Source organism: Ascaphus truei, chromosome 3 (genome assembly GCF_040206685.1).
Source record: "Ascaphus truei isolate aAscTru1 chromosome 3, aAscTru1.hap1, whole genome shotgun sequence".
Classification (NCBI taxonomy): Eukaryota; Metazoa; Chordata; class Amphibia; order Anura; family Ascaphidae; genus Ascaphus; species Ascaphus truei.
In genome coordinates this window covers 41,128,352-41,200,440 of record NC_134485.1, presented here as the reverse complement: position 1 = coordinate 41,200,440, position 72,089 = coordinate 41,128,352, and the positions used below count along the sequence as shown (strand labels likewise).

Sequence of the window (72,089 nt, the reverse complement as noted above, 5' to 3'; positions counted from 1 at the left end):
GTTTTAGATGTTCTTCTGCAAATGTAAACTCCCTCTATCACTATTACAGTAACTAGGATTTTTTTTTTTTTTTTTACAGAACACACCATTCTTTGCATTAAAACGTTTATCCAAGAATGTTGTAATTTACACTGGGACTCTGGAGATGGTGAATTGTTTTATATCTGAGTACTACCACTCCCATGATGATTTAATCAAAATTAAGCATGGCTCCAGTGTCAGGAAAGAAGGAGAAGAGGAAAATCTCAACAATAAGTAAGGCAACGAAAAGACAACGGACAGAAGCAATGAAAACAATGGGCAAGTTTCAGATTACAATGTTTATTAAAAATATTCTAAGTTAACTCTATCTGCACACAAGAAATACATTAAAAATGTAGACGCAAACTTGAATAGATCTGGGTTCAAAATGGGTTGCTTGTAACTTTATTATAAAGAAAAGGAGAATGAACCCCGTGTGTCTGGTGCTCCCAAAAAAAATGTATATGACTGTTTGTTTCTTGCAACCTCTGATGTATATGTAAACGAATGTGGCAATCTTACTGCAGATATAACAACTAAATAAAGTTATAAGGAGGGTGGAATGCAGACTAAAACCTGGGTGGGGGGCTAGTATGCAGGGAATAGATAGAGGCAAGAGAAGAAGCGTCCGTAGACGCCTCCCTCATGAACTCACAGAAGTCCACAGTCTGCTGCCCTTACCCGACCTGGTGTCTTCACTGCCCATCCTACTGGTCCCAGCTCCACGAACACTCCACGATGTCATTTGTGTCGTCTCAGGTAAGGAACTGCATCTCCGGAAATTTCCCAGCAAGCCGTGCGCTCCTCACACTCCAAGGGGCGGCACCAGAAGCTCACGCTTGGAGGGATACACGGCTCCCTATGTAGTAAGATGTCTGCGTGCTCCAGCCAGATATAACCAGTAGTAAATGTGAGATGATGGCGGTCACTGCATAATGGAACTCAGCCAAATGGTAGTAAAATCAGCTTTATTAAATCGAGATGCTGCACATCACAGAGAGAAAACCTCTGATGCGTTTCGTCCCATGTCCCATGACCGCCATCATCTCACATCTACTACTGCTTGTAACTTTACGAAAGTCACCAAATCTCCCTGTGCCTCTTAATTTGTGGTACTTTTCCAATATTATAACAAAAACAGCAAGTTTGTTCCTGGTCACAACAGCATCAGAAGAACACGCATAAATGGCTCCGCTCCAGGAATGAGGGTAGAAAGAGAAATAAAAGTGTGGCACAGGTAACCAGCAGGAGGTCCTAGGCACGCCCCGGTAAACCAAGGACATCCAACCTAGCAGTAACTACTATTTAAGCATATTAATTAAAACACATTGAGGACTGTCAATCTGGTTTGCACACAATTGCTTCTCTTAGCAACCATGTCATTGTCGCACCACGTGCAATGTTGAAAACCAGTTTCAGCTTCCAATGTTACCAGGGAATTATGCCTTGTATAGCAATGTCCCAGCAGCAAAGTGGTTGTAAGTTCTCACGAGCAGGGACCACATTACCTTTTGTATCTGTTTCTGTTTGTTTGTCCTTCTTTGGTATGTCATTCTGTTTATGTAATGTACATAACTCTTTACCCCCATTGTATCACGCTGCGGAATATGTCACCGCTTTACAAATAATAATAATAATGGCATACTGGACTCTGTACAGGGGCAGACTGTATAAAAAAAAATGATGCAGTAAATTCAATTTGTTCTCAAGATCAGAATAGTGAAATGTATTCATTCACAAAATGCTGAGTGGACAAATGTACAGAATAGGGAGTTGGTCAACTCTTGTGTGTTTCTTGTATGCATGTGCAAGGATCAAATTGCAAACATCTTTAATGTGAAACAATACCTAACATTTTCTAAACTTCAAACTTCTTCTATTAAACAAACCAAACAGCCGTGACATTCCCAAACCGTTCTAACTGTTGCTGGTGTACCAGCTCTTCTGATGCCCTGAAAATGTCAAAGGGCACTCACAGGGTTAACATCTGTTCTCAATAAACAAATGTGTGCAGTTTGACCTCACAGTGAAGAAATACTGATTAAGGTTTATACTAGGTGGTCAGGGGCAGGCTGAGCCTGCTACTATTGTACACAGAACATAATCTTGAAGGTGTGAATCATGCATCTATTCATAAACTCATGTGTTTACCTTCAATGTGTAACTGGGAGAGCTACAGAGCATGAGTAAAATGAGAAGGTTATAAAACAGTAATAATATAGAACACTGATTAGCACATTTATGTCTCAGACAGATCCCTCAAACCTGCCTTACCCCATAATTACACAGCAAACAGTGCTCCCACCGCAGCTTGGGATTCTGGGTAAAAGACTATCGAAATAATGCAAACGATTAAACAGGTTTTTCGTTACTGTAGTCACAAGTATTTTTTCTCTGTTTAGCTCTGACACAATGTTATGATAATTAGTCAAATCAATTGTTAAAGCAGCAATATGGGTTTCATTTTTGTACATTTTGGTATTTATTTTTTATTACAGTATTGAAGCAGGGGGTCTTTGTATATGAACTGTGTTCATTTCAGCTCCGGGGATCCGCTGCTTCCAGAGATACTTACCTCGGGAAGGGGGTGCCGGTGTCTCTTTTCTGTTTAAATGTCCCGATCACGCGGGCCAACAGGAAGTCGCACCGAATGACATCACAGCTTCTTATGCATGACGTTGGATGTTTAAAAGCCACAATTCTGTTAGGCAAACCGTTTCTCGGACTGGAGTGATATCGATCCCCTACGGAGGTAAGTATCTCTGGAAGCAGGGGTCTCCGGAGCTTAAATGAACACAGTTAATCTACAAAGACCCCATTGATTCTAAAATGTAATACAAAATTAAATAAGCCCTTATTGCTGCTTAAATTACTGTAAAAGCTTCTGGTCAGGAAATGCAAAAAAAAAAATATATATATATATATATGCATGGGGCAGAACAACATATCCACAACTTTTTACAACACTGTTACACTATGCCTACAGTCATTCAGTAGTGCCATATGTTCCAGGAAATGTCATCCATTTTGATTTAACCCTTTCAGTGCCTCAGCGCCATGCTACCTCCGGCAAGTCGCAATCACACAATCGCAACGTCACATCGGTAACATAAACAAAAGAGGAGAGTGCTCCTCCTGCAGATCGTATTCACCAAACTCGTATTCCCATGGAAAATTAGCAAATAAGGCATGAGGTACATGGTGTGCCAGCCCATAGGACATATAACGTACGCCCACAGGACAAATTATAATGGACTGGATGAGAATGCAGTTGAAAAATAATTAAGTCTACCAGCCCCCAACTAGTGCGAGTGATTGAAAGAGCACTGATATCTCTGGAATGCAGACAGTTTTAGATTAGACAGCGCACAGCCAAGCCCGGATAGACCCCCAGGGACAAAGCTATTCAGTCCAACAATTAAAGATCCAGTACTTTCCAAATGAACCAATAGCAGTGACTCGCCTAGTGAGATAAATCTTAGTAACATTTAAACAAAAATCAGACATGAGCTAGTGTTTATATATATATATATATATATATATATATATATATATATATATATATACATACATATACACACACACACACACACACATATACATATATATATATATATATATATATATATATATATATATATATATATATAATTATTATTTTCATTCATTTCTAAGCACAATAAGTTCCAACTTAGAAGTGGATTGATTTCCTTCCCCAGATTCAAAATCCCTTTGGAAAAGAAACACATTCCTAATTTCCAAAGACTAAAAACAGCCATAATTGTACTTTAAGCATTATTACATTTCGAAGGAAGCCAATTACATTCATTTAATTTCTTTGTGAACCTAACTTTGACTGCCCTTGTAGTACCCCTCATTGCTCACCTAAGGCTGTGAAGGGGTTAAGAAAGGGGTTAAGAAAGGCTTCACTGGCAGCCTGACATTTCTACCCGGAACCATTTGCAAACCTAGAGGTGTGACAGTCAAATAATTATTTTTAAAATAAATGTATTTTAGGTCCAAGTAAAAAAAGATATACTTGCAATTCAAGTACTACAGAAATGCAGTTTTGAATTACTTATTAAAACAGGATATACTTGTCTAGAAAAATCCCATACAGCTGGGTAAGGTTATGAGTTTTAGAGGAATGTAGTATGTTTGTGTAAACTACACAAATAGTAAAACATATCAGGCTTAAACTGCCCTGGGCAGTACATGTCTAACAGTAGAGGGGGTTGCTAGAATGTCCTGAAGATAAATAACAAAGTATCAGAATGCTATTGTATACATTCAATGTCTGGTAATAGCTTGAACATTGTGTATATCTGTTGTCATCCCAATTCAAAAAGGACATCATGGACTTTGACATGATCTATACATATATCTACGTATTATTATTCCATAAGTGTAACACGCCCTAAAATCGCTACCCTCAAACATTAATGGGAATGAGCAGCTACTTCAACTTTTTGTTTCAACATTGTTCCTCATTCCCTGTAGACTGTAAGCTCTCACAAGCAGGGCCCTTACTACCTCTTTGTATCGGTTTGTGCATGTTTGTTCTTGTTTGTATTTGTATGTAATTCTGTTTCTGTCATGATCAAATCACATGTACAAATAAATGATAGTAACAGGTGCCCTGCACTGTAATCTCCTCTTTGTGAGACCAAATATGGGTGCTGGCACATCATGTCACTTATTCTTTCATAGGGGGTTATATTAAACTGAGTATTGCACAGAAACTCTCTGTTGCTTCAAATGTACTTTCTGGGTGATTATTTCCTCTGATCGGCACTATCGCAGTTTAATGAATAACCCCTTCAGTGTTGAATTAGAATGTAAGATAATGTGTTGCAGGCACCGCTACCAGTTAAAATATTAAACTGTCCAAAACATATGTTCAACCACATATTAATAAATAACTATTTAAATAGTGTTTCAGTGACAATAGTAACAAACACATGTAAACCTCTGCTTTAAGACAAAGGGACTCATTGAAAAGTATGTTGCAAGGTTGGTGGTAAAAATGAATATACAATACATCTAAATTTATTTTAACATAAAAGTACACAAGTGGGGAAGTAAAATAAGTGGTAAATTTCCTATTAAAAAGACAGACGCCCCTTTGAAAAAAAAAAAAGATGTCAACATAATTTACTTCAATGTTATTACCATTTATGCTACCGCTGTTGAGTAAATAAAGCCCTATCGGACCTTATTCTATATCTGGCCGTTTTCAGCCCAAAATCGATATTAATGTCTATAAGGGTTTTTGGATAAAAATGACCACTAAGGGCCTCATGCAGAGAGCAGCGCTAAAGTAAATCTCGCCATTTTTTTGAGAAATTCGCGCAGAAAACAGCAGAAAATGGCGAGACACGGAAAACGCACCATTTTTTTTTCCTATTTCTGAATCTCGCCGCGCGGCTGGCGAGAACCTACATCTCGCCAGTGTTAAAAATATCCGAATTCAGAAAGGCGCGCTCGCCATCTAGCGGCTGTTTTTGGCGCGATTTTCTTCAATTTTCTCCGCCAACTAAAGTTGGCAAGAAGCAGCTCGCCGGCTATAGGGGAAAAAAAATGCGCGATTTTTTTTTTCCCTTTCAGCTGCGCGCATCTCCTCATTTACAATTCTCCACATGCAGTAATGCTAAAAATAGCGGATTTCGCCCATTTCTGCATATGGAGAATAAAACTCTCCATTAAAGCTACTTTTTATTCCCCTCTCCAATTTGAAAAAGCGCTGCTCTCTGCATAGGCCCCTAAGTGTCTAAGAATCAATTAGCTCCAATAGCAATGTGCTGCAGAAGTCCCAGTGTTACATTTTACAGGAGCAGTTGCTTTAAGCTTCTGTCCCTGGGGCTTATTATATAAATGATTAGGAGTTGTGTTTATGGTTTATTATATTATTTTTCACTAAGCGGTTTACATGCATAGTTTTTTTTTTTTAGCTTATGTCTCTAAATACACATTTACTTTTTGGGTTAAATGACATGTGACTGTTTATCAAATGCACCAGATAAAACTAGTTACCAAAAAATGGTGTCCTGTTACTTTCACAGCCTGATATGAGAGGTATGTCAGGGGTACTCTACTCCAGTCCTCAGGACCTCCCCCAACAGGTCAGGTTTTCGGGACATCCCTGCTTCAGCACAGGTGGCTCAGTTGAGTCCTCAAGACCCTCCAACAGATCAGGTTTTCAGCAAATCCCTGCTTCAGCACAGGTAACTCAATCAAAGACTGAGCCACCGATTCAGCTTCCTGTGCTAAAGCAGGGATATCCTAAAAACCTGACCTGTTGAGGACTGGAGTTGAGAACCCTAAGGTATGTGATCAACTGCACAGCAATGTCTTGCATGCCCCTCTAACAAAAAATGATTTAAAAAAATCTAAACTTTTTACAAGAGACTACAAAATGAACAGAAGGAACTGATAGTTACCATTTCCCCATGCTTACTCATATTAACATTTATTTTTCCTTTTTAAACTCATGAATGTATGTGATGTTGGATTTCTGAGGTCGGTTCCTTTAACATGCTTTACAACAACAAAAAAGAAGGTTGTTTTGAGAACCCGTGATAATTTGTAGAATACACAAGAAAATGTATCTGTTTTTCAATTAGATATGTCTTATCCAATTACTGAATATTATCATGACAGACGGGAGTGAGAACCTTACCAGTTTTCCAACAAGGGCCCATTGTTGTACATAACAATTATTAAGCTGACTCAGAAAATGTAGAAACAAAGACTTTCTCTTGCCGTCTGATCCATTCCAGCTCATCCTTTTGTTAGCTGAAAAAACAGAACTGTGCACTCTGCCCCCATAATACTTACATTAAATGAACAGCTTGTTGATGAAAGATGCTTATATTTTATAGTACAACTGTTGCTATTGTTATACACTTACATAAAAGTGCAGTGGCATGTACAATAGGTTAAAAGTAGCAACTAAAACCTTAACGATGCAATCCAAACTGACCTATATATTAATATATATATATTTTTTTTTTAACATAGGATTGAAGCAAGGGCTCTCCGGAGCTTAACCCTATTAATTTCAGCTACGAGGATCCCCTGCCTCAGTAGATACCTCTGTATCGGGTGCAAGTAGCCGGTCCGTTCGGCTAGCAGGGTTCATGTAATGGTGGAGTTTCAAAGTTCCTGTGCTCTAAGGGCCAATAGGAAGCTGTGATGTCATCAGGTTCGGCTTCCTATTGGCCCAAGTGAAGCAGAGCTTTAAAGTTTTCTGAGATACCGGCACTGCCTACAGAGGTAAATATCTCGGGAAGGGGTCCACCGAGCTGAAATTAATGGGTTCAGCTCCAGAGACTCTCTGCTTCAAACTAATGTCAAAAACAGTCATTTAAAAAAAAAAGAAGCATAAATTGCTCCTTTAAAACAATGAATCAGTATCTTTTTTTTCTTTTTTTTAAATTCGTCCTGGAAACATTATTTATTCTCATATAGTGCTTAACATTTAGTCAGTGATGTATATAATGAAATGCAACATTCTTTAAAATACAGGAACATTACAAGCGTAAGTGCTATAAAACGAAATTTTAACAATCAACCATTATCCGATTCAAGATCCCCATAGATAAAAACAAAATAAACATGTCTTTGCCCATTCATCTGTATAATCCTAAATAGACCCTCAACTTTAAAAGGTCACTAGCACAAAGCGATAGTCTGCTAGCAAATACTATTTCATCCCAAAGAAGGGGGTATGTCAAACTGTCCTTGTGCCAGTTGACTTCAGAGTTGCCAAAGACTCAACCGATCTGAGTTAAAAGAACTGACATAGACATATGAAACTACATAAGCATAGTCAATACCGGGTCAGTCACACCAAATGGTTCAGGATTTTCTTAGTAGGGGGGGGGGGGATAAATCTCCTTGAAAAGCTAATGGGGGATTAGAGATCTGTCTCTGCTTCAGGCATGTGTTGTTGTACACCGACTCACATCATGCAGATTGGATTTTTATCCATCTTGATATTGCTATTTCTGCACTTAAAGGGGCAGGTCTGCCTGCCCATCGCCCGTCTGCTTTTATTTTACGGAAAAATGAAGAAGGCGGTCTCAGAAGCTGAACCACATTCATTTCAGCTATGGGGATTCCCTGGTTCCCGAGATACTTACCAGGGAAGTTACAGTTGCTAGTATCCCACAGGGAAACAAAATGGCGGTTAAAACCTCCTCGTTACATGGGCCAATAGGAGACTGCAACATCAGCTGTACCAGCTTTCTATTAGCCCACGTGATGGGAGGGATTTAAATATCAGGAAGTAACGGTGTCACCTTCTCTAGTAAGAATCTCAGGAGCCAGTGGGTTTGTTGTTTTATCGATAGGGTATGTGCATCAGTGGTCAGGTGCCCAAGTACTAGGTCCAAAATATGATGATAATCATTATATGATGATTAGGAGACATATACATATGGGGCATATAAATCCACGATATAATGATATCAGAGATAAGTCAGTGGTAGAACTGATGAGATTCTCTTTGATGAAGAACAAATGTTTCCCTGAAGGTGGTGAGTGGCATATAATCTATACCCTTCCCCCCTCGATATTGGGATAGTCATCAAGACAGAAACAATAAAAGTACTCACTGTATCCTCCCAAATAATGTCTCCTCGAGCGTGCAGCCGGTATGAAGTCCAAAAGTTTGTAGTGCAGCGCACAGCAAAACAGAGAGCAGGGTCAAGAGAATAAAAAATCAATTTATTGCAGAAAACATTTAAAAAACGGAGGTTATAACACTCCTATGCATTTCGTGCATGAAAAGCTCTCTGTTTTGCTGCGTGCTGCACTACAAACTTTTGGGGTCTGCTGTTTTAATCTGCATGAAGAAGTCATTTAAACACATGAACACTTTTTTGAATTACAACATCCAGTGTTACATTCAACTCAAGTGATTTTGGCGATTACAACTCCAAAACAAAATCAAAATGTAGTCATTGCTCTTTTGCACCTAATATTTGCAACAACAGTATATATACCACCCAATTGATGTATTCTGTAACACCAGGGAATCTACTGCAATGTATCACACCAGAATATTAATGACCTGAAGTAATGTGTATTGACTGGATGGAGTTACTGTAGTGTTGGTGAATTCAATTGTAACTCTCGGTAATTTCACAGAAAATCGCTTTGAACAGAATGCCTACAGCTATAAATAATCCTGATACAATCATTAGATGGACAGTTAATTTAAAAATACAATAGGAGACAGTTATTGCGGAAAAGAAAAAAAAAAACATTTATTCACCAGGCACAGTAAGAAGATATCATTTCACTCGGTGAATGATTCAATATTTTAAACGTGGTCAAATTCACCAAAAAGTGTTTTAAAAACAAACAACAACAAAAAAACTAACACTCTGCTAAGTGGTGCTGTCCCTTTACATCTTTGTCCTGGAAACATGTTTGCCTCAAATGTTTGTATTGACCAATATTAAAGTAATCCCTTATTATATTTTCCTAAGAAGAATAAAACTTGACCTGAAGTGAAGCTTAATGAGAGGGTGGAGTTGGATGCATTTACTTGCAACTTGCTGTTTAAATTACACTCATAGGAAATAACTTTCAAAAGAACGCCTACAGCTATGGGGATAATTACTTAAACAGTATTGTTGTGTATCAGTAACTTTTGATTACACATCATTTCTTGCCTGTTATTCCTGAATACACCCACATCTGTTCTCACGTAGCAGGTAACAGTTTGGCTTCATGTTTTCATTTATAGAATTGTTAGGTTACATTTTAAAATCAAAACGAGGAATAACAGTAATTACTGCAGAAAAATAAAATAAAAATGAATAATGAGTTGGACAAGTGTCAGATGAGAGAAGAAAAAGGATTAGAGAGGAGAAGTGACCACATGGTTTAATCTACAGGTTAGAAACGCGTACAAAACTTGGCATAAACAGTTTCCTATGGGATACGAATGCCTTTAGGGACCATGTAGGGTTCAAGGAGCACTCCTGGTATATATATATATATATATATATATATGTTGGAAGAAGGGGGTCTCCGGAACGGAGCCGCGTTAGTTTCAGCTCCGGGGACCCCCTGCTTCCTGAGATACTAACCTCGGAATGGAGCTGCCGGTATTTCTTTGCAGTTTAAATGCCCCACGTCACGCAGGCCAATAGGAAGCCGCAAGGGATGACGTCACGGCTTCCTATTGGCCGCATCACATTTAAAGCCACCATATTGATAGCCCCGTCTGGGCTGCTACGCGCATCCCCTTCTGGAGGTGAGTATCTCGGGAAGCAGGGTGTCCCAGGGGCTGAAATGAATGCGGTTCAGCTCGAGACCTCCTGCTTCAAATCTATTTAAAAATAAGCACACCAAAAAATATTGCCAGGAGTGCCTCTTTAATATTCATCTCATGACCTTCTTGAAGATAATATTTTGCCCACAATTCTTGAACACACTGTGCACATATAACGGTTTGCCTAAATGCCAAGAGAATAGTTATCTTTAATTCAGACTTTTTGACTTCCAACACCTTGTCTCCTGCAAAAGTTTTAATGTGCTATACTAAGGCCTTGAACATAGTACAGGCGAGCGACCGAGAGCGTGATGTCACGTGCGCCTGTGCTTGCCGAGATCCGTGGCCTGCAGGTTTGTGCTTTGGGGGGGGGGGGTGTGGTGAGGGCGTGCTGTGACATCACGTGAGCGGTTCACCCTCATTGGCTTAACCGCGCACGTGACCGGGCCGTCGCACGGCAAAGACAAACAAGTTTGTCTTGCGCCACGCATCAGTCGCCTCGCCTGCTCGCACTATGCACATGCACATGCGCATTGGCCTCCATTGGTTTGGGTTTGGAGCCAGTATGGACGCAGCCTAAGGCCTTGCCCCCGCTGCCTGCTACAGCGTCCGCTGTGGCGGACGCTGCGCTCACCAGAGCCCTCCCCGCAATGGCGCCGGGCCCGCTGCGAGGGGGGGCCGCAGCGCTCACGCGAGAGCTACTCCTGCTCTCAATAGAATTGAGAGCAGGAACTCGCGTCGAGCGGCTAGGCACACCCCCCGGCGGTTCAGCCAATGAGGGCGAACCTGCCGGGTGACGTCATGGCCGCGCCCCCGTCACTCCTCCGCCACGCCCCCCCCCCGGTCTCTGCTCCTGCAGTGAGCTGAAGACCGGGGAATCGCCGGAACGCGCAGCCAAAAGCGCGGGCGCGCATTACAGCGCCGTGACCGGGGCCTTAGCCTAAGCCTAGGTGGAGTTAACATAAAGCTCCAATTGAAAATAAATCTACATCACCTCAGACTCTCTTGGAAATAACATTAGAGTCACAGCAAAGATGGCCCCCTAAGGACAGTCTCCCCATTGTGCTTCACACTCTCTGCCATTGTGGACAGGGTTAACCTCATCAAGAAAAGACAGACAGAGCTTCAAAGACTTGAAGATTGTCATCTCCTCCTCCCCCTTGCACAGTGGGTGTCTGCTTCAGCTTTCCACTGTCTTAACAAGCAACACCAGAGTCACAGCAAAGGGCTGCCAAAGCGTGTCAGCGGTTTGCTGACGTTCCTGATGTTACTGCTGTTTTGGGGTATAAAGTTAGAGATGTGCAATGAAGACTTTTCACCGTCACACATTACCTTACTCTTGCTGCTCTATCTCCCATTTACTTCTTCCCCAACTCCTTCAATTAACAAACAGCTCTCAGAAATACTCCAACCTTCTTCTCCCCCTGTATCTAGTGATTCCACTCCCCCTTCTTTAGGCTGCGGTCCCAGTGCGTTCTACAGCGCACGCGTGCGCACCGCCCGCAATCTATCCGGGCCAAGTACAAGCGTCGGCGTGCATTTAGCAGCCGCGCTGTACTGCAAGTTTTCTCACATACAATTTTTTTGTATGTGGAACTTGCGACGGAGGCGTGGCCACGCCCCCGCCGGCAGTTCAGCCAATGAGGACGAATTAGCCGTGTGAGGTCATGGCCACGCCCTGCAAAACCCTCCCGTCGCAAACTCTCCCTCTCTCCCAGGACCGCGATCTGCGGTGAAGCGCCGTGCACGCGCCGTCCCCCACCGGGCGCGAATGCTACAGAACGCACTGGGACTGCAGCCTAATAGATTGAAAGCTCCCTGGAGTAGGGCTGTCTGTATCTACTTTACCAATGTATGTTAACCTCGAGTGTCGGAAGGTTGTGCCACGCCCCGTAGCCACAGAGGGGGGGGGGCATGTCAGATGGGCGCAGCCATGACATCACTGAGCTGGTTCGCCCTCATTGGGCGAAACGCTGATGTGACGCACCAGCGACAGGCAGATAAAATTTTGCTTGCTTTGGCAAGTAGCTAAGCGCCGCGCATGCGCAGGCGCTCGCTCACACACATTGCTGCAATGTGTTTCATCACGGCTAACGTGAGCGCCCACTCAGCGTCACCCTGGCCGCAGCCTTACAGTGTACGTCATAAGGGACCCTGGGGTGCCACTCTGTTGGGTGTACACTGTATTTCAAGGCACTGAATGGGTTAATACCAATATTTTTTCAAATCTTCCAACCACATTATGATGCGTAATATGACACGCTATAAATAACTATAACGCTGAGCGCGCCATGTGTGCTGCGTGAACACCTGGAAGCAGCTTTGATTAAGTACACACATCTCCTAAAAAAAGTTAATAAAATAAAGTGATTGCGTTTTCCTGACAGTGGCACGAGAGGAGAACAAATGCAATGCACCTGCCAGGTCTCCTCCTCCATGCTCCCCACTATGGGACGACAGGTAGTGTTTGCACTGACCCCCTTCTCTGCCAGAGGGGCCCGCAATGCATTGCAAAGCGAGGGGGGGTGTCACACAGAGCGCTCACACTCATCCCAGGGAGAATACACCACAATGGGTAGTGGCCGTCCGGAAGTGACGTAACGATTCACCTGCTGCTCCGTGGGCAGAGCCAGGAGTTTAAGCATAGATCACTGGAACCGGGAGCTGCCTTTTCCCCGAGACGGAGCGCGAGACCCCCCTGCAGCAGCGCGCGCGGGGAAAGGAGTACCAACTCATTTACCCACTCATTCAGTGCGTGCTGAAACTGCGGAGAAGTTCATTGGAGGAGAGTGTAAAAGCGGCCGCGGGCGCCGCGCGGATATCAGAGTCCCCCCCCCCCCCCCCCCCCCAGTCTCGGGGAGAGAAGGAGAGACACCGCCCGGCTCCCCACCCCACTGCCCGGCTCCCCACCCCACTGCCCGGCTCCCCACCCCACTGCCCGGTCCCGGCTTCATCTTTCAGGATGGCGCCGGGGTCCGCTGCTCGCCGCCTCCTGGTCCTGTTATTCCTCTGCTCCGGTGAGTGCTCCTGGGTTTCTCCCCGCCGCCCCCTCCTCGGACAGTAGCGGGTCAGACATTGTCCCGGAGGCGGGAGGTTGCGGCTGTGATTACTCCGCAGGGAGGGCACTCTCGCACCCATGCACAGCCCCGTGCCTGCGGGGTTTACATGCCCCCCTCATACCCGGGAATACCGCTCTGTGGTATTAGTACTCACACACATGCACAACCCCCCTCATACCCGGGAATACCGCTCTGTGGTATTAGTACTCACACCCATGCACAGCCCCCCTCATACCCGGGAATACCGCTCTGTGGTATTAGTACTCACACCCGTGCCTGCGGGGACACATGCCGCCTCATTCCCGGGAATACCGCTCTGTGGTATTAGTACTCGCTATTAGTAGTCTCTGGCTTAAAAACAAAGGGGCGCCGCGGTCTCGTTGTAATATATACCCTGCGCGTGTTACATGTTCCGGGGGCAATACTAGTTTAATCTCAGCGAAAGAATAAGAAAAACATGCAGTATTTCAGAAACAAAACGGGCAAATGTTACTAATGTAACCCCCTCCTCTCCATTGTACGAGTGTGTGCTGGGCTTACACTCCCGGTGTGTGTGCATCACGCAGGTACACACAGGCTGCAGCTCTGCACTGTACTAGTTATGGGATTATCGCTGAGCTCTAAGAATAGGGACCCCCCTCCCCAAAAGGAGGTGCGACTGTGCTTGTGTACAACGGTCATACTCTTCCATCTCCACTCCATGCACTGAGCAGTCATTATACTCTGTACCCACTAATACTCCATGCACTGAGCAGTCATTATACTCTGTACCCCCTAATACTCCATGCACTGAGCAGTCATTATACTCGGTACCCCCTAATACTCCATGCACTGAGCAGTCATTATACTCTGTACCCCTTAATACTCCATGCACTGAGTAGTCATTATACTCTGTACCCCCTAATACCCCATGCACTGAGCAGTCATTATACTCTGTACACCCTAATACTCCATGCACTGAGCAGTCATTATACTCTGTACCCCCTAATACTCCATGCACTGAGCAGTCATTATACTCGGTACCCCCTAATACTCCATGCACTGAGCAGTCATTATACTCTGTACCCCCTAATACTCCATGCACTGAGCAGTCATTATACTCGGTACCCCCTAATACTCCATGCACTGAGCAGTCATTATACTCTGTACCCCCTAATACTCCATGCACTGAGCAGTCATTATACTCTGTACCCCCTAATACTCCATGCACTGAGCAGTCATTATACTCTGTACCACCTAATACTCCATGCACTGAGCAGTCATTATACTCTGTACCCCCTAATACTCCATGCACTGAGCAGTCATTATACTCTGTACCCCCTAATACTCCATGCACGGAACAGTCATTATACTCTGTACACCCTAATACTCCATGCACGGAGCAGTCATTATACTCTGTACCCCCTAATACTCCATGCACTGAGCAGTCATTATACTCTGTACCCCATATTTATACGCCATCCACTGAGCAGTCATTATACTCTGTACCCCCTAATACTCCATGCACGGAACAGTCATTATACTCTGTACCCCCTATTTATACTCCATCCACTGAGCAGTCATTATACTCTGTACCCCCTATTTATACGCCATCCACTGAGCAAAGTCATTATACTCTCTGCCCCCTAATAATACTCCAAGCACAGAATCACATGGTACTCGGTACCCCTAGCACCATGCCTCTTGTCCTGCATCCTGCACATGTGGTTCCCCTCTGTCTGATCTCTGGTGCTGAAGGGTTAACTCAGATGTGTATGCTTTCGGTGGGGGAGGGTCGCCTGAGCAGGGCATCCCACACCCAGTGATTACAGTAATAATGCTGCCAGCGGGGCGATTTTGCTATTACACAAATGTCCCAAGTGGTGCTTTATTCACAGATAATGACTCCATGTACTGTATCTGTATTGTATAGTGTTTTATGGCATTTCCCCCAATACCGAGAGCTTTTGGTTATGGCATCTTATGTTCTCAAGTAGTAAAAGACCTTGTGTTGATTTGTTGTCTGAATTGGGATTTCCATAAATTGGGGGATGTTGGACCAAATCCTGACACTTTTGGGAATGAGACTAATGTGTGAACTCAGCAGATGTGAGATCAGTAGACGAGGGGTTGTTGGAAGTGGTGAGCCTAGCCCAAGGATGGCCACCTCCAGTCCTCAAGGGCCACCAACAGATCAGGGGTTCAGGATATCCCAGAATCAGCACAGGTGGCTGTCATAAACTGAACCACTGACTGAGCCACCTGTACTGAAGCAGGGATATCCTGAACACCTGATCCTGTTGGTGGCCCTTGAGGACTGGAGTTGGCCACTGTTGGGCTAGAGGCTGAGATGAATATGTTGGCAAAGTCTATTGTGTTTTTTTTTTTTTTTTGTGATTTAATTTCCTGCATTTAAATTTGCTATTGTGTTTTCCTGAGTCTAATCACGTGGAAGAATCTGATTTTGCTTTGAGTTAAGACACATTACCATTTCTCTCTTTAACTCTTGGCTTATCTTGCCCTGAGCATCTGTTCTACCTAATTATTTTTTTTAACCACCACAGACATGTGGGCTATTAGTAACATCCCCCACTATATTCATGAGCGAGCAATACAAATGTGTTTAGCAGGAGGTATATATCTAATTTCATGGGTTTGCATCTCTTGTGGTTAGGTTATTAAGAACAACTCTAATGCAGTTAGGTCATCCATTTTTCTGGCAGTGTGATGCCAAACATTTAAAAAAAATCTAAAGAAATAGTATCCTAATAGTTATTTGAAGAATTAAAGCCAAAATTCTTATACATATAGATCTATATCTAGCTCTTTACAGAATAAGGCTGTGGCCCCGCTAGCATTGACCATGTTCATGCTTGAGAGCGGTGACATCACCAGCTCTCTAAGCATGAGCGCAGTGTGTCCTGGCTATTTTGGAAGCACGCGCGCGGGGGCTTTGCGAGCAAGTTGAGCGCGCTCGAAAAAAGTATTTTTTTGTTTTTTTTACCCAAGCGTGGGTGAGCTTGCGTGTACTAGCGCACGCACCGCGGGAGCGGGGACTTGCATATATAGATATATGTATAGTAAAAGCACGCTCAGCGCTAGCGGGGACGCAGCCTAAGGGCTCATCTAGGGTGGCGCTGAGCGGGCACGCACGCTCACGGTAGACACGTTGCGACAATGCATGTGTCCTGTGTGAGCGGGCGCGCCTGCTCGGCGCTCAGCCGCTTGCCGAGAGAGCAAATTTTAATTTGCCGCTCTAAGCGCGTCATGTGAGCGGTTCGCCCAATGAGGGCGAACCAGCTCCGTGACGTAGAGGCCGCGCCCCCAGACGTGTGCTCACCTGGACGGCCAGAAAAACACTGCCGAGCAGGGAGCAGCGCTGGAGCGCCAGCATGCCTCTACCCATCTTGGACGTGGCCTAAGTCTCCGGGGAACAGAAGTCCTCCGTAGCACAACCACGCTGGTTTTAGCTCTGGGCTGACTCCCTGGTTCCCGGGATTCTTGTCTAGTGACTGGGGTTTTTTAACTTAAAATGGCAGCCAGATCCTGTAAATCCTGCTTGCCAATAAGAAGTCAAAACGTAATTGGGTGGATGGTGTTGCTGCTTTCTATTGGATGACTGGGCACCATCTTTAAAAATCCATGAAAGAACATCTCCAACTTGCCAATAAGAAGGGGATTCATTCTATATACCCTGAAGCAGCCGTTCGGCTGCTTTGAGCCAAATATACCCATAGCTTTCAATGGTATTTTTTTGGCCCAAAACTGCCTGAATGGCGGCTTCATTGTCAATTGTATTCTATATACAAAGGTACAAGAGTAGTGCTTGACACCTGGTGGGTGGTATATAGAATACTGCCCTAGCTTTCTTGGGAACCAGTTCCTATTCTTGAAAAAGCAGCAATTTCCCCTATTGTAAGTTAAGATATTGATGGTAAATTAACTTTAGCGACTTGTACAAAATATTCTACAGTTGCAGAAAGTGAAGGTTTTTTTGTTTTGTTTTGTCTTCTGGATCTTTTATATAATTCATAAGAATGAACATAGATTTTGTGGTGCTATTTCTGCAAATGAGATGGGCAACAAGTGCTTGTTCTTTCCACTAAACACAATGATTGAACAAGTGTTGTAACTATATCTGACACTTGATGGTGAAATTTGTATCTCCAAGTGTTTCCTCAGACCACAAACTAGTGAAATTGTGGCACAGGTGCTCAACCAGTCAACAGGTTTTATTTTTGCAGTGACTCACATGAGAAACAGTCAATAGAAACCGTTTTTATTTGTGATTTTGTCTAAAGTTTTGCTAGCACTAATTCACAAACTCCTAACACCTCATAGGCAAAGTAAACATGCTCCAACTCTACTTACTGTTTTCATTGGAGCGTTAATGAAATCTTTTCAAAACCTGTGTTGTGAAATAAAGTTTCAGGGGACGCTTGGTCTCACTCCCACAATCCTGTACCCTTTGTACTCCATGCAAATTAATGTATCTAGCTGTGAGTGGGAGATCTGTTGCCTTTCAGACTGCAGTGCAACATTAAGCTTGTAATGTTCTGCTGATTAACTTCAGTACTAGTCCCTCCTCTGTATGGGGTTGTAAACACTTAGAAATTCACATTTCTGTATTTCCTTATTTGGTATCACCTGCCAAGAGTATTTCAGATTCTATTCTTAACATCTAAACCAAAGCATGTCTTCATCAGTTTATTCTGTGAATATATTTAAAGCAGCATTTCATTAAAAATCGTCTTTATTTTTATTTTTTATTTTAAATAAATTAGTTGTCTAGTATAATGATACTTGCTGTATTTTTATCTTGATTCGTATGCCCTTTTGTAATGAGTTTTACTGTGTTAAGCTTCCTTGGGTTGTTATAGCAACTTTTAGTAAGTCACAGCACTTTTGAAATAGGCAGCCATATTGGGTGTCCGGGGTGCAGGCTCTTCGATCGGCAGCGCATTCTGTATGCCACTTCCCAGAATTCTTGTCTGAAGTTTGGTTTAAGATGTAAGCCAATTACCTGGATTTCTTGACCATTTAATCACTAAGTATTTATCTTGTGAAAAATAAATATGTTGTTTCTCTGGAAACACTGCATTCAAGCATATTGGCTATTTATGTTTCTGTTTGTAAATTGATGTCACAAAACAGCTTGGAGGACTGATCGTTATCACCAAAAAGATGATAGAAACAGATGGTAAACGCTATACAAATGTCTTCACGCACTGTATAGGTGAATGAAGCAGCTTTGGGGATCTGTGATCACCTGCAAAAGCACTGTGTGGGTATTCTGTCTGCCTGCCTGCCTGTTTTGCGATATTGGTGTTTTTAGTTAAACACACACGTATGTTGGTGTTTTGTAACATATACTTGGCCGGTGAGACTGTAAATGCTTAGAGCAGCTGGTGTCTTCCTAGCTATTAAAGGGGCTTTCCAACATACAGTAAGTGGCTTAATTGAATCATTCTAATCACCCTTAAAGTGGCAGTCCCACACATTGTAAATGGCTGTTTTCCCCATTGGCATTATTGAAGGGGGTGTGGTGGGTTGAGTTCCTTTGGGGCTAAATAGTGTGAACCCCCACCCTTCCACATTTGCATTCCTGATATACATACATACAGTTTTAGGTGTGGCTGCTCTCAAATGTAAAATCCAGCATGGTCACCAGTGTGGACCAATAGGAAATCAGCCCTACAGCTCACTTTTGGTCATCAGGACCGAAACGATTTTATGGCCATATTGAATTTCGGGTGGAAGTTTTAAATGGCTGCTTTGTGGGGAAAAAGAGTTCCTTAATCAGTGCATATCTACTAAATATTCGTAGGGGTTAATGGTTGATAACACAGCACGGGTACACCAAGTTGGCTATAGATATCTCAATATGAGATGTTCCTTACTGAGACAGTCATGAAGCTGTTTGTACCAATGCGTGAATAAAAACTGAACTTTTAATAATTTCAACAAATTATTTTCAAAGACAGCACAATATATACAAATCTGCAAATAATTGTAAAAAATAAAATGTGCTAGTTCTCTCATTGAGGCAGTCCCACCCTATCTAGGCTAGGCATCATCAGTATTTTAGCATGGTGATGCAATGAGGATCTTCACACAATGTTAGTGAGCCAGATGTGTTGAATACTGTATGATCAATTGGAACAAACTACTAAAACTATTCTCAGACTGAGTATTTCAGAGGAGTAGCTAATTTTAACCAATGAAAATGATTACAATGTCGGTTACCATTCTCGGTTAATTATCTGTGCAGAGAAGCTACCTATGAGAGCCCATGTTTTCTATGTAGTACTATTTGAGATGATTGGTATGAGACTTATTGGTTACCCTACCCAATAAATACTCACCCAGAATCAAAGTTTGTATAGTTATTAATACTCCAGGAATGGGTTAACCTCTTTTTAACAGTTGGTTGTCAGCCTCCCCTACTTTAAAGGAAGTAGTGGGAGAGGGGATTGTCAAATAGTATGTACAGGAAGTCTCCCTCCCTTACTTCCTCCCTTCCTTCCTTCCCTTTTTGTTCCCCCCCCCCCATAACATTTTCCCTATCTCATGGTGTGATCAATATTGTATCCAATAGCAGCTTGACCAATACAGAAATATGTACATCTACTGCCCTGCTATAGAAGTCTGGAGAGAAGGGGGTCCCCAACATAGATCTACCCCTATATATTATAGGTTTTAAAGATCTAAACTATATCACACGATATACACCAAGAAAAAAATTATAATTATTATTTTTTTCCCCTCCCTTAGGTGCACCTACTGGGCCTCATCTTTATCTTTTAGACTGAGCAGTGTGCTTTTCTGTTTACATTTAACCTATTAAACATGCCACTAGTTTACTTTTATCCTAGGCACTACTCCCATGTTAATGAATTGAGTGAGGCTGTTTACCTTCATGTGGCCAGTGAGTAATCCTTTGTCACCTCAGGTTGCAAATGGGTTAACAGCGATTACAACTTTGACATTTTAAAGCCCCGTCATGTGAGTTGCTTGCTAGATTTTGATGCTGTGACTATTCCTGCTTCCTGTCTGGTAACATCAGAATGGGCTGCTGGAAATACTTTCCTTTTCACCTTTTTTTTACACCACCACTCCTCCTAATTGGTCAGTGTCTGACACTTTCTGTTCAGATTACCCTGTACTGTGTGCATATTTCTGAAAAATAGTTTACCTTTTTTAGTCTGAAGACCAGTTCATTAAAACTGGTCATGTCAATGACTAGTGGCACACAACTTTTTTTTATGGGATTTATTGGTAAACAAGTTGTCTTATTGTCCTAAAAGACTCCTTACTGTTAAATAGAACTGACATTAATTACTTGGATGTTCTTGTTCATCCACAAACCTGGCAATTAATTTACAGAGACATCTGTTAAAATATCTTGCTTGATAATGTATGTCGGAACAAATGTATTTTCCGTGTTAATCTTGAATGGACATTGTCTTGTCCAGGAAAACTGGGAGCTGTTAAGGAAATATAAAAACTGAATTTGTTGCATTTTGCCACAAAATTGCTATACTTGCAAAAGTTTATGAATGGTAATTTTATGCAATTATGCAAATATGCTGTAATTGCAGCCTTTGTTAAACTACTATTGCAGCACACAACTTTAGAAGCCATCTGGATTTTATGGGGAAATTTTTAGCAAATGACTGTTTTTGAATGGTCAGCAGGTTGCTCATCCAGATGGATCTTTTGTTTCCTGTGGAATTTTAAAGCCACTGATGTCATTTGTGGCGGCACATATATCAAAACTCTATTGAGCAGATTTATTATTTCTGATGTCTGCTCTTTTTATTGAGTATGTATGTATGTATGTATGTATGTACGATTCAGGGTGTTTTCAGGGCTGACACCCATTAATTTCAGCTCTGGAGATGCTTTCCTCTCTAGCGGGTGCCTGTAACCACTCCAGAGTTCACATTATGGTGGATTTTCAAAGCTTGTGGGCCAATAGGAAGCCTCAAGGGATGATGTCACTGCTTCCTATTGGCCCATCCGCTTTGAAAATCCACCAAAATGTGAACCCTGGAGTGGTGATGCTGGAGCGCTAAATTGCAGGAGATACTGGTACCCTCTTCAGAGGTCAGCATCTCTGGAAGCATGGGGATCCCAGAGTTGAAATGACTGGGGTTCAGCTTCGGAGACCTCCAAGCGGTGAGAGATCTTTGCAACACTTTCCTGTTTGTGATAATGTGTTGCCTTTGTGCTGCAAAATGAACAATAGATATTGTTACCGTGGTGATATAAGGTAGCTGCTGAGTTACTGATTGAATTGTTTTAGGCAGATTGGTAAGAATGTAGAATTATCCATTGCCACATGCTTTACATAATGGAGAAAGAGTATTACTTTATGGTAAATCCGGTGTACTGCATTTGGTAGAAAACGTCCTCAGATGTGCAGAAATGAATAGTATTGCAGATTACTACAGACATGAACTGTATCGAGTTTTAACTAAAATAAACCATCCCTTTTAATTAAAAATATAATAAATGATGGGCCATATTAAGAATTGCTCTTCCATAAGATTACTTATGACCCCATTCTAGTTGCTCCATGAGACTTCTTTCATGCTCGAGGACTCCAGTCATAGTTATAGTCCCATAGTAGATGAGGTTGAAAAAAGACATACATTCAACCTATGCTAAATTTAGATGACATATACTTTTTTTCCTATATTTGTACTTGCAGTATATTGATCCAGAAGAAGGCAAAGAAAAACTCCAGTGAAATATCTAATGATATCTCATAAGGAAAAAAACTAATTCCTTACTCCAAATATTGGCATTGAGCTTTCTCCCTGAATCAACATCCTTCCCATGTTTACTTATTTGGTATATACTTGTATACCTTTTCCTTTCTGAAAAGATGTCCATTTGTTTTTTGTTTTTTTAAGAAACTGTATCTATATCTGCCATGGGTAATGAATTCCTAATTTCCTTTTTTGCTGGTGAAATCGCCTTTCCTTCAACCTTAAGGGATGACCCGATGTTTGTTTGTACTGCCCTTGGGATGAATAGGTCTTTTGAAAGCTCCTTGTATTGTCCCCGAAATATATTTGTATATAGTTATCATATCCCCATTTGGACAGCTCTTTTCTAATGTAAATAAATCTAATTTAGCTAGCCTCTCCTCATAAATCAGATAATCCACCCCCTTTATTCATTTGGTGACTCTTCTCTGCACTTTCTCTACTTCCATAATGTATTTTGTAAGGAGTGGTGCCCAAAAATTGTACTCCATATTCAAGGTGTGGTCTTACTAATGTTTTATAAAGGGACATAAATATGTTTACCTCCTTTCCTTCCATTTTCGTTTAATTTTAAGGAAAGAAAATAGTGCACTACTAAAAGTATTGTCCTAGTGCAATGAAAATAAAAATAAATCATACACAAATTGAGCGATCACTATTATCCAAACATACAAAACACAGTGAAATAAAACATGGGTGTAATCAGCTGTATCTAATTGCCAATGAATATGTAAAGTCCCATAGAATAATCAGATGGTGAAATCTTATCTGTGATGTAAGAAGTGGTTCTGATTTTTTTTTAGATTAAGCCAGAGGTCTCAGGCGTGTGCTGTTCTCCGTGGGAGGTTTTCCGCTTCTTTTATTTAGTACATGTTAGGGGGAAAAAAGCGCATAGAAAAGTACAGTTTTAATAAATACATAAAAAAGCATACATGTCCAACATTCCATTTATGAAATTAATGATTTCACGAAACGCATAGGACTGGCAGTGTCCCCTGAAGTCTGGTTAATAGCCAAATTGCTGAGAGTCCTGGTGACTCCAGGTGTCTAAAAATTGCTGCGGAGATCAATCGCATAGCAGGTGACATCACAGCAGCGGCTGCATCGACAGAGCATACAGCAGCAGACAAATACAAGGATCGTACCATAGCACATTACAGGACCATCCAAGTGGGTGCCACACTTCTCCTTATGTGTGGAGGCTTTTATTTATAGACACAATGCGAGTGTAAGCTATGCTTTTTTATTTATTTATTTTATATAATGTACTTTTCTATAGGCGTTTTGTGCACTTCTTTTTTTTTTTTTTTTTTTTTTTTTTCTTCTGTTTTTTCCCCCCTTCCTAATATTGCCTGTTTAATGCAAGATAAGATCAATCTTATTCACGGACAAACCTGAAATCTAACAACCATTCCTTGCTAGACTGGATTCTCTCCTCAAATCCCAGCAGAATCCAATCCTCCCTCTGGCATCCTTCCTGACATTTTCAGTGACCATGCAATAGTGTACTGTGGAAGGGAAAATTAAATTACCCCAATCAAGCCCTAATGTTCTCCTCACTAGAACATTTAGAAACTTTAACCCACAACTGTTTCTAGCTGACGTTACCAACTGCCCTTGGTACAGAATTGACTTAATTCCCGACCCTGATTCTGCGCTCGACTATTTCCAATCGGAGTTCTTAAAACTCTGTGATACCCATGCTCCACTACGCAGAATAAGAGTACGGGGGGGCCACCTTCCGTGGGTTACAACTGACCTTATAGCACTCCCCCATTTCGGGGAGTCCATGTAGAAAAGCTACAAAGTAACTGGCACTACCAAGGATCTTAATCACTACAGATGCCTGCGGAACATGTGCACAAGGAAAAAGACATTCAAAGGCACAATATTACTCTGACAATCTTCGCCAGAATACATCAAACCCAGCTAACTTCTGGAAGGTTATCAACAATATATTGCAGCCTTTTGGCCATCAACAACCAAGTAATATCACCAAAGAGGATATTACTCTGACAAACCTCATTGACATTGCAAATGCATTCAATGATTACTTTGTGGGGTGTTTCTAACTTATTGGCAAAACGCAACCCAAACCACAAACATGAACTTCATTCTGTGAGTACCCCCATAGCCCCACCCTCTCCCAACATTGCTCATAATTTTCAATTTGTCCCAGTATTCGAAGAAAGATTACACAAGTGCTCTTCAAATTAAAACTTAGCAGTCAATGTGGACCTGACTTACTGCAATCTAAGTTCCCAAGACTTGGTGCCCCAGCCACTGCCAAACCAATAGCTTCCATAGTCCACTATTCTGTCTGAAGGCCATATCACTAAGACCTGGAAAACTGCCAGTTGTCCCAATCTTTAAAAGTGGGGAAAAAACACTGTCTCAAACTACAGGCCAGTCTCTCCTCTCCCAATACTATCCAAAGTCATGGGAAAATGTGTTCACTCCCAATTAAGCGATTACTATACCAAGACAAATTTCTCTAGCCAATTCCTATATGGCTTTTGCCCCAAACACTCCACGGTAACACCCTGCTAAAAGTTTGCAATGAAATCCAGTGTGGAATGGAAGTGGGACAACTCACTGGTGCAATATTCCTAGATTTTGCAAAGGCTTTTGATACTGTTGATCATGTTATCTTGCTTAACAAACTCCAGTGCTCTGACATAGGGAAGCATGCTTTAAACTGGTTTCATTCTTACCTATCAGGTAGATCCCAACATGTGTCCATCTCAGGCTCTAACTCCAACCCCTTGGATATCACCTGTGGTGTCCCGCAAGGCTCTGTCCTGGGCCCCTTCTCTTTTCTGTGTTCATAAATGATCTTCCTACAACTTGTAAGGGTGCTTCAATACACATGTATGCAGATGACACAATCTTACAGTATATGCACACAGCCATAGCCTCTCTGACCTTGAACACATACTTCAATCTGACTTTTTGAGACTTGAAAATTGGATTTCCCAAAACAAACTGTTTTTTTTAATTTATTTTTTAAACACTGACAGGACTATAACAATGGTGTTTGAGATCAAGGCTCAAGTTTTAAAGCTTCCAATGACTGAGCTCCAGATCAGAACAAACACTAAAACAACCCTAACTCCTGTTACTAGTTTTAAATACTTGGGCATATGGTTTGACTCCCATTTAACATTCGAGATGCACATTGATACCCTGACATCAAAAAAATATGCCAAACTAGTTGTACTTTATAGGAACAAATCCTCCCGAAGTCTGCTGGTCAGAAAATGTATCGCACAGATGCTAATGCCAATTATCGACTATGGGGACATAGCACGGCATCCCAAACCCACATTGGAAAACTTAATACCCTCTACAATTCAATATGCCGCTTTGTTCCACAATGCAACTACAACACACATCACTGCAAAATGCTCAAAGAACTAGATTGGTCATCACTTGAGTCTAGGCGCACAGTTCTTTCCTGTCTTTCCTGTCTTGCTTTCAAATACTTTCTGGGCAAATTACCTGTCTATCTGAACAAGCTCCTCACCCCTACCACATGCAGCACTTATCATCTGAGATCTGACTCCAAAAGACTGTTCATGTTCCCAAGGTTCTGCAAAGTATTTGGCCGCTCCTCCTTCTCTTACCGTGCCCCCCAAAACTGGAACAATCTACTTGAGACTCTCACAGCCACCACCAGTCTAAGTTCTTTAAAAACCAAAGCTGTCTCACATTTTAATCTGGTCTGTAACTGTTACATACGTCTATAATATTATTATCTCTAACCGTGCATGCAATGTCTTGTGTATATAATGTATACCCTGTTCACTTACGTAACTGTATTTGTAACCATGTTTTACTGCTGCGGCCAGGCTTATTCTTAGGCTAAGGTCCCGTTGCACGCGTCCGCACGGCTGGCTTGCTTGCCGGCGGCGCGTGCAACTCGCTGTACCGCGATCTGCGGTCTACAGGAAACTTCAGTAGTAGCGGGGGGGCGTGGCCAAACGGGTCGGGGAGGTGCGGCCATGACGTGAGGGGGCGCAGCCATGACGTGGGGGGCCGGAGCGGGAGGTGGGCGGGAGTGGGAGGATTGACAGGGAGGGGGGGGCGTGGCTTGAGCGGAGGGACCCGCTACTCTTCCCCCCCCTCCCTCCACGGGCTGCCACGGGCTGCAGGTAAGTAAAAAAAACACACACACGCAGGCACTCATACATACATACATACATACACACACACACACACAGACAGGCACGCACGCACTCAGGCACACACATACACACACACACAGACAGGCACGCACGCACTCAGACACACACACAGACAGGCACTCACGCTGCTTTCACTCCACACTCCTCCCCGCTCCCCGAAGCCTCTCCTACTCCCGCAGCCTCCCCTCCCCATTGGCTCACAGCCACACCACGTGACGCGTCGAAGCTAGGAAACACCATTCTCTTGTGTCTCCTAGCGGCTGACGCGCCACAGCGCGTAGTCAGCTGTGCCGCCAGGGGGGACCGGGACCGGCTCGCGAGGATTCCCCTGCTGGTGGGGAACTCGCTATATTGCCGCCCGCGCCAACGAGCGCAGCGGGTCCCAGGCCTTACACTTGCCAGGTGTCAGCCGCGTTCTGCCGGGGGCTTTTCTCCGTTTGAAAACAGAGTTTCCCGCGCGGTGGCCGCTTCAATAGATGAGCGCTAATGGCGCTTACTATTGAAAGCGCCTGAGGCGCGGGAAAAAAAGCCGAAGATAGCCGCGCGCCACCCGCAGCTTTTTTTTAATTGCGGCGGCAGCCGCATTAGAATTAAACTGGCCGCCAGTGTATTTGTCATCTTAACTCTGTGCCCAGGACATACTTGAAAACGAGAGGTAACTCTCAATATATTCTTCCTGGTAAAATATTTTATAAAAAATTTTGTTTGCCTTTGCAGCTTCTACATGACTTTGGGTACTATTGCTAAACCTGCTGTCTACAAGCACTCCTAAATCCTTCTCCATCAAGGATTCTCCTACATTATCCCCATTTAATTTGTAAATTGCCTGTTAATTCCATTTCCCAAATGCATAACCTTGTACTTATATGTATTAAACCTTATCTGCCATTTACCTGCTCAAGTTTCAAGTCTATCCAAGTCCTTCAGCTGAGAAATTGCATCCTGCTGTTATTCTACTACTTTACACAATTTAGTGCTATCAGCAAAGATGCAGAATTATTGCTCTATGCCAGGGTTGTGCAAGCTATTAGAGCTGTGTGAAGTGGGGGGTGCGGGGGTTGGAGGGAGCCGTCGCGGGCGTCACAGGGTGTCATGCGGCCCGCGGGCCGTATGTTGTGCAGGCCTGTTGTACACCAACATCTTGTGTGGAACCGTATCAAAAGCCTTTGCAAAATCCAAGTAGACCACATCAACTGAATTACCCTGGTCTAATTTCCTACTTGCCCCCACAAAGAAATTATATTCATTAATACATGCTGACTATTAGTAATTTTGTTTTCCACTAGTTATTCCTGTATATTATCCCATACTAAACCTGCAATTAGCTTCCCCACTATTGATGTCAGGCTTACAGGTCTGTAATTCCCTGGTTGTGATGTACAGACACCACGTCTGCTTTATGCCACTCTTGTGGTGCTGAGCCTATGGAAATAGTAATTGAATATTAAATGTAATGGTTTAGGTATTACTGAATTTAACTCCTTAACTCTTGGATGTATGAAATTTGGGCTAGGTGCCTAATTTACTTACATTTTTATCAAGCCGCCTATGAACTTCTTCCTTGGTTAACTAATTGTTTGTTAATATAGAGGTTGTGGCTTCCTCCTGTGGCACCACTATTGCAATTGATTCTTTCCTGGTAAATACATGGGCAAAGAATTTGTTTAATACCTCTGCTTTTTCCGTATATCCATATTTGCCTGCCCATCTCACACTGAAATGGTCCTATATCCTTTTTAAAAAAAATGTTCTTTTTTTTTGTTTTTTGTTTTTGTTAAGGTACTTTAAATAACTTATGATAGATCTTACTTTCTATTGCAATTTTTTTTATCCATTTTTGCTAATTTGCGTGAGCCCTAAAAGTGCACATTTACTAAGCATGATGGAGTATCACTGCTTCGTTAACATGGCCGTGTGTGAGGCTGTATTTATCCATCTGTATTGGCTCCTGTATATGCTGTGGCAACTGGATTTATTTTTCTCTCGGAAAAATGCTCTGTACAAATCACCAGGTATGACCTTCTTTGCTGGCTCTTGTGTCTTACTAAATAGGAGTCCTTCATCTTCCTTACTGCCACTCCCGATTTTTGCTATTTTTTTTGGACTGGTTTCTAGATCACTTTGTTTAACATGTAGTCCTGCTTACCAACATATCTGGTGATACAGTAAGATTAAAGCTGTAACACATGTTGTGGTGCTTTTAACTGATGTTTTATAATGAAAAATGTTTTTAATAGCTTTATTCTCCTACTGCAATCATTCCAAATATATCTACTATATATTTCTGAGTTCACTGTATGTCTGCGTCCCTAGCGGCAATCTCATTGGTCCCTTGGCCTGCCCGCCCCCGCACCTCTCATTGGCCTGAGGCGGAGTGACGGGCCAAAGGACACACACACACACACACACACACACACACACACACACACACACACACCACCCCCCTCCTCCTCTCCCGGTGCCCCTCACTCTCTCCCCCCACCTCACCCAAATCCCCACGCTCTGCAACATCCCCAGCCGCACCATCACCCTCACCGTGCGCCGCGGAGAGCAGCAAACTACAGCCTCCTCCTCCCTCGCGGCACGGCCCGGGCCTCCTGCACTCCCCCTCACGTGCGCCGCTCCCGGAGGAAGCGCGAACCGGGCCTCCTGCACTCCCCCTCACGTGCGCCGCTACCGGAGGAAGCGCGGACCGGGCCTCCTGCACTCCCCCTCACGTGCGCCGCTACCGGAGGAAGCGCGGACCGGGCCTCCTGCACTCCCCCTCACGTGCGCCGCTACCGGAGAGGGGAAGCGCGGCCCGGGCCTCCTGCACTCCCCCTCACGTGCGCCGCTACCGGAGGAAGCGCGGACCGGGCCTCCTGCACTCCCCCTCACGTGCGCCGCTACCGGAGAGGGGAAGCGCGGCCCGGGCCTCCCACCTCAGATCCACATGGGAGCGGCCGGACGAGTGAGTGAGCGGCCTTCACCTCCCCTCACCCCCCTTCACCCAACCCTCACCCCCCTTCACCTAACACTCACCCCCCTTCCACCTCCCCTTCACCCCCCCTCCACCTCCCCTCCACCCCCCCCCTTCACCTCCCCTCCACCCCCCCCCCCCTTCACCTCCCCTCCACCCCCCCCCTTCACCTCCCCTCCACCCCCCCACCACCTCCCCTCCTCCCCCCCTCCTTCACCTCCCCTCCACCCCTCCCCCCTTCACCTCCCCTCCACCCCCCCTCCCCTTCACCCCCCCCTCACCTCCCCTCCACCCCCACCTTCACCCCCCTCCACCCCCACCTTCACCCCCCTCCACCCCCACCTTCACCCCCCTCCACCCCCACCTTCACCCCCCCTTCACCTTCCCTTCACTCCCCCCTTACAACCTCCCACCACCTCCCCCCTCCTCACCACCTCCCCCCACCTTCACACCACCTCCCCCCCCCTTCCCCCTTTCCCACCACCTCCCCCCCTTCCCACCACCTCCCCCCCTTCCCACCACCTCCCCCCCCTTCCCACCACCTCTCCCCCTTCCCACCACCTCCCCCCCCCTTCCCACCTCCCCCCCCTTCCCACCACCTCCCACCACTTCCCCCCTTCTCCCCCCTCCTCCCCCCCACCACCTCCCCCCTTCCCCACCACCTCCCCCTCCTCACCACCTCCCCCTCCTCCCCCCTCCCCCCCTCCTCCCCTCCTCCCCCCCCCTCCCCTCCTTCCCCACCTCCCCCCACCCTCCCCCCCTCCTCACCACCTCCCCCCTCCTCACCACCCCCCCCCCTTCCCACCTCCTCCCACCCCCCTTCCCACCTCCTCCCACCCCCCTTCCCACCTCCTCCCCCCCCCTTACAACCTCCCACCACCTCCCCCCTCCTCACCACCTCCCCCCACCAGACACACACACACACACACACACACACACACGTACACACACGTACACACACGTACACACGTACACGTAGACACACACACGTACACGTAGACACACACACGTAGACACACACACGTACACGTAGACACACACACGTACACGTAGACACACACATGTACACGTAGACACACACACACACATGGACACATAGACACACACACACACACATGGACACGTAGACACACACACACACACACACACACACACACGTACACGTACACACACACACACGTACACGTACACGTACACGTACACACACACACATGGAGACATACACACACACATATGGAGACACACACACGTATACACTCACACACGTATACACTCACACGTATACACACAGGTATACACACACACAATGTATACACACACACGTGTATACACACACACGTGTATACACACACACGTGTATACACACACACGTACACATATACACATGTGTATACACACACACACATACAATGTATACACACAAACATGTATACACACACACATGTATACACACACACGTACACATACACACACATGTATACACACACACGTACACATACACACACATGTATACACACACACACACATACAATGTATACACACACACACGTATACACACACTATCCCCAGCACCACCACATCAGCACACCGGTATCCCATGCCCCCCCAGCACACTGGCATTCTCGGCTCCCCGCATTCCCAGCCCCCATCAACACCATCAGCACTCACACATCGGCACCTTTGCACCTCCCCCATCGGCACACCCACATCAGCACCAAACCCTCCCAAATCAGCACACCGATACAATCACCATAAGTACAGCCACAACAGCACTACCACCGCACATGGGCCGCGTGGACCACTCCCCACCCAAATGCCACACCCACACCACAAACATCCCGGGCAACGCCGGGGCTCTCAGCTAGTTTAAAAAAAAACTACTAGTGGATTTTTTTTGTAGCATTTCAATTCACACTTTACTAACAATATTGGCAAACATGTTTGAATTTACTTTTTAGAAAAGCCTTATGGATGAGCAAAATGTGCAGATGGATTAAAGGGTCAAATTCATATACGAAATGTGATGACCATTTGGCCTAAATAACAAACTCTTCCCAAAAGTCAGCACTTCAGTTTTAAGAGGGGGGGGGGGTCTCCCTTCTCACTTCTCACTTCTCCCTTCTCCCTTCTCCCTTCTCCCTTCTCCCTTCTCCCTTCTCCCTTCTCCCTTCTCCCTCCTCCCTCCTCCTTCCCGATCTATGCTTTTATGTTGACAATGGAAAACCACTTGAAAGTTTATAAATGTGTAGATTTGTTAACCAAGAAGCACCAATTATTCTTCTGTGTGCATAGTTTCATGCACTAAGGATTAGTCAATAAGATTTACCACTTGGTTTAGGAGTCATAGATTTATTTATTGTTTTCCCTTCAGCTCTGAAAAACCCTGCTTCGAACTGAACAGACCGTGTTAATTTCCACTCTGGGGGGGGGCCCTTGCTTTCTGAGATGCCTGTCTCCCAAGGTGCTCTGGTGGTATCCTATATTGGGTAAACAATATGGAGGTTTAAATCTCCTGTAATCCATTGCAACTTTCTGTCGGCCAATGTGTCCCGCTGGAGATCTAAGAATCGCGGCATACCGGCAGCACCTAATGGAGGAGGGATGTCTCTCGGGAAGCCGGGGGGTCCTAGGACCTGAAATATAATGCAGTTCAGGTCTGGAACCGCCATCTCCCCCCCCCCCCCCCCCCCCGCTTCATAATTTTGTGTAAATAAGTTGATTGGAATGCTGCTTGACGATTTCCTCTGAGTAATGAAGCTCCGATGTTGACTCTAGCTTTAACTTGGCAGATCATCCTAGGCCAGGGTTGGCGAACACCAGGCCTGACAGCCAGGCCGCCAACAGGCCAGGTATTTGGGATATTCCTGCTTTTGCACAGGTGGCTGTCATTGTGACTGAGACACGTGCTGAATAAAGGATATCCTTTATCTGCCCTGTTGGGGGCCCTTGGGGACTGGAGTATGCCACCCCTGACTGACCTAGTGACTCCAAAAAATACAATACGTTATCATTGTAATTAACTTTTTTAGAATCTTAATCATTTCTATCTTGTGACAAATTAATATGGCTTCATTTTAGTGTATGGCAAGAAATTCAATCTGCTACCTGTGCAACAATGGGATTACTTTGGTAGCTATTCTAACGACTATAATGTGTGTTTAGCGATGAGGTATTTTTTATCAATTTTTAATTATAAAACCATTCGACATGGAAATTTTTATATTAAAAGGTAATCGACTTGGCTGATTGGGATTGGTGTTTGTAGCTTTATAAATATCCTAATTTGCTCCAGGAAAAACAAAAATGTGCAGGTGGACCTTCTTTGTACAAGCATTTGCCGTAAGGTGTACATGGCTGAATTTTTATTTGCCTTAATCATAGAAGGCTGTTTACTTTTTGATTTATTTGCAGACTAAGCTGCAAAGTTTCATGAGGGGGAAAAAAAAAAAGGATTGCGCTAGTTAAAAAATTAACTCTTGTGTGGGGGTCCCGTGGTACTTCCACGTCATGTGATCACATGATGCCAACAGACCCCAGATACAGCTCAACCCTGTTATAGCGCGATCCGCTACAACGCGGATCAGTTTATAACGCGGTCTAGGCGTGGCTCCCGTTTTCAAAGTAAAAAAATATATAATTTTTTTTTTTTTGGGCGTAACATACAAACTTCACTCACACAGACACAGAGCATGACTACAACATACCCTGGCTGGTAACACATTGTTCCATAGCATGACAACTTTAATAGCAGAGAGAGAACTGCATAAGTGGGAATACAGCTTTAGGCTGAAGCAGTCGGGTTTTAGGACCATGGGAAAACATTACAGACTGCCGTCTTTGCAGCCCCTCACCAAGTAGGAAAGCTGGTGGTACTGTAGTTGGAAGTGTGCGGAAAAGTGCTTTAACTATACAGTTCATCCACCTACACCTGACAGGAAAGGTCCTTAGGGTAACAATTGACACTGCCCAATAATTAGGGCAGTGTAAGAGTTAAGTTATCCAGCAGCTGCTGACCTCACTAATATTGCTGAAGCAAATGCACTGCTGGCCCTCCGGGCAGAGAAGGGGTTAGCAGCCAAGGATACAGGTGGAGTTTGTACCCCCCATGGCTGATCCGAGGTGTCAGATCCCCTGCACCTCCGGGTAAGTCCTGATCGCGGCGGCCATTCAAAATTTATTTTTATTTTTTTCCTTTCGCGATCCCGGTTATAACGTGGTCTGTGGACCCTGAATACCGCGTTATAATGGGGCTCAGCTGTATTATGTTTCAGTTGGACTGATGTGCCCGTATGTCATGAATGTCCACATCATACCAGGTAAGTCATTAAGGCAATCTAAGGCTGCGTCCATACAAGGCTAGACTGCGCGGACGCATCCGCACGCTGAACGATTAGACTGCCCAAAGGCAGTGATCGCATCTATACAGCATGCGCGCAGAAGCGGGAGGGGATGCGCGATGCACGTGAAATCAGTCAAAACTGATTTCTCGCACGATAGGGCGGTCACGTGAGCGGTTCGCCCAATGAGGGCGAACCAGCTCCGTTGTGTCACTGACACCCCCCCGGACGGCGCACGTACTAAGGCTAGGGAAAGCACCCGCTTTCCCTTGGTATGGACGCAGCCTTACAGTTACTTTAAACTCCCTGCAAACATCAACTATTCAACTGATATGGTATATGTTGCATTCTTAGTCTTTTTGTTTTACAATTTTTATGAACTCATAACATCAGCACACATGGCTCTTAGAATTGCATAAGTAGGGAGTTTGTAATTGACATTTTTTTTCTTTGTCTCCCTCCCTTCCATTGCCATGAGTGCAGTGTGCTGTAGTTGTCTCCCTTGCTCTGGTGCTTAATGAATCCCTGTAGATAGAGATTATCACTATACTTGTTGCTAGGGAACATGAAGACAAACTGAACATGACTTAAGGACTTGCAGTAGTTTGGCACAAAGAGGAACTGAACCTTGGTGAACAAACTGCATTTGTTACAGGGTTAAAAGTGATGCCTTTAAAATAACTTGACCATTCTTAATTGCTAATGCTTTCCAGGTAACCAGATGTTTTTGGTGTGTTTATACAATCTTTATCTCATCCTCTTGATTAAGAGAACTGCTTTGTTTTTCTTGCCTGTTTGGTTGTCCTGTAAAGTCTAGTTTGTGGGGTGGGGAGGAGGGGAGGTTGGACATTGAGTGAGGCAACAGTTGATGGCTGATGTGGCAGGAGCAAGGCCAGAGGAAAGACAGCCATTGTCTGGCAAAATAAAAGTATTTTCTCTGTGACTGTATCAGGAGATCCAAGATGCCAACTGCACTCCCGGCTATAAACTGGCTCCCCCCCTCCCCTTAAATCCGCAATCCCACCTTGGACTATAGTGTATTATTGTTGGTGGTTCGTTGAAGGCGTTACAACTGGGTGATTGCCTTTCGACTGACACCTGTATTTAGACGTTGGTTTGTAGGCATGGACGCACAGTAACGGCAACTGGTGTCTTTCGAGTATCTGCTTGATGCCCCTTGTCTGCTAATGTATAGATCATTTTTTGTTCCCCCAGAAAAGTACAGTTGGTTTTGGCAATATTTTACTTTCCCCCAATCTGCCTTCTCAATAGTTTCACCCAACATAAAAGCTGTTGGGATATGATACATTTAGTCCAGTTGTCATGCATGCTACAGCAGTAATTGCTTGTAATGCACAATGGTTCCAACTATTCATTTTAATAAGTTTCTGCCAGTAGGAAGTGTCCTTGTGGTGAAACTACTGATCTCTAAAACTGGAGATACTTTAATAAGGCCTAATTGGCATTATTTAACATTGGGTATTGCACTAATGGGTTGTGGAAACAAATGTATGAATTCTGCTGTGCTCATCTAAATTCAACATGGCTTCAAAGTCTTCATTTCAAGTCCAAAGTTGGTCATCATTGTTGGAATTAATTTGCCAACAAGATCACATTTGTCAGATTTCCTTCCTTTCAAACATATTACATCTTATCACTCAGGAAGTTTTGCTACAAGATTTTCTACTTCAGTCTCCGCTGGCAAAATTGGAACATCCATATGGTCTACCCACACCTATTTTGCCTGTCTAATCATGCTTGCTTTGATTTTTTTTTACTTTGCTATATTTAGTTCTGTTTGTCAGACTTTATTTATTGACTTCTATAGTCTTGTAGCATCTTTTTAAGTTTGCCAGGGACAGTTTGAAAGTAGAGCGTGGCACAGCCACTGACGAAGGCTGGTCTCAACTGTTTATGGCTGATTGTCCTGTCTAAAACATTTTTAATATTCTAACCTTTATTTTTGGTAAATGAAGAAAAAAATAATTGATTTTGGGAGGTGGGGGGGTGACAGCAGCTGAACTAAGCAGAGTTGATTCCTGGCTCTAATTCAGGGATGGCAAAATTCTGAGCACCTAAAATGTATCCCCTGGCGGCTGTGCTGTGCGCAATGGTGATTGACCTGTCAATCAAAGCTGCCACCGGCAACCTCACTCCCCAATCACATCAGAGCCACATCTGGCACGCTGGGACGGTCGTCGGCGGTGAATGACAGGTCACCCCCCCCCCCCAACAAGATGATGGCTCCTAATACTTCCAGTGTTGTAGGGTCCTGTAGATGGGAAAGGTACATTGGTATCCTGTGGAGTGAACACATTTTCTATTGATTTTAGGCCAGGGTTGTTAAAACCATTGTATTAGACAGGGGGCATTTGGTGGTAGCACATCCTGTTACAGGCGTGTGCAGTTTCCATTTTTATTTTGCTACAAAATTATAGTAGTGAATTAAAAATGTATTGGATAGATGGGTGTATCTGGCCTGAGAATAGTCCCAATTCAAAAATGCTGTTTTCCCATCTCAACAAATGTACACTTTTATCCATCAATAAAAACAATTGCAATTAAAAATTAACAAAGATCAGTACATTATTATTCAAGCAACATTGGAATTTAACACTCAGGACCCCAAATGAATAGGATAACACACTGTTTTACAAAACTCGTAAAACCAGTAGGCGGAAATAAAGTTAGTTTTCTATGATTTGGGAGCAGTTTCAACCCTTTTTGGAGTATTTAATAATTTCTCTTGTAATTATGGCTCTCATGTCAATCACAGTTCTTTAATTCCTCTATCTTGTCTAAAAGTAGCTGCATCTCTTCATTGGCTCTAATGAGTTTGTAAAGAAGTTTTAATGGAAACCTGTCTGGATGTACCATGCAGAGCATAGAAGTTAACAATGTACACAATATTTTCATCAGTGACAGTATTGCTCAGTTTCCATACTAGACGTATGTGTACATTTTTGTGCTTGACAAATTTAAATTCCAGGCATTTGCGTTGGCAAGTAGAATACTGCTTATTGACATGTTTATATACAAGTGGTTTAGTGGACACAGCTGTTGGTAAAAGCATATGAAGATTAAAATATTTTAATGTACGCAACGTATAAAATATGAATTTTCATTATCTAAGCTTCCAGCTCCTGGCACAACCAGAAAAAAAGGGATTTTAATTAAAAAAAAAAAAAAAAAAAAAAGATTTTGTTGAAACTATAACTAAACAGGTGTAGGTAGGTGTTCAGTACATATTAAACATTTTAGTTTGGTGCCACAAAGATCTCCTTAAGATAAATGTGCTGGTGGATTGCAATGGATTTGTAATTCTACCATTTTCTAGAGTGGAACAGTACAAGGCTGTCTGTAATAAGCATTGAGGTATTGGTTGAGTGGTCCACTGAAGATGCTGTCCCACTTAAGGCAAAATTGATGTAGTAATCCTCTATGAATAAAGAGGCTGTACAAAAGCTCTCAAGACAGGTGACATCTTGTTCTCTAAAGCTATGATGAACTCTTTTTGGCACATTGGCCTAACATTGTAAAAACCTGCAAGAGCTTGTAGCTAAAAAAACTAAACCGATTTGTGGGGTTTGCACTAGATTTCATGTCGGCTTCACTACTGAAAGACCCTAAAAAGCTTACCCTACAGCAGGGAATTGATTTAATGTTGGTTTTGTTGGCGGTGGCAAGTAATCGGAAAAATGGATTGGTCTAATTTCTAGTCTTGGCAATTCTCTCTAGGTTACGTTTTGTGTTTTCTCGACTCTTAAACTAAACACTGCACTCTCATGGGATTGTTTAAATATGGGATTGTTTAAATTTTGGAGAAAAAAAAGTTTGAGATTTTTAATGATCAGTGTGAACACTTCACTGGGACTGCTTTGGATTGTGTGCACTTCAGCACTGTTCCTGCAGGTGTTTTTTTATTTTTTTATTTTTTTTTATTATTTAAATAGAAAGTTTATAGCACACAGGGAAAAGTGATCCTTGAAGGTAAGGGATTATTGCTAACCTCTGGGACAGAGGTAAGGGTAGTTGACGCTATCACGTTTACATTGGCTGCTGAGTCTTAAAGCTGCAGTTCAGTCTTTTTTTTTTTTTTTTTTTTTTTTTTTTACATTTATTTTTTTACTTCAATAGTTTCATGTGTGCAATCTCTAATTAGCTAAAGAACAGTATAGCTGCACGTCAATTCGTTTTCCATGTATTGGTAGGTCGAAATTTGGTGACATATTAAAAGCTGGGATTTGTTTATAATCTGCTTGACTGGCAGTGGAAGCTCATGAATATTCATGAGCATTCCTGCACTGACAAGTGCTAGAGGGAGGGTAGTGCTGACAAAGGGGTGTGCCAGAGCTTGTGACAGGACATGAAGGGGCAGTGCCTTAGCAAATGGCTGTTAAAATAGAATACAAGAAAATTGGTCTTTCAAAGTTGTTTTTTTAAAAACAGAAAATGCTAAAAGTATTTTTTCTTACTACAGAACTGATTAATTAAAAAAAAAACCACACATGCAGGATATTGACTGAACTGCAGCTTTAAGGCTTTATTACACTGCAAGTAACCAGCTATCGGTGAAACGACTCATGGCTGATAATACTGTAATACAGTTCAATATACTTATGACAGTAATATTGTGATAAGAAATTACAATACAAGTGTATTGTCCAAGTCTAGACTTGCCAAGTATGGGACACTGCAGTCCTGTGCTCACTGCAAAAGAGTTGGCAGTTGATATTTTGTCCTGTATAAGCTTTCCGAGTGGGTAGTGTGAGTGTTTGGCATTGAGCTGTGTAAAGTAATGTGTTAACTGATTTTCTTGCATTTTCTTTGTATACGTTGTTTTTTTTTTTTTTTTTGCGACTTGCCAACAGTTCCTGCACCAGTTGTCTCTAATAAAACAAGATATCCATCTAAACTTGCATCATGTATGATGGCTGTTAAAAAAATATATTGGTAATACTGCCATTATAGTCACAAGAATATAAATATTCCCACTACTTTAAGGAGGCATTCCGACATGTATAAAAAATATATTCATAAATACCAAGGTCTGTATGTATTGTCTCCCACTAGAACAGATAGTAAAAATACTTTATTGATATAATAACGACGTAAGTGAAACCTATTTTCAGTGCATTAAATCCCCAAGATGGCTGCTATAGTATACCATATTAGCACATGGTTATGAATCCATCAAATAGTATGAAATAGTGTAGAGGTGTGCTAGATAATTATTTCACTGATTGGAGTAGAAGCTAATTTACTACAAACATGGACCGGAAATGCAAACACTCCTAGTTAATGTTAAAAGCGCTGGACATGTTTAGCATGGGGTACAATTGTTATAACTGTTATGTCCATACGTACGTTTCATGTGGTTGCCCACACTTCTCCCACTCCCTTCCCCCCCCCCCCGACGTAGTGTGGGCACAACATACGAAACATACGTAGAGATTTTATGACTGTGGCGTTTTTTAGTAGATACCGGTGACTTCTAAGATTCTCCAGTGGTGATCAGGTCATATTGCGGTATTGTTTACCTATTATACCAATTTTCTGTTACTATAAACTGAGCGGTTTAATCACTCGTGACTGCAGCTCAGGTTATATGAGAGTTTGCATACTTAATGCGCTTTGCCACCCGGATGCAACATTGTTGCTTATTTACTACAATGTGTCTATTGTTACAACATTCTACTTGGTGTTCACTTAATCTGAAAACTAGTTGGGTCCATCCATCCGTTACCAATAAAAATTTGAATATTTTTTTTATTTTTTTTAATCTATTCAAATCTTTATTGGAGACAGACACACACACCAGCATGGTGGTGCAGGCGGCCGGGGAAACAAAGTGAGGTGATTCGGAGCCAAGCTCAGACCGCATTAAAAGCGGATCCGCGTTGTAGCGAATCACGCTATAACTGGGTTGAGCTCTATATCTATATATTGTAGCAATTTTGGAGGAGTGGATGATCATAAGACCAGTAGTTTAATACTGCCACTACCAGAAGTCCAGATACTGAGCACTACAGAATTTGCATTCATGTTCTTTTGACTTCTGGAAGCACCTCTTAACTCTAGCTGATCCCTCTTCTACACAGTCTAGCATGCAGTGTTCTCTGAATCGAATGTATTATGAAGTTTAGAGGAGTGTAAGCTGAAATAATGTAACCATTTAATCTGCATTAGGAGCTACTTGCACTCGCACTATCAACATCCTCCACAATGGTGGGTTTATGCAAATATATTAAATCGTATTGAAAAAGTATGTATATATTTCGATCTAAAACTGTGTTTTTTATATATATCAAGCATCCCAATAGCCTGCCCTCATGGCAAATGTCCCACACTCAGTCACTCCTACCACCCATTGTGACCAACCACTGCCATCTACAGCACTTACTCCCTCACCTGCTGTCTCTGTAAGTTTCCCATTAAACCTCTTAGATTGTAAGCTCTTCGGGGCAGGGATTTCCTTTCCTATTGTCTGATTTTGCTGCACTTATTGTATAATTATAATTCCCTGTACTGTATTCTTTGTGAAGCGCTGAGTACACTTTTGGCGCTATATAAATAAAGACATACAATACAATATATCTCTATCCCTTCCTCTCCCGACATCTGTTTGATACTGCACCACATACGCTGTTGGGTGGACCTATTTATTGTGTTTGGCTCAATAAATGAGTTGGTTATTTCAAATCCGTTTGTGCCCTGCGTTCCTTCAGCTACTACTTGCATTGGATTGATTACAGGCTATCATTCAAGCACAGGAGAACTGGTAATTGTATCATTTATTATACTCTTTAGGTGTGCAGCATTTATTTCATATACTTGGGTGGGCCTACAACACATTGCTGTAACCATTTGCCATGAATATAATTACAAGTTTTGCTACAGACTTACCGCATAAATAAATGCCAAGTGTATTCTAGTCCCTTGCCAACACAAGCGACCAAACATTTGGAAGTGCTTTTAATGTATGAATGAAACTGAGCTTAAATGTTTATATACTAAATGCACCACTGTCTTTTTCAGCTTCAACAAGAGCCCTGGAGTTGGAAACACCCAATCCGAAAAAGCTTGAAAGGGCTCAAGGCGATAAAGTGACTTTGGCGTGCAAATTTGTTACGGGTTTACAAGATACTGGAACATTAGACATTGAATGGGCATTACTGCCAGCAGACAGTCAACAATCCGATCAACCGGTATGTGTCAAAATAATCATTTAATATTGGCTACATTTAAAGTACAGAAGCTCTAAAACAGGAATATGTATGTATTTGTGTATATATCAGCCTTAAACTCCAGAGTGACAAATGACAGACTTTTTAAAGCAGGGGAGCAGTGTTCAAATACAGGCATAACCCGGTTTAAGGACACTCACTTTAAGTACACTCGCGAGTAAGGACATATCGCCCAATAGGCAAACAGCAACTCACGCATGCGCCGGTCAGCACGTCCTGAACAGTAATACCGGCTCCCTACCTGTACCTATGATGGCGCAAGCGGGGAGACTATAGAGCCTGTTACACATGCGTTATTTACATCAGTTATGCACGTATATGACGATTGCAGTACAGTACATGCATCAATAAGTGGGGAAAAGGTAGTGCTTCACTTTAAGTACATTTTCACTTTACATACATGCTCCGGTCCCATTGCGTACGTTAATGCGGGATATGCCTGTACAGTGTGTGGGCTCACTTCCCTCCCCCCCCCCCCACTCTACACACAACTTTTTAGGTGAGCACGGTATAGGGCAGGGGTGAGCAAACTTTTTATGCCGAGTCCCTGTTATCATCCATGAAATTTCTCAGGCCCCCCCCTGCCTGATGTAATCAAAATCACATGAAAAAAAAAAACAACAACCTTTATGGAACGGTATACAATGTAAATACAAATATGTCTAAATACCTATTTCAACAGATCGCGCTTGCAAAATTAGGCTCATGTCCACGCTGCCGCTGAGAGTGGTGACATCACCAACTCTCAAAGCATGAGCACAGGGTGTCCTGCATAATTTTGCAAACACGAGCGGAGGTGTGTGTGTGTGTGTGTGTGTGTGTGTGTGTGTGTGTGCATTGACTGCTGCTGAGCACGCATCACAACCAACACAATCAAAACACACAATCAATCACAAAACACTCAATCACAGCCGACACAGACACAACACACACACATACTCACTAACACACAATCACAACACACACACCCAATCATAAGTCGCACACCTTCACCTTGGGGAGGAAGTACTACTGTAGGCATGCTCCTGTCCCCCATACTGCTGAAAACTGGGGCGGGTAACACAGGAGGAGGGGGATGACTGGGTGCAGGGAAGGAAAGCCCTGCCCCTGCAGCAAGGCCCCACCCCATCAGCAAGCAGCAGCATGGAGCTTTTGGCCGCCCATGCACAGCTCTGCTCGCCCCCAGGTTTCACCGCACGCTGCCTGCAACCCCCCCCCCCCCTAAATCTTGCGCACCGCTGCATTAACTCATTAGAAATGGCATTAAAGCAGCAGTTCAAGGTGCCAGATAAAAAACAAAAAAAATCTCCATTCAATATGTGCATCAATACAATCTGCACACTGACAAGTGATTAGCTAAGTTGCTGATCGATCTGTTCTCCTGTGATCGATCGGCGAAGATTCGGCTCGGGGTTTCACTAAATCAGTGCTGCAGAAGAGTACCCAAGATGCAAAGTTCTGTGTGGAAGATCATGTGACCAGGCAGGCACTAGATTCACTTGGTGCACGGCTAGAGAGGGCAAAAGGGGTGTGCCAGAGCCTGTCTCAGAAAAGAAAGGGGATGTGACTTTGTAAATGGTTGCTATAGAAACAAAAATGCTTGTTGCATTAGAATACATTAAAAAATGTTTTAAAAAATGGTACAAGTATTCTCCGTACAAAACTGATTTATTAAAAAAAAAAACACGCATGTAGGATATTGCTTGAACTGCAGCTTTGAGTTGAACTAAAACATAAAAAAAAACAGTCCTTGTCTAGTACTACAGAACTGATCTTTATTTTTAAAAAAATCATGTTTTGCTACTTTAAACTAATTCTCCTGCCATTGGCCAAACACAACCTCAAATGGTGATGTCTGAATCCATTTGCCTGTATATAGAAGTGTCTCTCTTTAAACTGGTCTATCTAAAATGATTTCTTTGGCCTGTGTGACTGCTGTTCTGTATGCATTGTATAAAGTACACGCTTTTCGGGATGGCTCCCCAAAAAGTCCCATTTAAATTAAGGCTTCCACGTAGAGCAATATATATTAATGCAGGAAAACACATTTGTGGTTGACATCTTCCTATTTTTTAGTCAGTGCTGTCTTTCCACCCCCATTCTTCTTCCGATGCCACGTTCTCTCTTCCCCAGTGTGCATGTTGCTCCTGTCATTCTCTCTTCCCCCCCGCCCCCCAAATCACAAGAGATTGGGTAAATATTGTAGAAACACTAAAGTATTGTAACGAGTGCTTACCACAATCAGGACGGGACCACGAGGCTGAGGTGGGGATGTTTGAATACACCGACCTCCAACCGCGAGACCGCATCCGGAGTGCAGAGTAAAGTCGTGTAGCTGGGTCAGGATAGGTGAGATCAGAATGGTCGTATATACTCGCCGTGGTCAGGAATTGGAGAAGTCGGATAGTCGTGTGGTGCTGGGATCCAGGAGTAGAGAAGGTAGAAGTCCAATAGCAAGCCGAGGTCACGGGTCAGAGGCGGAGGTCCAGATACAAGCCGAGGTCAAAACAGGAACAGGATACGCAAGACAAGACTGCAAGGTGTTTGAGGCAAACACAAGTACATAAACAAGATTTATGCTCTGCCAGTTAGTTTGAGGACAGGCTGAGTATTTAATGGTAAGGCAGCACACAGTGTAAGGTAACGAATGAAACCCGCCCCCTAGACATATGCAGTCCACTGATAGGCAGGGGTGGGGAGAAGTGCAGGTGAATAGAAATTGGAGATGGGGTTAACCCCTCGTGTGCCCATGGTAGTGCGGTACCTGCACGTGGCGCACCTTACTCATGACTTCACGGGGCGGAGCTGGAGTGAGTTCCGTGCGGTGTCCCCCCAGCCTAGTAGAGCGGCATACGGCAGCCGCTTTGTCACGGTGGCGGGGCTTAAGCATGGGACGTGCGGTGTCCCACAACCTAGTAATGAGGTGCGCATCACCCGTCCCGCCACGGGGTATGTCCCGGGAGCGGAGCCAATGGGCAATCCTTACAGTAATCCCCCCCCCCCCCCCATTCAGGGATGGCCTCCGGACTTCCCAGGGATGGTTTAGAGGGGCACTTGAGAACACTCTTCGGGGCCGAAACCCCTCCAATGAACCAGGTACTGGATGTTACCACGGGAGAGCCTGAAGTCCAAGACAGCCTGTACTTCGTACTCCTGCTGTCCCTCGACCAAGAGGGGTTCAGGCGGTGCCCCTGAAGACTGAGGGTTCTGTATGAAAGGTTTGAGAAGAGATGAATGGAACACAGAGGGGATTTTCATTGAGGCTGGCAACCGAAGGCGGTAGGCCACTGGGTTGACTGTTTCGATCACAGGAAATGGTCCAATATACCTGGGTGCCAATTTAGCTGTGGAAACCTTTTAAACGGATATTTATTGTAGACAGCCAAACCTTTTTGTCCCGGGTTGTACGCAGGTGTTTCGCGACTATGTCGGTCGGCCTGCCTTTTCTGCAGACTGTTTATATATAATTATTATTATTATTTTTTTTTAAACAGTCTCTGCAGAAAAGGCAGGCCGACCGACATAGTCGCGAAACACCTGCGTACAACCCGGGACAAAAAGATTTGGATGTCTACAATAAATATCCGTTTAAAAGGTTCCCACAGCTAAATTGGCACCCAGGTATATATGAGCTATGGCTAGAGATAGATAGATATATCTATCTAGCCTTAACTCTTATTCAGGCAACTGGTTATTTCAGTTTTCTTTACATTTGTCTTCAGTATATACGTAATTGTTGGCATAATGTTTTTTGTTTTTTTCTCCCCTAAATCAAAATCTGTCTCCTATCATTTTTTTTAGTTGGTACATGAATATGTTGTATTCAAGCTTAGGGGTGTTTTCTTTCCTCTGGCTTATCTCTTCGGTCACTGTTCTGCATTTATTGTACAGCCAGAGCAGCTTCTTCCATCTTTTATTGACTCTGTGATAAGGACAAGTTGAATAAGGGTTAAGCAAACACTTGATTACATGTTAATAACAAAGGTTTGACAGATATGTTAAGGAAAGGCAGTTAGACTGTTAAATGCTTGAAAACATATTTTCTGGCTAGTTGCAAAGAATTGTTTCCTAATTAAAAAAATATATATATTTGTTTAAACTTTCAGTTGGAGCCCCTGCATTATATATTATATTATATTTTAAATTATTCCAGCTTTTGGATGATTTTCAGATTGAAGGAGAGCTTTGGGGATTGCTGCTTTAATAGCAAGAACATAGAGAATTGTGAACTTTCTTTTCTCCCATTTCTTCTGGTTTCCAACTTATTAATAATGATAATAATAATAGCAGGTTCTTGTATAGCGCTGCTAGTTTTACATATCGATTTAGAGAAATTTCACAGGCATATGTTCCTGCCCCGTGGAGTTTACAATCTATGTTTTTGGTGCCTGAGGCACAAGGAGATAAAGTGACTTGCCCAAGGTCACAAGGAGCCTACACCAGGAATTGAACCAGGTTCCTCTGCGCCAGTCAGTATTTTTACTCACTGAGCCACTCCCTCTCCCATGATTTCATGATGTCTAAATAAATGTTATCCAATGTGATTCCTATCCAGCTGTAAATCCAGAAGTTCGTTCTTCATGTAACATTATACTTTTTTTGTTTTTTTGGTACAGATCATTATGTTCAATGGAGACCAAGTATTTGAAGGCCATGAACGACTGAAAAACAGAGTGCACTTTACTTCTTCTGATCCCAAAACTGGAGATGCATCAATAGAAATTATTAACTTACAATCATCAGACAGTGGTACATATCAATGCAGCGTGAAGAAGCTCCCTGGTAGGCTAAACAGCAAGATTGTGCTGGCGGTGTATGGTAAGTTGCCATTTATTTCACGTCCACAGACCTATAATATTAAAATATAACCTATGAACAGGTTTATTAGGTAACCTATTTGATTCAAATCACTATAATAATATATGTATATGTGTTTATCTTACCGTTTAAACCTGAAATTCAATCATGACTATATCTGATCAGGGCTAACTAAGCACGTTTGATTAACGCAAAATATTTACTAAAGTATTAACATAGTGCATAATATTTCATGGTAAAACCTTACATGCCCTCATGTACGGGAGCTGAAAGATTTGTTTATAATTTTCACTGCCAAGGCAGTTTTCCAGAATATTAAGATTTTGCAATAACCTTTTTCCTACAGTCCTGTGGTGTATCCTAGAAAGCCACATACGGTTTTATTTGGTGTTGGTCCCAAGTGAATATTTGATACAGTAATGACTGCAACAATTTCATTACCTTGGAAAAACGTATTGGCATTTTAAGATTCTTTGCCAGGCAGTTTGTAACATGGTTGTCAAAGTTGTGTGGATGAGCCACATTACACAACATATACTGTAACCCATAATTTTGTCCCTTGGACAAATGTTTGCATTTCCTTTGTTCACATGAGAAAGTGGAGAGACCCAAAGTAGCGTTTTGAGGTACGATTTTAAACTTAAACCAAAAAATCCCAGTGGTTAATGGAGGGATCGCGTGTGTGTGGTGTGAATTCTGAGAGACTGTCCTCATTAGGGCAATAAATGATAGCTTCTGGTCAACACAGAAAATCGCAGCCTTATTCTGTGAAGGCTGAAATTAGGTGAACAAAATATTGTAAGCATTATCGTGTGATATTGCAGAATTTGCAATTCTTACAGCTGCGGCGGATGCCTGTTTGCCAATAAAAATTGAGACAGTGTCGTCGTTGTATCCACCCCCCCCCGCCCCCCCCCCCCCTCAAGGCTGACATAGCAATTCTGCAATGTATATTCCACTATATTGATCTGAAATGTTGAACATGTGATTTCGGTTCTGCCGTTTAAAACTGAATGAACATTCATAACCGCTGCTTGATCTCTAGCGGGAGACCCTGCAGCCAGCCCTGCTCATAGAGTGGGATAAGTATAAACTGTTGCCATATTTTATTTTATCCCACTCCAGAGACACTATTTTTGAGGTCCTGCTTATGAAAGAACTGCACAATTGAGGTTACTAAAAGTTTTTCTGGGGACTTTAGAACTTTCTGGGCAACATCTAGCTTGGCTCTGGCACTTCATTTAGCACTGTTTGCTGCTATTATAATTTTTCATGTTATGCACTTTCGATTATTATTATTTTTTTTTTTTTTTTTTGTAATCTGCATGAGGTAACATTTACCTACATTACCTATTACATACTTGGCACAATTACCTTGATTACATTTTTGTAACATAAATATTCCCATTAATAATAAACTATTTTCAATTAGTGACTTCATATTTTGAATGCTTGGATTACTATTTAAAAAAAAAAAATTATTATGATAATGACCCCAGAAGTTTGGCCCCGACTGGAACTTAATAATATTTTTATGTTCCAGTCAGGGCCAGGTTTTTGTTTTTTCTTGCTTAGGAAGAACTACCCTATTTCTTTGGGGTTTTAATATACCCTGTTTTTTTTTTTTTTTAAACTTTGAGCGACCTCTTATTTAGGCTGATGCACTACTTTCTCATGTAATTACAGTAACTAAATGATGCACCCAGTCACAATTTACATTTTCGTTAAGTAGAGTGCCAGATGTATCCTGGGGTGTCACTCTGAACGTTCATACAAAGATATTGGATTTCTCCTTCCTGTGTCCGATTTTTAAAAGACACTTGGATTATTTGGCACCAGTGTAGGAGTGCACCTTTTGCCTCCCTTATTTTCCCCTTACAAATATAGGGATATCCTACATTAGCATGCATTGCCTTACCACATTTTTAATGGTAACCTCCTTTTTTGCAGATTGATAAGGTGCTTCTGGAATCTTCTTAAATACATGGTGTAAAAAACACCTATTTCATGAGGTTGATTTTTATTTTATTTTTTCACAAGACCCCCTCAAGAAAAATGTAACCCTCAAATGTGGAAATATCCGTGATTGAGAACTTTGGCCACTCTAGCCATGGTGCATATTTAGATGTAGGGATAACATTTTGTTTTTGAACATTTGTCACTCTGAATCCCCTCAACACCAAATAAATTGAATTGTGGGTGTTTTTTCACAATCTAAAGGTAAATTGCATTTGCAATCCCCAGATGAAGAGGGCGAGCAATGGGTGATCAGGGAGGGCAGTTATTCTGGTGGTGGTCTCGCCGCCTACCAATAAGGGTTTTTTTTTTTTTTTTTTAAATGAACTACAGAGCAAGATGAGGTAGTCTCCTTAGTGTTTCCTTTTCTTTAGTGATCAGTTATGGTCCTCAGGCATCCTTGGTCATTTTAAGGAGCCAATGCAACTGGTTGGTTCAAGATTTAAAGCCCTACTTGGCTGACCTAGGTGCCAGTCCTTGGTACATTTAGAAACGTCCTCAGGGCAGTGTTAAAGGTTTTTTATTTTAATGGTTTGCCCTTGTCTTGCAGTTAAGCCAGCAAAAACAAGATGCTACGTTGAAGGAGCGCAGGAAATTGGGAAGGACCTCAGTCTGAAATGTGAATCAAAAGAAGGCACTATCCCTCTCCTATACACCTGGGGAAAGCTCACTGGCAAAGAGCAGCTTCCACCAACTTCATCGTTTGGTACAGATTGTATAATATTTGTTACTTTAATGCTTGGTTTGAAGTTAATGCAGTAAAATAAAAACTGATCACTTTATAATCAGCTATACACTTGGTGCACAAAATGTAACTTTTATTAAGGGTACAGATGTTGCACAATTGCCAGAGTGCATTTGTAACTACTCCTTTTTTTTTTTTTTTTTAATACCGCATAGATACAAATACTGGTGTTCTCTCTGTGAAAAATGCTTCTCAAGAGTACAGTGGCACCTACAGATGTATATCGCAAAACAGGGTCGGTACTGATGAATGCCTCGTCATGCTGAATGTAGCTCCCCGTGAGTATTTGTTCTGCTTTTCCTGTTTTTGCTTGCTTGTTTAGCTGGGTTTACCTCCCTTATTGGTCAATGGAGCACACTGTACAATTGCATCAAAGTCCCGGGAACTGTAAACCTTTATTCTGAATGTTTGGGTAGGCCAGAAGTAGCCAATTTCTTAAGTATTATTTGGTTGATAATAGAAATATTTATGTAAACTACAGTAATTTGTTCAATATAGAAGACATTGCGTAAACAATAGTTCCGCCTATTTGTTCTTTCCAGATTTTGTAAAACATGCAGCTTTTTTCAATTGTAATTTCTCATACATTGGCATTACGGTGTAATTTCAGTATTTTTTTCACTTTAGCACCCCCACACATCTTGTAAATCCTTATCCTAGGTTTTATTTTTATTTTTTACAAATTGCTACAATAAGATCCAACTAGTTTATCCAGCCAATAATGACATGGTTGATATCATTTTTTTTTTTTTTTTTTAAATCGATCATTTAGAGGTGTGGACGTAAAATAAATACATTTTCTCAAATCTTACAAATATAACCAACAAGCCATTAAACTTGAAAATAAACTGTTGGAATATTTTAAATTGTCAACAAAATGTGCCAGAGAGACCTTAAATGCACTGCAGATATAAGGGAACCACCATAGATTTGCATCTGTATACCAGTGCACCTATGAAACGTTTCTTCCAAAAACTATTGTCAAAAATTTAAGTGCCTAACAAACAACGTAGTGCGAGTGATTGATTGGTCCAGTCCTCGCAAAGTCAGGGCATTGTGACGTCTCATAAGTTTATAATAAACCTTCTGCGTAATACGTTGGCGATGGAACTATGGCAGAGCTTATGCCACTTTCAGTAAGAAATAAGGTATGGAACTAAAATGTAATAAAAATAAACTCTATTTCATTCTTTTTGTAGCTTCAAATATAGCTGGAAAAGTTGCTGGTGCAATCATAGGAACTCTTCTAGGTCTTGCAGTCTTGGGACTAGTGATCTTTTGTTGCTGCAAAAAACAAAAAGAGAAGAAATATGAGCAAGAAGTGCAACATGAGATCAAGTAAGAACCTTTTTTCCTATAATCAAAGATTCAGTGTTGGTTAATCTTAATCGCATAAAACTGTAAACTATCTACCTTGGTGTGGAGATAGTAATTATTATTTTTTTTAAATTATATAAATACAACAAAATCCTGGGCAAGATGCTGTGGGATTGCACCTTATCGTGAGTTAGGCTAAGGCCCCGCTCCCTCAGTCAGTGCACCCGCACTGCATGCAGGCAGCGCGCTGAGAGGCAATTGACCGCTACCTGTGGTCTGTAGGGAGCGGGGGGGTGGGGGGGAGTGGGGCGTGATTTGAACGGAGGGCTCTCGTGCTGTCATACCCCCCCCTGTCGGTCCCTCTCTCACTCCCGGAACCCCTCGCACTCTGAAGCCACACACAGAGGGAAGTACACACACCGGCACTCGCACACTCACACACAGGCACTCCTACACACAAAGGCAAATACACACAGGGGGGGGGGGGATTGGAGCAGGGGGGGAATCGGAAGGGGGATCGAAGCGGAAGGGGGAAATAGGATTGGCTGCTGGGATCTAATCCGTGATTGGTTCCCTTGCGTGTCACGTGACGCGACACTCGCCGAAACCACAAGCTTGTAGCTCCGGCTGGCTGACGTGTCACAGCACGAAGTCAGCCACGCTGGAAGGAGCCAGCGGGGACATCCAGAACGGAGACTAGGAGCTGGTGGCCCGCGGCCGCGCGCCGCCGGCCGCAGCGAGACCAAAGCCGTACACATTTTGCCATGGGGTGTCTTTTGAGTGCCCTAAGATGGGTGCGGTGGAGGAGGCCCATGTCAGAAGTGGCACCGTAGAGGTGTTCTACTGATGCCCCATAGGGGAGTTTGCGACACCTGCTCTGAGCAGAAACCACAATTGGAAGGCGAGGTGGTCCTCCGTTCCTAGTGTAGGGGCAGATTGTGGTCATGTGATCACTTAGGGATCACATCCTGCAAGGTCATGGGCCATGCTCCATACCTTCTGGCACCAAAAGGGTAACTTTCTTAGTGGAGGTCCTTTACAAACCAATTAGAATTCCTAATTTGTAACAAACACTAGACGTTTACTTTATTTAGTAGTACTCCAGTTTTGTGTGATGTCATGGTTTTCAAAAAGATTATGCACAAGCAACTCCCCTCAACCCACCACACCGCCTGTAGCTTTACTGGCTCTTTGATATAGAGAGGTTGGGCTTGAGATAGAGGAAATAATTTCTGAATAAACGCTGAGTGGCCAGGAGAAATTATGCCTAATTTCCAAGGTGAGACAAATCTTGGCTGTAAGCATAGTTCTTTTGGTTTTAAGGAATTTAACTCTTAAATATTTTTTTGTGAACCGAGTTATAGCAAATTTTAAACCACTTACCTTCATGAAATTTTTGCTTACCCTGTGTATTTGGAAAATACGAAGATAGAAACAGTTAATAGAGTACTCCTACTTTCTAATAAAACATTCTAACCCTTTGCATTGTATTCTACAGAGAGGATGTTGCTCCACCTAAAAGCCGCAGTTCAACTGCTCGCAGTTACATTGGGAGCAATCATTCCTCCTTGGGCTCTTTGTCTCCTTCAAACATGGAAGGGTATTCCAAGTCTCGGTACAATCCGGTTCCAAGTGATGAGCATGAACGCCCCTCAAGCCAAGCACCAAACTTCATACCACCCAAGGTAGCTGGTCCAAATCTAAGTAGAATGGGAGCTATTGCTGTCATGATTCCAGCACAAAACAAGGATGGCTCAATTGTGTAAAATTTGCTCAAATGTTCATCTAAGGTCTCCCTGTGTGTGTGTGTGTGTGTGTGTGTGTGTGTGTGTGTGTGTGTGTGTGTGTGTGTGTGTGTGTTTCCCTTCTCCTTTCTTCCCTTAAGTATGAATGCTGAAATTGTCCTTTTTGAGACAAGTCGGCTTCATTATTTGCAGATGCTACTGGATACACACAGCAGATCCTGCTTTGCAGTTCTGTTTTGGTTTTTTTCCCACTCATTTCAAATAACGAAGATTGAAAATTGAATTAATTAATCAGAACTCGAATACCTCTGATAACTAAAAAAAATGTGTATGAGCAGTTAATATTTCAGAAAAACATTTAAAATATTTTGATCTTGAGGTTTGTGATACTATTGGATCAGTGTGAATAATGAAAAACGCACCCTAACATTTCCATAAGGGATTAATGTGACATTGGAATCTCATGTACACCTATAAATAACTGTCCTGTGAGGAATGGTAGTGTACAAAGGCAAATGTTTCTAGAATTGATGCCTCTATTAATAGTCTGTTCTAGAACATTTTATTGTATAGATGTGTTCAGAAGGGTAACTGATGCTTTAGCCATATAATGTACAACCAAAATGTTTTGTTTATTATTTTTGCTGCAGTGCTAGTTTTGAGTTGGTAGGTGTGTACTGGCTTTTGCATGGGCCTCATGCACTGGTTTCCTGGGAAGTAACGATCTATTGTGACGAAGCATGCAGTTACTGTACCTTATAAGAAGCAAGTGTTGCTAACCCATCAACCTAATTTACATATGTACAAAAATACAGTAATATCAGTTTACACACGCACCTTGCAGTCTCGTCCTCCTTGTCTTTCTACATGTCGTCTTGCTGGATGGAGGTACACTGGTCTCATTGAGAAGCATTCAAATAACTCCACACTAATGTAAGTGTGCCCTTATGACACTTCCTACAAACTGTTGTGACACTGATCTTGTATGACAAAGATACCAGAGTTCACTAGTGAAGGGTTGTCCTAAAACCATGTACTGTACGTGCCACTGTAGAAATGCCAGGCTTTTCCATTGCTAAATTATCTTTTGCTGCAGCATATTGATGGGGAAAGTGTGTGGCAATTAAAATTCTGATGTTGATGTCTTGTGTGTAGGGGAACTTATGTTTCCGAATCTGTGCCTTTTTTAAAACACATCTTACACAGGAATGTATCTTTATAACCAACTGTGTGCCTACATTTCTCTGAGGAAGGTGCTTTAAATATGAAGGCACTGTCTTCAAAATGTGTGTTTTTTTTGTTTTTTGTTTTTTAATCTTTCATCCCTTTCTAAATATTTTCTTTGTCAAAGCCATTCTCATACTCGTGGAAACATGAAATAACAGATAAACTTTTTGAAGTGACTTTGTATCCTTTCTCTGCGATTACGCAGAATAGCAAATACAGACACTCCTAATGAATAAAGAATTAGCCAGACAAAAACACAACTCTAAATGTCTGCATAATGTGCCAGAGTATGATGGTGGCTTCACTGTGTATTGCTTTACTCTTTATGAGTTTGACATTATTTATCCACCGTTTGAGGTAATTTGTAATGAATTAGCAGTATTTTAAAATGTTAGTCTTTTTGAAGGAATGTCAAACTTGTAAATTTGTAAAATATGTCCAATAACCTACTGTGGGAGGTTTGTTTTCTGTAACTAACCTTTTTTGTAGATTCAGATGAGACCAAATATGCTGGTTACTCTTGTTACAAATCCTTTTTAGTGCTCCAATTGTAAATTGTTTTGGATGCTTTAAAAATAAAGTTGACATAAACTTTTGGCCCTTTAATTAATTGCTTGTTAATCTCCTACAGTCAATATGTAAATACAATGAATTTATTTATCGTTTAAAACTCTTAAGTGTACAGTATGTGGGTAGTGATAATGGCAATTGTGACATGCATTTCAAACACCAACTATACATAGATTTCATTACAATTCAATTAAATGAACTTGAATATATCTTTGTAGTACAATCACTTTTTAAAAAAAAAACATTGTAATGAATAGGCCTTCATAAAATATAACATTTCCTACTGGTCATTCTGTTCAAACATGCACAAAGCTTACATTTTTATAGCTTTCCTAACCAATCTGATTAACACGTTTAATTTTCTTAACTTACACAAAGGGCTTTCTGACTTGTAATATTTTTTTTGTAGTTGTGTAATTTCTGTACTTTTGAAAATAAAAAAAAAATAGTGAAAACCAGATTTGTCTGTTTCAGCCTTTTTTTCTAACTGGAGCCTGGTATTTCTGACTTTTCTATGAAAATTGTTAAACACTAACCAAACTTTATACTGTTTCTCATGTTGGGTTCACCACTTTGAAAAATCAATTTACATGATTTCTTTTCATGAACAATCAGAGCAATAAATAAAAACCTTTTTTGTTTTTGCACATTTTATTTAATTGATTTTCACTGAGCAAAAATAATTCAAGTATTTGGACAAAGGTGAAAAAGGAAAATGTGACAATACCACAAATTAGGTTTATTTTTCTTTATTTAAAATCAAGGTGTTACTTGTTTCTGTGTGTGAATAAATTCACTAGTATTCATTATTTACATACTGCTGCTTTTAACACACTTCCCCAGATAATTTGTTGCCAATATTCCCAGCAGTTTGAGCTGCAAACTGTAAAAATAGATACGGTTATCGTAGGAATACATTGAAGCCGCGTTACACTGACTGAAGGATTGATTGAGATTGAAAGCCGCTATTTGGTGAACCCAGGGAAGCAGGATCTTTGCTGATCCATTTTATGGGAGACCAAATCGATCTGCAGCTTAGGTAATTGGTTTTCAAAAAATGTAATTAAAGGCTGCATATATTTAAAAAAAAATAATAAGTGTGTGTGTATTGCTTCTAATTTATTGGTATTGTAGACATACAAAGTTCAAATATGGCGTGTCCTAATAATAAATGATTCCATGGATCTAGGCTACAAACTTAGGGCAATGACCTCCCAAAAGTAGTATTTTCAGAAATTACCAGTGCCATGCGCTATCTCCAGAATTTAGTTGGAGCTTGAAGTTTAATTCATGTCTTAGGCTGCGCTTTATAGTGATAGCGACGCGACGTTGCGTCAAAACAAATGCATTTTCGCTGTCGCTTATAGTGGACGAGACAGCCGGTGCTACCAAAAATCTGGTAGTCAGTGGTATTTGATTTTTGAAGAGATGGTCTCCACATGTGATCACGGAGCTTCTCCGCCCGTCTGCCTTCCCCCTTGCTGACGTCCCCGGCCTTGTAGCCAGCGACGTCTCCCAAACATTAATTATATATTCGCAGCAAATGAGAGAGTTGGGAAGATTAGAAGATACAAACTCTTCTATGTCTATGTTAAACTGTTTAGAAGCCCTATTTATAAGGGAAGATGTTTACGAAGGGGGTGCTGAAAATGTAGACTGTATATAAATTAGCAGTGGGGGTAAAAGTACAGAAAAAACCTTTTAGGGATATGCTGTAAATACGTCACATATCCGAGATTAGAGAAGCCAACATACTTTTACAAATGCAGAAGGTGTCAAAACTACAGTGACCCACAATCATCCAATATGTTTTTAATAATGGGTGATCTTTAATTATCTGAACCATGGAATGGAGCAATTGAATTAGCAGTATAATTAAAGAACTTTTGGGTGTGCATAAAGATTATTTATTACATGATCCAAATTATTGAGGAACCAACCAGGGGGAGACGCATTATTGAATTTGGTAATATGAAAACATTGTAGAAGTAATAACAAATATTAGCATTGGGGTACATTTTGGGAGACCATGGTCCCCATTTAAAATTCTAAAGAAACATGGGTTAAAAATAAATAAATTACAATCTTAGACAAGGAAACAAGTCTAAACCAAGGTGGCTAACAAACATGAATGGAAATGCTGATCAGGCATTTAGATACACAAAGTGTTCTTAAGACGCTATGGTCCATAATAACCAAACCCTTACATTTAATAGTGAATGACTCATGGCCACACACTAGGTACATCAAGATTGGCGTAAAGCTGATGTGGTGACTATAATTAACAATGGAGCTAGATCACTACCCGGAAATTGGACTTATAAGACTAACGGCAATAGTGGGGAAACTGCTTTTAAGTATGGGATAATATTCAGGAACCCCTGATGGACAACAAAATTAATAGGAATGGCATGGATTTATGAAGGGTAGTACATGCCAAACTTACATTTGTTTATTTGAGGAGGTAAGTAGGAATTTAGAGCAGGGTAATGCAGTTGATGTGGTCTACTTGGATTTTGCAGAGGCATTTTGATAGTGCTGCACAAGGTTGGTGTATAAAATAAAGGAAATTGGTCTGGGTAAAAATATTTGCACCTGTATTGAAAACTTGTTGAAGGCTAGACAGAGTTAACAAATGGAATCTTTCCAGGTTGGGCTAAATTTGTACCTCAAGGATCAGTTCTGGGACCCCTGCTTTTTAACTTGTTTATTAATGACTGTTGGTGAGTTAATGACTGATGGTTGGTATAGAGGGCAAAGTCACCATCTTTGCTGATGACACTAAATTGTGTAAGGTAGTAAAATCAGAGCAGGGTATAATTTACTCTCCAGAAGGACTTGTATAGACTGTTAACTTGGGCAGGTAAATGGCAGGTGAGGTTTAATACAGATAAATGTAGGGTTATGCTTTTGGGAAACCAGAATAAGCAGGCTATTTACAGATTAAATGGGGCAAATAGGATCTTATCTTGCATTAAACGGGGAATGGATGAAAGGGAAATAAGCATAATTATGCCCCTCCATAAAGACCACTCCTTGAATATGGAGTACAGTTTTGGGCACCATTCTATAAGAAAGACGAGATGTAATTTGGAAAAGTGCACAGAAGAGACAATAAAGGGGATGAAAAATATGACTTATGAGGACAGGCTAGCAAATTTTAGATTTGTTTACATTAGAAAAGAGGCACCCTAAGAGGGGATATAACTATATATACAAATATAGTCGGGGTTCAAAAGAACTATTCATCCCAAGGGCATTACAAATGATACCGGGTCATCCCTTTAAGGTTGGAGGAAGGCAATTCCACCAGCAACAAAGGAGAGGGTTCTTCAGGGCAGTTAAATGTGGAATTCATTACCCACAGAGACACTCATGGCACATACAATAGATATCTTCAACAAAAAAAGTTGGACTTTTTTTTTTTTTAATATGGAAAGATATACCAAAAAAAGTAAACATGGGAAGGATGTTGATCCAGGGAGAAATCTGGATTGCCATTATTAGTCAGGAAGAATATTTTATTTTTTTTCCCCTTCTGAGATCATTGGATAATGTTTGACTGGGGGTTGTTTTTTTTTTTTTTTGTCTGCCTTCCCCATTATCAATGTATAACAATTGTCTCACACTGAATGACCTTAAGTTTTAGCTTTGACTTGCACAATAATGGGCTATCACAAGATACAATTATCTGCAGTGAGCTAATGTTATGCAGTCTGCTCTGGACAAAGATGTCTCATACAATCTAATTGTAGTTGAATAAAGGATAATTTGGTTTTGTACAACTACAGCATATAAAAAAATGTGAGTTTAATGTTTTTGCTATAAAATAACCTACCCTGCTTTGTTTTGCGTATAATGCAATCTGTCTTCGATATCAATAGCAGCATGTAAAAGCATTACAATAGTTGAATTAATGGATAATTCATAATGTGAATGTTCTAAAATCTAGTTATACAGATATAAGTTGACAATGTTCATAATTGTATGACACTACCGATTTGTTCTTTTACAATGATTCCACATATTGTATATACAAAAACGGAGTATATATATGTATATGTGTATATATACACTTCAATAAAGTGCATCTAGATCTATACTTTTTTATTTATTTTTTCCTTACAAATGTTAAAAGCCATTTGGCTCCATGTTTGTTTATAAGAAATATTTTTTGAATGTCTGTGGGGTGGAAACCCCAAACATTCATGTAATCACAACTTTTTTTGTTTTCTGCAGTTTTTAAATCCGCTCTTTTATGTATGTAAAAAATGTATTATCCCTGGGGGTGTCCAAGCCATCCCTGTTCCATGGCTGCAGACGCTCTCCGATTTCATTATTAAGTATCATTTATTATACATTGGTTTTTACCATCACTAACCACTTGGTTAGTTTATGGTTGTGTAAATTTAAGTTAGATTGTAGTAGCGCACTTCCCCCTCCTCCTTTTTTTCACTTTTATGTATGTGGAGTTTTTTTTTGTTTGTTTTGTTTCCTCGTGCACACAAATGGGGGAGTTGGCACCTTCTACTTTGGGGTAAGACCACCCTACCAACTTAGAGACCTCTGAGACTAGCACTTTAGTTATTTTTGGTTCAACCTACCCCACTGTTGCCTCATTGATGTCCTTTTTTCAGGCAGCTCACACAGCTGCCATGCCCCCGGTTAGGTGCCGCCAGGGGGGACCGGGCTCAGCAGGATTCCCCTGCTAGTGGGGAACTCGCGACATGGCCGCCCGCGCCAACGAGCGCAGCGGGACCGAGGCCTTATCAGAGGCTGGGGAGTCACTGGGCTCTGTTGGGATAGATATTTGAAAGTAAAGGTTGCAGAAGGGAGGTATGAAATACTGGGTGTATTTTCCAAAACGCAGGTAATTGAAAACTGTAGGCTACAGGATTACTCCTCTTAATAGAAAAGGGACCGAAAAATTTGGGAGCGAACTTCCTTGGGGAATTTCTCACAGGTAAATCCTTAATGGAAAGCCACAAGTTGTTGCCCAGTTTGTACGGGCCTCTGATGACAATCAGCAAATTCTTATCTAGTTTGTGCTTGGTTCAATTGTACCAACAATCCCTGATCTCCCTGCAGTGCAGCCAAAAGGAAGCATTTTAGGATGATAGGTGGGGTAACAAAATATAGATTATAATCAGTCATAAAGTTGTTCTAAGCAAATGTAGCCGTAGGTAAAATAAAAGTAGTCTAGTCGGATTGGTATGTATTTGTAAAACAGAGGCGATACTGTTATGTCTGATACATATGCTCAGTCTGCCCATTGGACTGAGGGTGGTATCCAGAAGATCAAGCTTGCTGAATCTGTAGCAGTTGACACATCTTGGATCAAAACTGGGGAAAATATCCTTTATCGGTAATGAGAGAATAGGTGTGTGCTCCAGAGTGTAATTTTTTTTTTATAAATAATGTCATTTTAAAAAGTGCAAGCTGAGGTGTACACCCTCAAACACCTCCCTCACCTTAAATGGCAATGATACCAGATCAAGGAATTCTCTGAGCAGCCACAGTCCCAGAGTGCAAGGCTAAGCAAAGTCTCTCTGTCTCATGCAGTGCTTTGCCAGTGTCCGCAGCAACAACTCTGCCCTCTGCTCAGCTTGCCAGGTGCCACCGCAGACGTCAACGTAATAACAGGAATGAACGTAACCCAACGCGGTTTGTCGCACAACACGTCACTTCTTTAGGGCGATGACCTAATCTGATTCAGTGTTTAAAAAAACATCCTGGTTGCTTGGCAACAGCTGCAGGGCACCACCAGGCAATTAATAGAAATAGGTGCTAGAACAAAACAGTGCTTTCCTATCACCTTGACTGAAACACAGCTAATTGCATAGGTCTAAACATGCGAGGTGCAATTGACACATAACTAGATTGAATTGACAATACTGCTTCTACAATAATATGACAATAACAGAGCTGTACATGAAAAATAAAATTAATGGAAAAGTAATAGCACACAGCCTAGAACAGTATAAAAGATCAAATCAAAACTTTCAAATCTAAAAACAGCTATTCGATGATGAGACTAAAAAAAAAAAAAAAAAAAAAAATGTACACGTCGCCATATCTATACATTCTAGATATTCATTATACCAGAATGCTGGAGTTAATACATTCATTGAAGGCATCAAGGGAAAGAGTACCTAAACTATATATCCAATGGGATTCTCTCATATAGGGGAAGTTGAACCTATAACATCTCAAGGTGGTGGAGGGGGATATGAGCAAGTCCCATAACCTTCAAGTGTTTGGGGGTCCCTATTGTGACAAGGTATAAAGTGTCTGTGGACACCGATGTGATGCAATTGATTATGCTTGGTCTAAGCTCAGGAAATGTTGTACAAAGGGGATGTTTGGTCTGTCCAATGTACTGGTAAACACGTGCAAAATAGCATGTAAACAACGTAAGTGGTGAGGCAGTCACTATGACCTTTAACAAAAATATGTTTTCTTTTAGAAAAGGAAGTAAACAAATCTGTAGAACAAGATAATTACACATTGTACATCTGTTCCTAATACACTTGAAATTCCCAGGGAATCACAGTTCTTTCATAGAGGAGTGAGCTCTCTCCAAATCTTTTAAGTTTACTCTGTGCTAACAGGTTTTTAATATTTGTGTCCTTTTTAAACACAATGGAGTCTGATTGCGTCAGTTCTCGACCAAGATGTGGGTCACATAATAACACGCTCCAATGTCTATTTAAAATATTTGGCATCTTATCAGCAGATTGGTTATATGTGGTAATAAATTTTGGAGGCCCCTGATTTCCATTAGTTACCATACTATTCGTGTTTAAAGCAGACTCCGCGTCCTTATTTTTCACTTTACTCCTCATTTTAGAACTATGCAGCAGAGACTATTCGAGGATTTAACCTTTTGAAGAGAATCATCAATCCATTTTGTGTTATATCCCTTAACCAAAAACCTAGCAATTAGAATCTTTGTTTATCAAAACCACTCGGTAGAACCGTTTCTACTCAGCCTATTACATAATAAGCACCAAGGAAACGTAAAAGATTTGAAGGGCGTTCACTCCTCTATGAAAGAACTGGGATTCCCTGGGAATTTCAAGTGTACGAGGTGTAATTATCTTGTGCTACAGAATTCCTTTACATCCTTTTCTAAAGGAAAATGTCTTCTTGTTAAAGGTCATAGTGTCTGCTTCACCACTTATGTTATTTATATGCTATTTTGCACGTGTTTACCAGTACATTGAACGGACCAGACATTCCCTTGGTATAAGATTTCTTGAACAAAGACGAAGTATAATCAATCAGCACTTCAGTTTCCCCAGACACTTTATATCTTGTCACAATAGGGACCCCAAACACTTGAAGGTTATGGGACTTGAACATATCCCGCACACACCTTGGGAGGTGATAGGTTCAAGTACCTCTACATGAGAGCATCCCTTTGGACTTATAGTTTAGGTCAGTGGTTTCCAACTTTTTTTTTTTGGTAAGGAACTTGAAGTGAAATTCTGAGGAACCCCCAACCATGTCTAATAGCAGCTCTATGATAAGATGCATTGTAAATTCTTCAGTATTTGATACAGTTTTCAAATGACCAGAAAATTGCAGGGAACCCTTTAGGGATGGCCGGGGAACCCATGGGTTCCTAGGAACCCTGGTTGAAAAACACTGGTTTGGGTACTATTTGCCCAGAGGACCTCAATAAATGTATTGACACCAGCATTCTGGTATAATTAATGTCTAGAATTTATAGATATGGCTAAATCTACATACGTGTTTTTTAATACATATGCACATTTTTCTGGTTTAAATTTTTTGGGTCTATCATCAGTTTTGTTTTTTGTTTTTTTGTAGATTTTAACTTTTTGATTTGATTTTTTTTTTACTGAATGTTATATATTTCTTTTCTATTAATTATATTCTTTTTTTTATCATGTATTTTCCATGTACAGATCTGTCATTTTTTTAATATGTTATATTCTATATGAAGTATTGTCTATTCAATCTTTTGTGTCCTTTGCACCTCTCCTGTTTAGACCAATGTAATTATCTGTGTTTCAATCAAGGTGACAGCAATTATATTTCACTATTTTGATCTAACACCTATTTTTATGCATTGCCTGGTAGTGCCCTGCGGCTGTTGCCGGTAAACCAGGGGGTATTTAATTTAATAGAGAACTGGATAATAAAGATTATCCCTTAGGTGCATCAGAGTCCATGAAAGAGTCGCTGCCAGAATAGTGTTATAGTGATGAGGAAACTTGTGAAAGCAGCTGGCCCAGCATAGGGCACAAAATGTTGCTTAACTCACGGTTGTGGGGAGTAGTGAAGTGTGGATCTTTTCCTCAGCGTCTCTGGCCGTGGCGTTGCACCGCCAACCCCACCGCAGCTGGAAGTCTGGTGGGGCGGTCACGCGACTGGTGGTGTCCTCCTCACTGTATGATGAGAGCGGGCCGTGAAGTTCCACGCCAGCTGAGCTTCTAGTCCTGGCAGTGAAGCCGTTAGCTCCGGCGTGCAGGCAGCATGCTGTAGGGTGGTCACGTGACCGGCAGCTCTCCCCTCCGTGGGCGGCGACTCCGCGGCGTGCAGTCCAGCAGACAAAACTGTATGAAGTCCTCCAGCAGCAGCAGGAGAAATCGCGGAGCACAGCCAAATAAACAGGACAGGGTAAACGTGGGTGGTGACTTCAAGAAGGTTTATTGAACAGACAGGTACAGCTGCAGGATCATCTAACGCGTTTCAGCCCGGGGGCCTTTGTCAAAGAATTTAATTTAAATTTACAATTAATAGGATTAGATAATCCCCTGTGTTGTGTAACGAAACGCGTCAGGTTACGTTCATTCACATCACGTTAACGGAGGTCTGCGAGGGCGAGTGGCAAGCTGAGTGGAAGTCCGAGTTGTTGCAGACGGTGGCAAAGCACTGCATGAGACGGATAGACTTTGCTTGCACTCTGGGACTGCGGCTGCTCAGATAGTTCCAAAATCCGGTATCATTGCCATTTGAGCGGATTGAGGCGCTTGAGTGTACATCTCAGCTTGCACATTTTAAAATAACATTATTTGTACATTTGTAAGCTCTGGAGCACACCTCTGTCTATCTCTGTCTCTGTGTCTCTCTCTGTCTCTCTCTGTCTCTGTGTCTCTCTCAAAAAAAGTGTATTAGAATCAAGATATAAAAAAATGTAGTTAGTGCACTTCTGTTTATAGTGAAAGATGATGTTCTCTATTGAAAAAAAGTGCAGCATAAACAAAGTAACAAAAAAAAAATCCCTCTCAATCCCTAAAACCAAGAAATGGGTTCCTTTACACAAGTAGTTTTCTCCAAAAAAAAAGGGAGTATAGCATGGCACCAAAAATGAAAGAGAAACACAGAAAACCAATGGCCAATATCTTCAGGAACATATATCTACTCGCATTTTTTTGAAATCCCAAACTCTGGCAATTCCTCTGTGTACATGTCTGAAAGGTGAATTTAGTCTTGGGACACACAGAGAGCCGCAATAGTATAGATGGTATAAACACATTTATATCTTTAAAATCTCAAGAGTGCATACTCGCAGTTGGTACATTCTTTAAAACACTTAGAAAAGCAGTGTCAAGCAGAGTGGGACTTCCTGAGTCTACGACCCACCGCAATCTCACAGTCTATGGGAATGCTGGAGTCTCACGTGACCATCCCATCTGTGCTTCCGGTAAACGCCGCCCGGAAAAGAGGCGGTGAGATCGTGGTGGGTCTACGACTCCGATATCACAGATCTACGTTCCTGATGACATTGTGCCATTGGTTTTCTGTGTTTCATTGATATATTCGGGGCCAACCCACGCTCACCTTCTTTGGAGAAAACTATAAGTAGTAGTGCTACTGAAACTCCAGTAAATACAGACAAGGCTGGCGAACAATGATGCAGCTTCCACGCAGAAGTGATTTGAAACAAATATGGAAGGTATTAAAATTCAATGGTACAGTACAAGGGGCAAATATAGGCATTGGTGGTGGTGCAAACCAACATAGAAAAGCAAAAACTATCTTACAAAATATAATCAAATGTTCAACACTAAGTGCAAAAACACATACCAAATTATTCCAAAAAAGGAAGAGGGAGGGTAACCCTAAAACAGTCTCCTTTGAACACCCTTTCTTTGCTTGTATTTTACTTATCTGTGGTTTGCATTTCTATAACATTTTGTATGTGTTTCTACGAATACAGAGCTGTTTGACTTTTAGAAGATAGAAGACTTGGAGAACCGGAACATGGAAAGCACTGCTCCAATAGCAAAAAAACAGGGATCCAGACAGGAAAAGTCGATGACAGGTAATTTATTTACAAACTGGAACCACTAACAAAATTCTTTGAAAAAGCGCCCTGTACGTGAATCATGTCACAGGACTATCTGTGTGCAACTCAATGTTGCTAGTGGTTCAGGTTTGTGAATAAATTACCTATCATCAACTTTTCCTGTCTGGATCCCTGTTTTTTGCTATTGTAGCAGTGCTTTCCATGTTCCTGTTCTCCGGGTCTTCTATTGCATTGTGGAGATCGCACGGTCACGGAGGTCGGAATATACGCACCCAGGTCGGGTGAAGTGAGTAGCTTATGGCCATTGTGGCAATTATTTATTCATTCATTGACTTTGTTCTATCTGTTTGGGGTTATCACTGGCAGTGATTATAGAGGGAGTGGTTGCTCGGGCCCCCTGAGTCTTCACTGGACTGCATCCCAATTTGCTTATATACCCCCCTCCTCCCCTTTCAATGCTCAGTGTTTGCTGTATAACCTTGTTTTTTCTGGATCATTGCCAGACTGAATATATAGTACATTACAGGGAACACGTCACAAGATTTCCATATATAAAATTGACCCACCTCTCACCCGTACCTATCCTTCATTAGTCCCAAATCACTGAATATATGGGCATTACATTGTGATCAGTGATACTGGGATTCTGCTTCAGCTGTGCAGAACTAGCTTGGGATTTTTTAGTCTCGACTTTTCAATTTACTGTTTGACTTATCAGTGTGCAGACTTGGGTTTGCCCCCCTTCTTTATGCATGCACAGGGGGTAACATTTATCATTCAAGTGAATGGCCTGAAAGGCGTCTTCCAGCACCAGAAATTGTCTGATGGAAAAGCACTACTTTGTAAATATAGGGCACGCAATATGGTTAAAAGAACAGGCTCAGTACTTTATCATAGGTGGGCTCAGTACTTTATCATGAACCCGTTGGTTTCTTTTGTTTTACTCCAGCTTTAAATTGACTCATTGTAAATACCATTGCCAACAATTGTTTATAGAATAATTCTTGTACGTTGTAATGAACATCCTTATGCGAATAATGAACTGTTTTTTTTGTAAGTATGATTGGAAAAATTACAGGAACTAATTGGTATGCAATAACTCTTGTATGTTATAACTAACATCCTTTTTTTTCTTACTTCATTCAAGTATCACGGCATAACGGTGGTTTAAACATCAGGAAACAACCAACGTGAGATGCAGCTACAATGAAGTCATGAATTATGATGCCTTTTAAACAATGTGTTATCGAGAGGTTTTCAACACACTGTGATTTTTTTTTTTTTAAATAGCAACCAAACCCCTGTTTATTTAGCCTCTTCAATGGTGAGATTGAAAGTATCAATGCTTGTATGATTTCTCTTAAAGGAGTTGCGCATGTAATGGATTCAATCTTTATAGTAAATGAAATGCTGCCAACTTTGTATGCTTTACAAGTTCGATTCGATTAAAGCAAACAGAATACATTCCTCCCCAAATTTTAATGTCCTCTAATATAGAGGATAGCAAAACCGGAACACTTTAAGATAATCGGTGAAGAATCAGCATTTGTTGTCCACATGAATTGCAATAAACATTGGAGGTAAATATAAATTGTTCAAATGTTATAAAGAATCTCTGATCACATACAGATTATTATGGTACAATTAACCTAACAAAAACAGATATTCAACCTCTAAATAGGATTTATATATATATATATTTCATTACCCAGAATCCCTGGCTGCAGTAGAAGCATTGTTTGCTAAGCGATAATGGAGAAAGACCGGGTTCTAGACCTGTGGGGGACATGCAAATATACCCACAAGTGGTATTTTTATTTACTATATAAATATAGAAAGATAAGGGCACTGAGGGAAATAAATGTGAAAACAAAATATCTAAAGCGTAGGTGATAGCAGACCCTAGATATGTGCTCTTGTTGCCTAAAGAAAATGTGGATTTTTAAAAACCAAGGACACAATAACTATTGCTGATGAGAATAAATGTAGATAGTGCAAATGATGGACAGATGTCAATAACATAAATTGACTCCATAAGTGGCCTCTCTGAGGGAATTCCTAAAAATTGACCCACTCTTGTCATGAAGGTTAAAAATGTTCGGTGAGGCCCCTAGGCAGAATATATTGGGCTACATGTTTACCAATGTCATTTACAAAGGATGTGTGCCTAGTTCCATGTCAAATAAGGGATTACTCATCCTGAGTTGACGGGTAATGTACTTGATGAAAACACACTAGAAGTGTATTAATTTTGTAAAAAATAAATAAATAAAATGGAGCTAATTTAAAGCTGCAGTTCAGGCAATATCCTGCATGTGTTTTTTTTTAATAAATCAGTTCTGTTGTAAGAAAAAATACTTTTAGCATTTTCTGTTTTAAAAAAAAAAAAACAACTTTGAAAGACCAATTTTCTTGTATTCTATTTTAACAAGCATGCTTGTTCCTATAGCAACGATTTACATTTCCCATATTTAAAGATGTCGCCAAACTTTGCCGATCAATAGACGGAGAACGAATTGACCGCCAGCTATGCAGTTCTTTAGGTAATTAGAGATTGCCCACATGAAACTATTGAAGTAAAAAAATAAATTAAAAAAAAAAGACTGAACTGCAGCTTTAAGTGATCTTATATATGGTGAATTCTAAGAAGAAGAAAAAAGGTATAATAAAAACAGTCCTTTGTGTCAGTCCTTTCAAAAGTAGAAATATAAAGGTAAATGGCATCAAGAAAATAATCTAGATCTGCAATATATGGTAGTAACTACAGTAGGTGAACTCGGTGTCCACTCCCTGTATATAATTAGAATAATCAGGAATAGTTGAGCTTAATAAGTAGTTGATGGCTTCAGTACAAATGGGACTAAGGAGAGACACCAGTATGCTCAAATCCTCGGTGTCTTCAGGAAAAGATATTTGTTGTCTAATATAATTTGTAAAAGACCCTATAACCGCTTTTTGTATTATTGGTAGTAACTACAGTTAACTAAATATGACACTTGCTCCCTCTGTAAAAATAGGAGACCGAAGGAATAAAAATGTTGCCAGTAAATGATATCTTAAGTGCCAATTAGTCTGATGTTACGCACCAATATGCTAAATTACATAGCTATAGCTAAAGTGGTCACAGAGAGGCCACTTATGGTGTCAATTTACGTTATTGATCTACATCTGTCCATAATTTCTACAAACTTCATTCATTCTCATCAGCGCTAGTTATTGTATCCTTAATATTAAAAAATCCACATTTTCTTTGGGCAATGAGTGCACACTTCTACGGTCTGCTATCACCTACGCTATATGTGATATTTTGTTTTCTTGTACAATTAACCGACCCACTTATTTTAAATTACTTTCATAAACCTCTAGACATGTAGTTTGTCTTCCTCTGAAAGAAACATCAGACGTTAATTTAAATTTTGAATTTTTATTTCATCACTCCTAGTCCTTTTATTTTTATACATTATTTGGATACTTGAATCTTCATATCATTCTCATTTTTTCCTCACTACGGTTTATTTGCATCTATACACGTCCCATAATCCATGACTTTTCCTAGGTCTTACTACTATAGCCTGGCTTTCTTTTACTGTCCATAAATATTTTCTCAATGTCCAAACTAAATGTGTTTCCTAACAATAGGAATGTTAAACATACTTGAAATATGTAGCTTTAATGGCATTATTGTGGTAGTAACAAGCACATTAACTTTTACTAATCTAAGAGCTGGAACAAAACGTTTGTTTACAACATTGTACTACAATTTGATAGATTCCTAATTTGCATTGTGTACATATATGGAAATACAACGTCAACTGATAGCATACTGTTATTTCAAAGGGGCCGTCCCACCTAGGACAAAAGTGATTTAATTCTACGTTTTTAAGAATGTTTGTAAAGATTATATAAACTCTGCAAATCATTTATGGATCTCTTTTCCCACCAGTAAAGGGTCTACATTTATGAATTTCCTATGGATACCATCATTAGCCAAACCGTTAAGGCTGGAGAATGTGTCTCATAAAACAATTACAATGATCCTGTGGGGAAAGAAAAAATAGGTTTATTTTTCACAGAACCTGAAGAATAGATTTTTTTCCTCTTTAAAAGCAGCAATCCCCCTCAGAAGCCTATATCGGTTTAACTCCTATAATGATATTATCTTGCCCCCTGGGCATGGCCTGCTCTTTTATTTATTGTTAAAGTTTTTCTAGTGTTAAATAGCAGTGGTTTGTTGATCTCTAGCTTCAGACTCATCGTGGTAACCTTTAAACTGCTCTGAGAACTTCATTTTAACTTCCTGAACACTTTATTTTCAACACGTGTACCAGATTTAAAAAATAAAAACAGCTTTTGAAATGGCCCTTGAAAAAGAGCTAAAGTAAATTAAAAATAAATTTAAAAAAAAGTCGGTCATCTTGGACTGTTGCTTTAAGGGTTTTGTATTCTTTTAAGAGTAAATTACATTTTTGTCTTAAGTGGTAATTTCCTTCTACCCAGGGATTTGGAATTTGCTGGGTATTTTGGATATCTGTTTACTGTGAATATGTAAATATTAATAAAAGCATTTTATTTCAGATGTTCTACTCCATTGTATTATATGACAAAACCAACAGAACAGAATTACTTACACATCAAATATCATGCCATAAAATTTCTGTCATATGCTAAATTATAGAATTGTTTAAGTACAGGTCTTCTTGCACGCGGTGTCGACAGTATGCATAATGAAAAATGAAGATTGCCATACTCTGCTCAGACATAATAAACCGTCACCAAGACATCACATTTACGAACAGCTTCTCGTTTGATGTATGTCAGTGATTATTTTGCCTTTTCAAGCAAAGAGCTATTCATTATATTTTGCTAATGGTTTTTCTGTGCAAACATGGCTATTTTTTGCATCAAAATGCATATTTCAGCATTCATTAAGCAATTTTAGTCAGTGTTTTTCCACAAGGGTTCCTAGGAATCCGTGTGTTCCCCAGACATCCATAAAGGGTTTCCCTGCAATTTTCAGATCATTTGAAAATTGTACCAAATAGAGAAGAATTTACAATGTATCTGATCTCAGCCACGATGTTAGAGAGTATTGGGGTTCCTTACAATGTATCTGATCTCAGCCACGATGTTAGAGAGCATTGGGGTTCCTTACAATGTATCTGATCTCAGCCACGATGTTAGAGAGCATTGGGGTTCCTTACAATGTATCTGATCTCAGATACGCTATTAGAGAGGGCTGTGGTTCCACAGAATTTCACGTTGGGTTCCTTTACCAAAAAGAAGGTTGGAAACCACTGAGTTAAGGCATGTCAAACCCATGAAAATTAGATTATTTTGGGGCCATTTGTTTCTGGTAATGTAGTACCATGCAATATGCAAATGTAATAAGTAAAAATTATTATAATGCTTTATTTGCATATTTTACAGGTATATTGTGGTATAGGTTAACTTTTACAGAAACCCCTCCCCACCACCCCCGCTCTTCCACATTATGCAATCATATGACAACTGGGGCCTGAATGCCAGAAACTTAAGTGAAGGGGGCTCTACTTCCGTTTTGGTCGGGCTGACCGCACCAAGTACTCAGCCTGATATGCCCCATGAACACAAACAGGTACCCATGGCCTATTGGAACATCATAAGGGCCGTGGGAGTGTGAAGGCCCATGCCATGCCTGGTACAGCATAAGAGCACGTTTAATCAGTTTTGGGGTATATAAGTAAATGGACCTACTCTTAAATTGGTCTCTTCCTCTACAGGCCCAAATACCTTGGGGAGGCGAGATTGCTGACGGTCACTTTTCAGGCAATGGTGCATCAAATTGGGCAAAAACTTAAATGAAACGTTTAATTAAGAGTCCCCTATGGGTATTATGCATCTCAGTCTCCCAGCTGCAATAAAAGAGGCAAAAATGGTGCAAAAAATATCACCAATATTGAATACATTTTTGCGCCACTTTTGTAAAAGATTATGGGGGATATTCATTCAACTGCAATAGTGCCGATCAGGGAACTGTTGCACGAAAGCTCCAATTAATGTCAATGGGAGTTTCCATGCAATAGTGCCCTGAACTGCCCTATCGCAGGTTAACGAAAAACCTCCTATGTTACATCAGCTCCCAATAAAGAATCTCGCCAATAACAGTATTAGATTGCTCCTTAGAAAAGATATCATGATACACAACCTGGGTAGAGAACATGGTAAGAGAGATTACTTTGAAAAGAGTAGGTTAACTAGTGGTACAGTTTAAAAGGTTCATTTTAAGTATGTATTTAAAACTTGAATAAAAAATGTGTTTATGTTTCTTGGGTAAACCATCATCAGTGATTGTATAAGCCCTGCAAATAATCTGTGCATCTCCTTTCCCAGCAGTAAAATGTGCCTGGCTATTGTTTCATTTCCTTGTTATGTACGAAAAGGTAATTTTAAAGAATACAAATCCATAAACTTGTAAATATGGCAAGCTGACACTTAAGAGGAGTTTGGCTTTCAGCTCCACCCTTTTGTGAAGCAAAAAAAAGTCTTTAATAGTCATGTACAGTAAAAGATGCCAATGTGTAAATGGTAATCCTTAGTTTGGCTACTGTGCAACGGTTTGATAATTATGATCAGGTACTTGTAGCTAGAGACCAGCCTTTCATTGACCAGCTTTGAACCCATATCTGCCTGCAGTAATCCCTCAGCCAGTACAAAATATCTGACTGCAGTATATTTTGGGTGTTTTGTGAACTACTGAAATCCTCAGGGATAATCATTTTATTTCATATAGCGCTTTTGTCCCATGGGACTCAAAGCGCTTCACAATTACATTATAGTGCACAGTATATAGGAATTTTACAGACACAGTCCCTGCCCAGATGAGTTTACAATCCATGATTTCGGTGCTTGGGACACAGAGATAAAGTGACTTGCTGTTTTTGACACAGAGAAATGAAACAGGTTCCCCTGCTTAAAACGCATTGCCATTGTTTACAGAGTTAATGCCTTTACTCAGCCACTCCTTCCTTGGACCACAGCTTGTGGACTAATGGTATTTAGGATAAAGATCAGCAACTCATTTGACAGCCTCAAGAGATTATCAAAATCCAGGTAAGTATATACTGGTGAAGTTGCAATACAATGCTGAGGAATGGGAAAAATAAGCACCAGAGTTTTACAAATAAACAATTCAGTGGATTATACCTAATGGATTTAAACTGACACAGGAACACATAATTAATTTGTAACGAGAAATGCTATATTTGGGGTAGGTACAAGGAAACCTTTAATATATTGGCAATAGCAAAGCATGCTTAAATAGAATTTGCAAGAATTAGGGAAATTGAGGAGACTTGACAGGTGATTCTTATCAGGTGTCATTGTGCTGTTTTTCTTAACCGATTAAATACCAGTATGGATAACCTCATTGTTGCACTGTTTTTGTGATATCTGTACATTTCAGGGATCACTCTTGTACAACATACTGCTGACTACATATAATGCATCGCAATACGTGATTTTACCATAAACCAGATGCACAGAAGAATAGCAAGGAAGTGCAACTTTGTGCCCCATATGTTGAAAACCAATTTGTGTGTGTTGTACCGTGGATCTTTTTCGCACAGAAAAAAAGTGATAAGGAGGTGGATATTGAGGCTGAGTTTGGAAGTTGTCATCTTAACAAAAGGTCCATGAGTGCACCGAAGCATTGATCTTTTTAAATCAAAACATTGTAAAGACCCCTGGCCTGCCATCATCTTTGTTATATTTGTGATACAAGGACCCCTCTGAAAGTGTGGAATCGGCTGGAAGAGCACCCGTGGCAGAGTACAGTATAGTACTCCTACCCGAGGACATTGCATCCATATGTATGCACATAGTCTCTCTAATGCTTCATCAGTCGCCAATTTATATGATTAACCAGCTGTGCATTTGATTAGTGTTAAGGGTAAATTGAATACATCTTCATAATTCATTCATTACTATTTAATTGGGTTTCTTTTAACACTTGAGACATTTATGTACATATAATTTAACAACGCATGAGAACATGAATAATGACATACCAACATATGTTGCTAATGATTTCAGGAAAGTAAATTAGTTAACGCAATGCACTTGTTTTATTTTTAAAAACAGAGCTGTTTATACATAATTCCCATTGAGTTTGTGATTATTTATCAGTTCTTCTGCATCAAAACTGACGCTAACCGCCAGGACCAGATTTGTCAAACAAAACAAATGGGGGTTTTTTTTTTTTTATTACTTAAATTTTTATTGATCATTTTTTTACATACAAAATAAGAATTAACAAAACATATAACAGATAAAAAGGGGGGATCGGGAAGGTGGGAGAGGGGTAGCATTTGTAAAAATATAGCATTGTACACAACAATTTAATTACCTCATGTATCACTCTGTTCCAAATATTGTCATCTATATATGGGGATATACCTGCATGGCGAAACCAAGGGGCTCAAATCAAAGAAAATTGCGAGGTAGAGCCGTTCAGATAGGCTGAGAGTTTTTCCATATA

At 41.3% G+C, this 72,089-nt stretch overlaps 1 protein-coding gene across 3 annotated transcripts; it reads left to right on the top strand.

The window, feature by feature from the left end:
• Window positions 1-12,877: 12,877 nt before the first annotated feature.
• On the top strand, window positions 12,878-65,491 carry CXADR (CXADR cell adhesion molecule). Of its 3 annotated transcripts, none has more exons than XM_075593962.1 (8): window positions 12,878-13,326; window positions 40,646-40,815; window positions 45,471-45,672; window positions 48,239-48,394; window positions 48,589-48,711; window positions 49,633-49,771; window positions 51,249-51,435; window positions 64,722-65,491. In XM_075593962.1, the coding sequence occupies exons 1-8, from the start codon at window positions 13,272-13,274 to the stop codon at window positions 64,743-64,745; spliced, it is 1,056 nt and encodes a 351-aa protein (XP_075450077.1). In that variant the 5' UTR covers window positions 12,878-13,271; the 3' UTR covers window positions 64,746-65,491. The 3 variants fall into 3 exon arrangements, with proteins under 3 accessions (XP_075450077.1, XP_075450076.1, XP_075450075.1); XM_075593961.1 differs by lacking the exon at window positions 64,722-65,491 and having other exon boundaries at window positions 12,878-13,211; window positions 13,252-13,326; window positions 51,249-53,750; XM_075593960.1 differs by lacking the exon at window positions 64,722-65,491 and having other exon boundaries at window positions 51,249-53,750.
• The last annotated feature ends 6,598 nt before the right edge of the window (window positions 65,492-72,089 follow it).

Bases quoted from the DNA above. Each gene is read 5' to 3' on its own strand.
- CXADR (XM_075593961.1), top strand. From the start codon at position 13,272: ATGGCGCCGGGGTCCGCTGCTCGCCGCCTCCTGGTCCTGTTATTCCTC. The intron at 13,327-40,645 runs GTGAGTGCTCCT...TGTCTTTTTCAG, and splicing joins CCTGTTATTCCTCTGCTCCG to CTTCAACAAGAGCCCTGGAG. The intron at 45,673-48,238 runs GTAAGTTGCCAT...CTTGTCTTGCAG, and splicing joins GATTGTGCTGGCGGTGTATG to TTAAGCCAGCAAAAACAAGA.